General features: G+C 34.3%; 1 protein-coding gene across 1 annotated transcript; it reads right to left on the reverse strand.

Annotated features, from left to right (window-relative positions):
• Window positions 1-995: 995 nt before the first annotated feature.
• Window positions 996-10987, reverse strand: UNG (uracil dna glycosylase). The gene is made up of 7 exons (XM_086451268.1): window positions 10609-10987; window positions 10306-10526; window positions 5186-5344; window positions 4390-4420; window positions 3699-3834; window positions 3432-3515; window positions 996-1345 (listed from the first exon to the last, which is right to left on the reverse strand). Exons 1-7 carry the CDS (start codon window positions 10856-10858, stop codon window positions 1279-1281), a joined length of 948 nt encoding a protein of 315 aa, XP_086307394.1. The 5' UTR covers window positions 10859-10987; the 3' UTR covers window positions 996-1278.
• Between the last annotated feature and the right edge of the window lie 40099 nt (window positions 10988-51086).

The raw sequence follows: 51086 nt of genomic DNA on the forward strand, positions 1-51086 counted from the left end.
TATTCGTTCATGTTAGGAGGGGTTATTGGCAGAAATTGTTTGTTTCCCTACTGGGTAACCATTGTTACTCACCCTTTCCTTCTCCATTTTTTTTTAGTTTTAGATTCAGAGCTTGACGAGGCAAGTATAGAGTACGAATGAGGATCATCTAGTTGGTCAGATAGACAATCAGAATTCGTCACCTGGTAAGTACTAGGGCTAGACCCCCTAGTGGTGTCAATTCCCCCAAATAGTTTTATAGATTCTGTCTTGAGTGTTAGGATTTCTGTTAGAGTGAGAAATTTTGTATAATCCTGTATTCTAGTTATTCTTCTGCACTCTGATCTTTCGTATGTTATTAGACGTATATAAGCTTCCGCTAGTATTATATTTTATATATGTATGCAGGATTGTATGTCGGTTATCAGGTGCAGGTTGAACGCCTTGGAATGCTAACATAAACAGAGGAGATCATGCCGAAATTTCGAGGTGTTACATAATACCTCAAGATCTGACATGGGGATTTGTGTTAGCGTTCGGCGGGGCGTCACAATCTATGCATAATAACATGTTTTCACACATAATTATACATTTTATGATAAAAATCAATATAATCATCAATGTATCTTTTGAGCAAAATAACACTACTGAAATCTTTTTAAAATCATAACACCGAGATACATCATAAAATCTCAAATTAAATAACATTTATGAATTAAATCACAAACCATAAAGCCATTGAAATTAACCATAGGTCTACAAAAAAAAAAAGGTTATCAATACTATTATTTGAAAAATGTGTTTAAACGTATAATAAAAAATAAAGAAGCAGTTAAAATGTGTTTATATGTTAAAAAAAATAATAATCTTTTTGGAAAGGTCTCTCTCACACACACACACACACACACACACACACACACACACACAAACAAGCAGACGCACAACCTTCCTCTGGAAAGTAAAACTCAAAAACAAAGTGTACAATAAACTAGCAGACCCATCAAAATATAGGAACATGGGCAACGAGATTCAGATACACCAACCCACAAATACACATAATCTGGATCATGTTAATGCAAGAGTAACTACAGGGAACGGCCATAAATATACCAACTACTTGCAAAATGGCTCTACATTTTCATTTTGACAAAACACCATGCATCACTATAAAAAACATTTACATAGTAACTAAAGGAGCTCCCAAAATCAGCTTGAACTTCCCCTTCCTTTGCCCAGAGGAAGAGAAAATTTTGAGCCCCACACACAAAAAAGAAACACAAGGCAGGTGCCAGAACAGATCTAGAGTTGCCAATCTATGGGAAGAATCCCCATTCCCTCCAAAATCTGATTTGTCTGAGAAAAGTGCCTGTTGCAATGCAATGAGTGAGTTAAAAGAACTATCATGTCATAGAGATCCTAAACAAGACACTGTAGTTAATTTATCTTGAATTAAACAATTTCTTGAGACACATGAGCTGGACCCAAGAGATAATCGCTTAACTTTCCACATCATCATCATCTACATGTCTTTTGGTGTATTTGTTAGTTTTGTATCCAATGGTATCAGAGCCAGCACCTAATATATAGTTGAAACCTACGAGGGGAGACCTAATGAAGTGGAAGTAGCCATGAAGTGGGCCACCAGAATTGTCAGTAGAATGGGCAGTACCATAGTGTTATGGGTATGACAGATTGGGCATACAGCAGATGCTGTCTACAGAGTGTGGTGGTGTGCTACAACCCCAACAGATAAGGGCTGAATCGTGTGCTACGACCCCATTTGAATGCAACAATACACCCTGGTTCATGCATTTGTTATTAAGATGCTCCCATTCAATTGTAAATTGGGACGCCATATTTTTCTAAAGAAATCTTTAATTTATTCAAATATTTTGTATGAATTTATTTTTTATATAATTTTAATGTAATTAGTTTATCAAAAAAGCATATTCACTAGCATGAATATTCTTCATATGAAGGTACCAGTTTGCTAAGTTGGTTGCTTAAAGTCCGTATGAGTGTCAATACTATGGCATGGGTTCAAAACCCACCTTCACCTTCACCTTCAAATTACTAATCACCAACCCACTAGCTTACCAAAAAAACATGGAACAAAGTGTAAGGATGGGCTAATGTATTAGATTTGTGTGGTCAGTGTGACTAGGACTTTGTACCTAGTTGGACACCAACAAATATGTTTGTGCATTTGTTAGTTAAGTTTCGATCAAAACTCATTCTTTTTCGGGAAAATTACTAAAAAGGGATTCTTTTTTAACTAATTACCAAAAAATACTATTTTTTGAGAAATTACAAGTCAATTTAACATGCTGGACTGTCCAGCGTTTTGCTTTCCTACTACTACTTCTACTACCTGTGCAAGAGAAGTTTTTGCATTAAAAAAAAGAACAACTTCCCTTACCTACTTTGTAAGATTTCAAATCTTACTAAGGGTACTTGAACTCACATGGATTACCATATTGGCAATCCAACACCCCAGCCCTCTAGATTTCATGAAAAAACTTAGATAAAAAAGGTTATTTTTTTAACCTTGATCCAAGGTTTTGAAAATGAACGGCTACAAAACTTCCAAACTTTAAATTTAAAATTTAACGTTAAAAGATGATCTTTTTTATTTTTATTTTTTAAAGGTTGATAGAATTTTGTTCTTGTATCATGCTTTTGGATGTCACAAGGTAACTCAACAACCCTTAGTAAGAGTTGACATCCTACTAAGTTTGTAAGGTTGGCCTTACTCTCTATTGTAATCAATAAAATAAAATAAAAACAGGCTGGACTGTTCAACGTGTTAAATCGTTTTCGATAATTTCTCATGAATTAGTATTTTTTTAATAATTAATTAAAAAATTAAATCCTATTTAGTAATTTTCCCTTCTTTTTTCCCAACTTGAAAATAGATGATTACTTAGGTCAGTATGTAAGGACCAATCTTAAATCTGACCAGCCTGTGTGGACCACACATTCAGATTGGCTGTGCCCCACCATTTGATGAAATTCTACCATGGACCGGCTACTTAATTCTGAATTGTATACCATATGTTCTCTACAGTCCAAAAGAGTGTAATAGATATGATGGTTAGGATGAGCAAATCAGATAGACTTTGTCCTATAAGATCTCCAGGGCAGAACCCAACTAATGGTGGGCACTAACCCACATTCATGTGCATCACATATTCAGCATAGGTAGGTCAAGATGGAAGTTGAACATTCAAAACTCCAAATAATCCTCTGTAGAATAATTTTAGAGAGATTCTTTTGCCACAAAAACTTTTGCTAACGCCAACCCAATTCATATGTAAATCACCAAAGAATTAGCACACATCTTGGGGTGGTGTTAGCAAAAGTTGGTGTGGCAATAGAAGCTCTCTAATTTTAGTGCCAAGATTCCATTTCTAATAAGAGTAACTATAATGTTGATAATAGATAAAACTCACCTGCATCCAAAGAAGCCTCTGTTAGCAGATAGACCAGAAGGATGAGCGGCTCTCAGAACATGGTGCCTTGATTCGTCAATCAATCTGCACAATATGCTTCCTTGTAAGCAAGTAAACCACATTCAGATAAATTTTGGGGCGGATTCACTTAATTACTGCCAACAACTCAAAACTTTTCACAGAGTTTATGATTGTAAAATCAACCCACTCTTCACACAACTCAAACTTTTCCCTGAATTCTTTCCAAATTTACCATATGAAACATACCTAGACTTCTCTTGAGCAGAATTTCCCCAAAGAAGAAAAACAACTCCACTTTTAGTTAGTGAAATTGCTCGAATAACAGCATCTGTAAAAGGCTCCCACCCTTTCTTTGCATGAGAGTTAGCCTGATGGTTTCTCACTGGAAAGAAAATTTTGAGAGGGAGTGGAAAAACACCACAATTAGCAAAAATAATAACTGTCTAGAATCTGAATTATACCAAATAGACATTAGCGCATCTATAACGTTTAAAAATAAAACAATAATATTTTAGGGTCAAGGAGGATGCTGGTGTGGTGTGAGGGATCTCAGATTTCAAATCTATAAAATATTTCCCAACAACAAAAACATCCTAATTTAGAAACTCATGGTTCAGTCATATGGCAACCCTTCTTGGGATATAGGCTTCAAGAGAAATTCCAATGACTGAGAGGTAGTGATGCAAGACTGTAAACTAACCTAATATGATGTAATTGAGATCCAAATAACAATTACCAAGAGCAATTCTAATTATAAGATAACGGCTAAATCCACCATAAATTACTCAAAAAGTTTAATGAGAAATTAAAAGCTAGTTCAAAGCCAAATCATAATTCTAATTTTCAATGAAGCACTATATCAATTAAAGCTTTAACATGCCTGTAAAATAGCTGACATCAAAATTCACACGTTAATTTGTGAAAGGAGATCTCTTACCAGTAAGTACAGTGTTGAGCAATAGAACACCCTACAATACAAAAATATTTTACGTAAGGAACCTTTTTATACTACAAAAACAAGAATGCCATATGTTTTAGCTACGTACTTCTGAAAAGTCATTATTACTCAAGTTATCTTTCAACCTAATATTGCATGGACTTCAAATAGTAAACTATTAGGGAATAACACCGTAGATGATAATGCATGGGACACTAATCCCACATTGGTTACTATCATATCACAACATAAACTTTGTCCTATATTTTTTGATAGTCAAATCTGCAAAGTTATTCTTTTCATATGTTCTCTCTCTTTTTAAAAGGTGTGTGTATGGCAATATTACCAAAACTTAGTAATTTTTCAAAAAAAAACTACCAAAAGCAATTTAAAAAGCTGGACTGTCCAGTCATTTCAGGAAAATGCTAGACAGTCCAACGATTTATACAGGGTTATTTTAGGTATATGGAAAAAGTGGGAAGCTAAAACTCTTGACCATCCAGCGATTTCAAAATTTATGTTTAGTCTTGGAATGTCTCATGTCTTAGAGCCAAAGCGAGACATTTGAGGTTTGTCTCATATCTTCTCAGTCAAGACATCTTGAATTTTCAACTAGCCAACAGTGCCTTGCGGTCTACTATAGTATACCAAATGTCATGTCAGGGCCTTTTTTCAACATGGGTGAAAGTGAAAAAATGATGTTGTATAGGAAAGTATGTACAACAAGCAATAGTTTACAGGATAACATAAAGGTATAAGTAGAGATATTAACATGTATATTAGAGGTACTTGTTACCTGTAAAGCCCATCTTTCCAAATTCCCATGAGTTGGAATAGAACAGCCCATATCTTGTTTAAGTTCCTTAAATATATTAACTAGACTTGAAGGAACCTTAATTCCCTCCGGTACTGAGAAAGCAAGGCCCATTGCTTGACCAGGTCCATGATAAGGATCCTGAGAAAAAGTAAATAACATTCAAACCATGCTTCACAATTATTTCTTCAACATGCAATATCAAGCACTAACTATGAACTAGAACTTTGTTACAGCCAAATTATGGTCTTATTTTGTTCTATCAATACTCAATGTGCATAAAAATTAACAACAAATTTATAACCCAAATGAAAAAAGGTTTTCTGGCTTGATATGTCTAGTTTCCTTTCCTGGAACAACAACCATATTTTTTCCACATCAAGGGCTGATGTAGCCAATTTAAACCATCAACCAGGATCGGTGATGTGAATGTTCATTGTGCAAATCAATTTTTCATGGGGTTAATGGGCCAAAGGAGAGTGCAATGTGGCACTATTTGATCTAACCAACACAAGGGAAGGTAGTGCAGACCCGCATAGTCACCAAGTCAGTATAAGGATTTAGAACAGCATAGTAAAACTTATAATGATACATCAGCTATCATACAACCGTCACAATACCCCAGTTCAACTAGTAAATTTTCAAAAATAGTTCAGTAACTCATACTAAAACAAATCGGCTAACATTCCACTCTAAGAATACCTTGATTTGAGCATTATATCAAACATTCACATGTCCTATACCGATAAGTCAACTATCGCACCTAACAGATATACCCTGACTAGACTAATATGTCTCATATTAACATATCTTAACTGATATATCAGCCATCATATCCGCAATCCCGACAGGACCAGTATGTCTAATATTCACATATATCCCATACTAATACAATGCTATCACACCATCCAGGTTCTTCCTGGCTCATAAGGATAGATCCAAACAGTTCACTATTCACATGGGTCATATATCTAAATCATATAAAAAAGAATAACTGAGCTAGTACTCCCGCTAGTCATCTCCAGCCTCACTAGAAATATCAAGTCCCATACTAGTACTCCACGTAGTGGTCTTCGGACCCACTAGTAGGTCAATTCTAGCATTACCCATAATAATTAATTTGGTACTACAGGTAATCATTCCTGACCCCATTAGTAGGTCACACATATACTTACAATAATTATTGACCTGGTAATCTTGGTAGTCGTCAACTGCCCGACCAGAATAGTCAGTGCTACTACACCAGGTAGTGATCTCCAACGCTACTATTACATTCCACAATTCTACTAAGTTGGTGCTCCGAGTAATGGTCTCTAGCCTCACCAAAATATTCCATATTTACCACTACCGGGGGCCGAGCTAAGTAGGCACCAGCGGGGGCTATAGTCCCCACTGAACTTTTGGAAATTTATTTTTTATGCTTTAGTCCTCATATTTTTACCGTTATTAGATATAGAACCCTGTACTTAATTTCAATCTGACGACATTCATCAGACCATTGAACTTTATAAAGTATAAAAACACATGATGTTTTAATCCCCTTTTTATCGATATTAAACATATATCCTTGGATTTTATAAAATGTGGGGCTTGTCTAAATTAGCCTAAAAACACACAATGATTTAGTCCCCCTTTTAATCGATAATGGATATATAACCTACGCTGTGCTTCTCAAAGTGAACGCATACTATGACTTATGTAATACTAGTACTATGGAAAAGGCTCAGGCTAGCCAGACTTAATTAATATGATTTCAAATTACTAAAGGTTTTTGGATCCCATCTAACACCACAGCCATCTTGATTTCATGGAAAAAGTCAGATTCAAAAAATAATAATAATAATAATTTATAAAATTCTTTTTCTTTTTTTTTTTGGGTTTGATGATTTAATCCAAAGTGTTGAGAATGGATGGCTATCGAACTCCCACATTTAAAATTAAAATTCAACGGTGAAAAATAAGTTTTTTTTTTTTTTAACTTTCTGTTTTCAAAGTTCTTAAAATTTTCGTCCTCTACAACCCTGTCATCGGATCATGTTTTTGGATGTCACAAGGTGATATGGTCAGGAAACTTTCCTTTCTAACTTAGTAAGGAAAGTGTTTTTCAACTTGTAGAAAAAGGAAAGTTCTTTTCAGTGGAATATGGCTTAAAGGTCCCTCATCGATGATTTAGCCTCCCCCAACCCCAACCCACCCCATCCACCCTATCAGTTGTGATCGATGTCAGAGATACCTTTGTGTTTGCATCCCTTATAGAGACTCTACCAAACTGACAAAAAAATGGTGATTTAACTCCCGATGTTTTGATTTATATTTAGAGATGACACCTACATTTTTCAAACTGACAACATGCATCCATTAGCCTTGATCTTCCCAGATTAATAACAAATGAGTTAAGGGTACTCACCTTCAACCGCTATTCATTTTTAAAAAATATAGTAACAAAGTTCAGACTTGATCATTATTCGAAAGAGATTCAAGTTGGTTAATTCAACTAAATTCAAAAAAGTTTCATATAAAAAAAAATCGAATTTTGTTTTGGAGAGTATAACAATGATGTTCTAAGTTTCTTGCCAAAATCCATCATCTTAAGTTCACTAACAATCATTTCTTGTTCTTGACATTTTAATGTTGAAGACAATAAAATTTTGAGATATTAAGCCTAAGCCAATTTTTGTTTTACAAGTCCAAAATATATGGTTTTAGTAGAAATCTTCCATGACTCTCATGGAGATTATTGGCCAACCATCGTTTATTGTGAAAGGCCCAACATTGCATAGAAGGAAATCAAGATTATTAGTTGACCATCGTTAACACTCAGCACCCACTGACCAAAAATTCTGGCTCCGCCCCTGACCACTAGGATTCACTTAAAATTCCAACAAAACATAGTCTTTAATGAGGCATAAGACCTAATAGGTCACTTACAAAACAAATCTAAGTGACTGATTGCAAAGTCATAGATTTGAGCACATTCAACAAAGGTTGATACTGCCCCAGTTAGAAGGACTATGCAAGTTGAAGGTTCTAACAAGGGGAGAGGAAGACACAAAAAAGGTGGATTTAGAAAATGAAAAAGGATATAAACGCAGTTTCAATAACAAAAGACATGGATTAGGACAAAACTGAATAAACGAACAAGATTCATTTAACGGACCTCAAATCTTTGGGACAAGGCTTTGATTTGACACAGTACCTCTAATGATTTAGGTCTACAATTCGTTTGATCTTTTGGGTTGCAACCAAGCCAAGAGATTGATCATCAATTTGAAGTGTATGAATTGATGGGGCACGTGGTTTATTTGGAAGGTAGATTGTAGGAACTTCAAAGGTCCATGGGAGCAACCCAAATGTGTCATGCTCCCAAACTTATTGGTATATGTGTGGATCAAGTGGGAGATTGTTGGGATATCTTACAAATAGTGTCTTTATTTTACTTTTTGGTCCTACACACATACTTATCTTATTTGGGTTGAAAAGTTACGTAGATATAATGAGGGCATAATTGGAATTTCCTATTTGATGATCTGATAGAGATTCTAATTATGGGGAAAAATGAGAAAATGGGGAAAATGGAAAAATATTAAAAAGTATGAAAATAGGTAAGATATAAATAAATATAATACATTTGACATTTGTTATAAGTTTTCACAATATTTTTGAGAAAAATAACACTATCAAATAATTATTAAAAATTCATTTTGGAGGAATGTTTGGGTCAATGAAAAAACCAAAACATTCTAAAACTGCTTAGATAGCACAAAGAGGTAAGTTAACAAAAGTTGAAATGACTGTCGTCATATTAGAGAGCGTTATAACAGTTCTTCAAGTGACGTGTATGAGAAAGGAGCTTCTGACCATTTTGCAGAAACTATATCAAAACTCGAAGATACTTGAATAATGGAAAGCTTGAAGATACTTGGGAAGGGTCTTACCTGGTTGATCAGATTGGAGGACCTAGAGTTAGTCACTTGAAGGATCGAGAAGGGAAAGCATTACACTAAACATGGAATATCATACACCTTGAAAAACTTTCAATGAAAACGCATACTTATCAACTATCTCGAAAAACAAAATTCAAAAATAGCAATAACGCTAGAAGGGGATGGACTTGTATTGAGTGCATAAGACCAGACATACTTGTCAATAGATAGCATCAACACAACCCTAACATGGAGTGGTTGACCTACCCAAACACGCGCATTTACATATTGACAAGTAGCAATGTCACCTAGACGTGGGGTGATTGATCTGCCCAAACATGCATCCTCAAACATTGACGAATGACCAAGTCATTTAAGCATAAGGAGGTTGAATTTAGTGTAATGTTGACACGTGTTAGACGGATACATGTCAGCATCCCCAAGGATGATATTAGCTAAGCATTTTGCGATACATCAAGGTAATTTGAACTCTATAAATAGGAGCCCATTTTAAGTCAAAGTGACATAGTGGAAGTGTGCCAATCAATAGATTCAATTGATAAACAAGCAATAGCTTAAAAATAATAAAGCAAAGAGCTAGAAAGTAACTAAGAGAGAAAAGAGAAATTAATTGATATGTTTGAATTTAATTGAATTTCGCTTTTGAAGCTCCTTCTATAGATAACTCCATCATAAAAACTTAGAAACCATCTAAAATGCTAAAAAGTAACTTTCCTAATCTATCTATAACGTAATAGCAACTTTCTAAAGCTATTATAATTCAATTTGTACACTTCTAGGCACTTTTAATTATAACTAAAAATAAAAACGAATTCAAACAAAATATAGACACTTAAAAACAAATTAGAACTAAATCCTACTAAAATTAGAAAATTGAAATAAATCCTACTAGAATTAGGAAACTACTTAAGACTCTTTAATTAAAATTTTATGTCTTACATCACAAAGGTACACAATCTTATCTATTTTACCCCTTTACTCCGTCGAAATTGATGTTGACTTGTTTGGTGGAGTGTAATCGTAGATCTCCAGCAATGAAGCAAGAAGCAATCATCCACAAGTAGATTGAAGGTCTTGGGAATTGAGGCAGAACAAGTATTTTGCATACATAAATTTATAATGCACCAAAGAAGAAATTAAATCTAAATTGTTGGATACCTGACCAATGATCACCGCTTTCACTCTGTCGAATGGAGTAGAATTAAGAGCATTGAAGATCAGATACGGAGGGGGGTAGATCGGTACATTTCCACACATTTCTCTCTCGACAAACGTACACAGATTCTTAGCATATGGTTTTTGAAGCTCTCCAGGAAGAGCTTCCAACCACGTCTCTTCCACCAAAAGCTCTTCCAGTTTCAAAAAACCCATCCCTTCATCTGAGAAAGAAAAATTACTACATCAAGCATCATATACAAACCCTAGAAATTCCAAAGAAAAGTTCAAAGAGATATTAAAAACCTTTCGCCTTCGAGACTCTCTCAGTGCAGATTTTGACATTCCGTTTCGCTCTTGCGAGAGATTTGTTAAATTCGATCCTGGTTTTCTGCTCTGTAGTGAGACTTGAAGGACTATTGGTCTTGGAATCATCGAGAGGGCTTGATTTGCAGAGAGAAGAAATGGGGATTGGTTTGGAAACTAATGTTTCGGAGACCTTTAATCGCTTCGCGGGTTGTTGAAATAGTTCCATTAGGGTTTTGGAGGAAGCCATTTTTGGATCAACTTGCACAATGTCGTATCTATATAGCGTGAATTAAAGCGCTAATCCAACGGTTTTTGGCGGGAAACTGACAGTATGATTCTGTGCGTCTCTAGCGATCGTGTTAGATGGTGTTCACAGCTGTATGATCCATTTGGATATCGTGTTAGATGATCCAATGGTAAATTGGATTCTTCTCACTATTAATTGAATTTAGAATTTTATTTGAATTTAGAAAAATAGTAAAATGCACGTGGATTATTATATAATCATGATTTCAAATCTAATCCACGGGAATCATCTCACACATTATCTTATTTGACAATCAAGATAACTTGAACAATATTTTGAAAATCTTGAAGACCATGCCGAATCAATCAGGATTTGTATTATTTTTTATTTTTGTTTGTCAAAATAACTATTTTTTATAATTTAAATATTTTTTATCTAAATAAAAATATGATGTTGTGATTAAGGCAATCATGTCAGATTGAATAGAGAAATTTAGGAGGATTTGACGAAAATCGAGAATTGTACCTTCACATATTTCTTGAAGCTTTCGACCATTATTCACTTTCTTTCTTTACTGCTTCAACTCTTGAGCTGTTTGATTAATTCCTTGATAGGGTTTAAGTAACTTTGCCACTAGAGCAAATTTGACTTTAAACAAACCAACATTCACATCCTCATCCGAATAAACATTGTTGATTCCCCAAATCTCATAGTTGATTTAATTTTTGGTGATCAGGTCAATCTTTTTCATCATCCTCAAAAACTCGCTCCTTGGCTACCACTTGAGCAAGCTTGGCACTCCCTCTCGTGAAGGATGCTCATAATTTATCATTTTTTATCTAGTCACATGTCTCTTTCCCATCCTCTTAAGAGGGATTCTCATAACTTCATTACTCTTTCTAGGAGTCGGGTTTAGTTAGGTTTATTTATACATAATTGAACGAAGGAATGGGATTTATTTAAAAAAATTCGGTAAAGTTGTGATGATAATAAATGGTAGGAGAGTACCATATATTATACCAATTGATAAAAGTTTGTGGGCACCCATTACTTGATTGGAATCGTATTAGGGAATCACCCACCGTTTAGAGATATTTTAATAAGATAAAATTAAATTAGTTTTATATTTTATTATTTTTTATTTGAGTTACTTTTCTCTCTTTACTTTTTTTATTAATGAGAAAGTACAATGCTTACTTTTAGAGAGAGAGAGAGAGAGAGGATGACAGTGATATCTCAATTAGATTCTTTAATCCTAAGAGAGTGGTTTTCTTTTTAAAAGCAAGAGTTGGGCTATTAGGTTATTAGGTTAGGCTCTAGAGGTACCCAATTTTTTTCCTTAGAGGAAAATTGAAATCATCTCGATCCTTTTTCACTGAATAATAAAGGACTCCGATTGATAAATTGAAGATTTTTTTTTTTAATAGAAGTTACCACCTAATTTAAGTCTAGGAATAAAAAAAATAACTTAAAATGGATCTAGATCAATCTACAGATAAGAGAAATAGGTAAAAGATCAAATTACGGGTTTTAGAAGGTGTTAGGCATGCATCGAACCCGTCCAATCAAGATGATCGATCTCTACTACGATAACAAACTATCCTATGGTCAACATACAAAGACTAAAGTCAAACTAGGATCCAATCATCATCAATCTATATTGGATTTACTAAATGAATCTCATAGCTAAAATTCTCCAATTTTATTCCTCAAATTCGCACAACAAGGGAAATTTTGTGATAAAACCCTAATTATCCCATGATTTTAAGTCAATTAAAATCCACATGCAAATATTTTCTAAATTAATAACAATGGGAATTTGTCAAAAAATTTTAAATTAGAAATGTGAAATCTCTAAATTGATAACTTATGAGGTTTCTAAATTAGGAATATGAAATTTCCTAAATTATAAATCTATAAATATATGATGAATTCCCAAATTTGAAATTTATAAAAATAAGTCTTTCAAAATAATAAATTACAAAATTGAATAGAGAATTCCAAAACACATGCAATTCATATATTTCCAAATAAGTCCTCGGGACATGTACCCATAAATAAATTGGCAAATTAATTTGAGTCTGTGTGAAAAAAATAATAAATCAATTCATTAGCCATTTTATGAAATTGAAATAATATTTTGTGTGCCACGTGCATCTAAATCGCCGAGTCAACTCACATGCATTTATAAAGAGAAATTTGGATTTTGAGATCTCGATATGCACCAAAATCAATGGGTTAACTCACATGTTTTAAATAAAAATAAAATCGATTTTTAAGTTTCCACTTGCACCAAAATTAGTGAGTTAACTCATATTTTTTAGTAAAAAGAGAAATTCAATTTTTAAGTCTCCACTTACGCCAAAATCAGTGAGTCGACTCAGGTGTATTTTCATGAAAATAAATTCACTTTAACCTTCTCATGTACCAAAAAAAATTAATGAATAAAGTCATCGACTAAGTTTTATGAAAAGAAAATCAATCTAATCCATCCACGTGCACAAAACCATTGAGTCAACTCACATGCAAATTTTAAACCCTATGTTATGAAAATTAGAGAGTTGACCCACATGCCGATTTTATGTTTGTCAAGACTTTGAATTCATGATACGCTTATTCATTATTGCATATGATTATTAACCCATAAATAAATAAGTAAATCTTATCGGAAATATGTTGATCAATATGAGAAGTAAAGCAGTCCAAACATGAGTCCAACAAAGGTGAACATATATTAATTGGTCACCATGATTCCTTCAGAAGGAGCTTAAGTTAACTTGTGAGTATCATCGATAGAAGAGAAAAAACTCAACGATCGCTGTGTCAAGAAGGTTGTCACACCCCGAAATTCAAACACCAATCCCGAGGATTTCTCAGTTAGAATTTCGAGGTGTGAGGTAAATATACCCACAACCTGATAATCAAATAAGAATAATAATACTAAGATATGAAGAAAATATACACAATGGAAAGCTATACTAAATAACCTCAAATCAGAGTAGCAGAAGCTAAATAGTCACAATCACAATCTATGGCAAACCTCAGCATCATATCCATATCACAAATACAACTCCAAAAAGAAAATCATCTCCCACAAAATTTGGCATCAAAAAGAATAAATAGCATCTAAACTCCTAAAGTGATCTTCAAATTGATAGAGGTTGTGGATCATAGACATAACCTTCCAATGGAACCTCCTCGAATGGCTCTCCGTAAGCAAGCTCATCAAAAACTGGACAATCTGAAAAGAGTAAAGGATAAGATAAGTAACAAGGGGATGTTACTTAACAGGGTGAACGTCGTTCTAACGACAAGTCATACATGCACGAGTAATCATCTAAACAGTGAAATCATGCAAACTTTTCATAATGTAATATACGAGAAATTGTCTAAACATAATTAGTAAACAATTGCAATAATTTCAATTTATCATCAAAATATCATATACAACTCTCAAAAGGAAATCGTCTATCAATATTACAATTAAAAAAAGATACATAATATGAACACAGCAGTGTAGTCGCTAAGAGAGTAGAGGATCACGTCGATATAACCGCCTCGGCTATGGTAACTCGATGTTCTAAACTGCAAATCTGACATGGAATCCCATCGTTATAATCTAATTTTGTCATCGGTCTAGCATACCACGGTTGGATGACCATTTATCCGGCTCAAACTGACCGTTGACCAAGAATCCAATACTGAATTCAACTAATGGTAAGGTTGACCATTTGACGACTACAGACTAACAGTAATCACTAACTAGCTTATGAGACCCCTCGCGTTGAAGCCTATCAAGAGGCAATGCATGTAAACCCCGCCTACCTCTACACTATACGGAGACCGCCTTTATACAATATGTTTCTCAAAAAAGACGTAGGAGAAATTTTCAAATCTCAGAAGCTGTAATATGCTTTAAGGTATCCCATACTACCAAACAGTATATGATATCTAGTGCTAATCCTAAATTAACCCGTCGCTTCCGGATATATAGCAACGCATCACTCTTTTTAGATTTTCTACAACTATTTTTTGGTAAACAAAATAGTTTGTTTGTATACTATATATACTAGTTTCTTTTTACAAAAATACAAGCAAGCTCGGTAGTATCCTCCATTAGTATCCCTCTGTCCTTCCATCAATCTATCCACCCATCTATCTATCCATCTATCATGTCTTATGTGGCATGGTCATTGCATAAGATTAGAGGCATTATCCCATCATTCAGTCGAGAACCTATGTTCTCTCTATCCATTCATCAATCAATCGGTTAATTTATCCCCTAACTTCCTACATATCTATCCAAGTATATTTGTTTTTAAAGTTATTCGAAACCCATAGGGCATCAACCAATTCCATTAGAGGGTTTTGATTGAGTCAAAAGGCTTGGAAAACGCTATAAAACCATAAGGTGTAAAAGTTGGAAAGCTGTCAAAACTTGGCTAAGTGTTAGAAAAAGTAATTTTTCAAAGTTTTTGAAATTGAAAATGGATTTTTGGAAATGAAAGCCTTGAACACGAGATTTGACTCCATATAACTTTTATAGCTTAATTCAAAGTAACGCGAAAGATGTTGACTTTTGAAAACTTGCCTAAAACATCGAAATTTACGTTTTGTTCTTGAAACCAAAATTCGGATCTTGATCATTTGAGTTTTGGATCGCGAAACTATTTTCATTATTCCGAAATGGGGGGTAAAACCTTAATTTCATTAAAGAACTTAAAGTAAATGGAAAGTAAATTTTTTTAATGAAATAAAGGGAGTGAAATCATGTATAAGCTGTGAGGAGGGCAAGCCAAAGGCCAGAAACAGTTTTTGTCAAAGATTTTTGTTGATGGTAGAAGCCTGATTCTGTCAATGGGCTGACAAAGTGGCCTATGACAGGTGTTAATGGAACCGACAACTCCTGTTGACATCACTGAACAAGTTCACGAATTTTTGATATTTCGATCCATTTCTTCGAGTTTTTCTTCCGTTCTTCGAATGCTTTGACCCACCCATGAAACTAATGTTAAAACTTGATAAAAGCATGTTAAATCCCTATTCCTAACATGGAATCAAATCGATAGAAATCTAAACCATGCTTAACTCAAGTCAAAACTATGTGAACTTTGTCGATTCTTCGTTACATCCTTAGAGGAGAATAATATTAATAGTTAAATCTATGTTTTATGGAAAATATCATACAATTTGAGGGTAGAAGGGAAGGCATCCTACCTGTATAGCTTTCGACGGTTGATCGAAGGCAAGGAGTGGCGCGAAGGTTGAGTTCGTGGTCTTGGATGCGGAATGCTCGAGTGGCTGCACTATTCTTAGAGACAATACCCCCTCTCTCTCTCTCTCTTATGATGAAGAAAAATCCTTTCCCAAGTAAATGAACCCTCGAGTGGGATGATTAAAAACCTACTTGCTGATTTTTGGTGAGAAACGGAGAGAACAAAAGAGGATTTTGGTTCAAAGAACATGAGCTTGTAGAACTCGACGCCGACTTCAACTCCTTCTTTGTTATCGAAGTTCAACGGTCACTCGACTTCGAAAAATCTAAGGGAAAAAAGGTAAAAACCGTTTCTCCAAGAACTAGGGTTTAAGGGTTATTAGAGAAAAAGAAGAGTGAAGAGTAAGAAATCAAAATTTTCCTTATTTAGGACCTTGAGGGCAAAGTTGATATTTTCACATTGCTTCTATTTTCGATGATAACTTGACTTCCCGAACTCGGAATTTGACAAATAAATACTCCATTCTCTATAATTTTTCATCACGGACCTAATGGTGTATTCAGATTTAATAAATTCTCACTCTATCAAGAATTCACTATGTTTGGGTCCCACTTAACATGAAATTCGAGGATATTCATAACTTTTCTGTCCAAACTTGAAATCGAGTGTATTTACAGGCTAAAATAGGTCGTTCGACCATTTCAAGGTCAATGGCAAAGTTATATTTCGTTAACAATGAACCGAACATAATATGAGTATTTTATCATAAGTTCTTTATCAAATTTTTTTTTTGTGATTTCAATACTTGGTTTCCTCGAGATATGAAGTAGAAACTTAGGCTATTACAAAGGTATTGTCTAAAGACGAGGAAGAGTAAAAATGACTGATGTTGGGACGATAAAGAAAAAAATAAATAGTGGCTGTGTTGTGGGGCCGTTCAAAAGAGATAGAAGAAGTAATGGTTAGGGGGGCTCTTGGGACATTGGCAAAAGGAGAAGGGATGGTTGGGACGTCCAAAAAATAAGAACAAAATAGAAAGAAGAAAACGCAGACCTTGCTATTGGTGTTTGTAAAACGTGGGAGAGAGGAGGACATAAAGAATGTAGTAGCTGTAAAACGTGAGAGAGAGAGGAGGGCAGAGAAAGTAAGAGACGGGTAGTTGTTGTAAAATGTGGGAGAAAGGAACGTGAGAGAGAGCAATGTGAGGGAGAGGGCCAGAGAGCCAGAAATGTGGAGTTTTGCAGGCAAAATGTAAGGGCTAAAAAAATATAGAGCAATGGCCGGAGCTATTGTTGCTTGAGAGTCTAGCTAAGAGAGGGAGACGTTCCAACCAGTCGTGGGAGAAGAAGGACAAGAGAAAGAGAGATCAGAGAAAGGGAGGAGATCGGGAGGGAGGTCGTGAGAGATAGGAAAGGAAAAGAGAGGAAGCCACATTCAGCCAGCCATTAGAGAGAGAGAACATAGGAGAAAAAGAATTCAGCCCCCTTTCAACTTGTAGAAAAGTCTACTCTTATAAAAAAATTCTTTATATATTTTTTTTCATTTTTTTAAACATGTTTTATTCCTTTCCTCTTTCTTTCACTTTTCACTCTTCTTTCTTAAGTAAGATAATGAGAGTGGTAATCCCACACTACTCACCTTAATGGTCTTTTTACAATTGATTGGATTTTTAGTTTTAATTTTATAGGCTAACTTTAATTTTTATTTGTATTTGATTGGTCAATTTTTTTATTTTTTCGATTGGATTTTAATTCGATTAATTGATTAAATTTTAAATCGATCGGTCGGTCGAAATTTGATTGGTCAATTGGAGTTTCATTTCGCTTTGATTGGTTGATTGGATTTTAATTTTGAATTTATTAGTTAATTGATTTTTAATTTTTAATTTGATTTTGTATTTTAATTGGTTGAGTCATTTTTAATTTGAACTTAAATTTGATTTTGATTAAATTTGATTGCTTGATTAAATTTAAATTTTATTTTTATTTGAATTTGAATTGTTTGATTTTTAATTTGAGTTTGATTTTTAATTTGATTTTGATTTTTTTCATGTTTTCCTAAGAATCAAGGTCTCTATGTCAAAGTTGGACATTGAAGGGTATTTCGATCATTTTTGTGATTTTTCCTAAATTTTTCTGTTTTTATTTATTTGGATCCCGTTAAACTCGAAATCACATTTTGAGTGTAATGAAGGTACTTTCAAAACTTTTCGGAGATTCAAAATTCATGAGGGGTATTTTCATCATTTTGTTGATTTTTACAAATTTTATCATGAGGTTTCTTTCAGTTCCAACCTAATTATTTCTAAATTTCAAAGTCATATTTTCCTAGTTAACAAGGTCTCTAAGTTATAAAACTATGTAACAAACCTAAGCGTACGTGCTTGATAAATTAGGTGTAAGGTGTAGCGATCCTAAGCGTGCGTAAATTTCTATATCGAGTCATAGCGAGTGAGGAAATGGAATGCCTAGAAATGGAAATATTAAAGATAATACTCACAAGCCTTTGAGTTCTTTGCGCTCATCATTAAGAATTCACAACAACCAAGTGACAAATTGTCAAATTAGGCAGATGCAAAAATTGGGTGTCTACAAAAACTCATCGAATTAACTTAATAGCACACACGCACGTTGAATCGAGTCGAGTGGTGAGGTGTCTTTTATAAAAATCCTATATTTTATTACAAATTATATTTTGTATTAAATAATTAATAGTAATTATTTTTAATAATTGTTTGGTTTAAACACTTTGTAGATACGTGGGCTTCGAAACCTTTGGGGAGGTTTGAGCTCATCTATACGAGTTTAAGAATTGTCACTATTCAATTAAAGTATAAATGGACACCATAAAAGGTTTTTTGAAATTTTGTTTTTGTTCTTTTTTTTGCTTATAGTAACTCACATATCCGAAAGATAAGGCGAAATTGTCTACATAGATTTCTAAGATAAGGAAGTTCGGTTGAAAAACGAGGAAGGTGTTAGGAACCTTATCCCACCTATCCTAAGATAGTTACCAATATATGACCATATGTGAAGATTAGAAACTCCTTTTTTGATAATGGGAGAAATCATAGAAAAAAGGTAAGAGACAAAAGAACTATAGTTTAATTTTAGAAAACTAATAAACTAAACTAATGAGCAAGCTACAACAGAAATGTTGCTTGTTGGAATTTTTTATGAGCCTAAGATTTTAATGGGGATCCATATAGATTTTACCTTCTTGGATCCTACGACTCTTTTTTATAGTTATGAGCTCACTTAGGAGCATATTTTTGTTGGTTTAACCTTTAGGAAGTGTTTATGAGTTGGTCACCACCATAAAAATACTAGGAACTTTATGTATGAAATTTTGTCCATTTTGGATTGTCTTTATTGGCTCTAAAGGTTGAGTATAGGTCCATAGGAACCTACACTCTTACTTGTAATCATTTTAGAAGTGAGTGTGTGTATGTGATGAACTTATCAAGAGAAAAAGGGTTTACTCTCTAGCTCTATTGCCATCAAAGAGAATAAGATAAAATATAAGTATTTTAGAATTGAAATTACTAGAAATTGAAAGCATATATGCTATAGAAATTAAATTGCATAAAAGTAGATGAAAGTAAAGCAACTTAATCTAATACTCTCAAGGAACATATTAAGGACTTGTTAGGAGAGATTACCCCTGAGAGAGATTACTCTCTCTCTTTAGGCCTCTAAATTAGAAATTTAAAGAATTACATTGAGATACAAGCAAGCAAGTTAAGTAACAAAAGTGCTTGAAAGTAAAAAAGAATGGGGGAGTGAGAAGACAAAGATTTAAAAGGGGGAAGTTGGAAGTTTTTAGCCATATCTTTGTCTTCTTCTTTCTTCATTCTTCTTAGTTAGAGTTTTTTGGACATTTGGGAAGGGATTTGGATAGAGTTTTGATAGCTTGGAGGAAAGACTTGGATAGAATTTTAAATTACTTAAACTCCCCCTTTTTTTTCTTTACCTTGGATGGAATCTTATTTATAGGAATTTGAGAGACCCTTGGGAATAAACTTGTCCTAAATCATTGGTTTCCCAATATTTTTTATAAAACTTCCATGAAAAAGATCATTTCCACCTTCTAACCTTAGCCTTGATGGTCTTTATTCTCTTGTTGGGTCTTGTCAATCTTGATTATCAATGAGTATGATGGTAAACATCTAAAAGTTCAAGAGAATTCTCGATGAGTAGAATGGTCCTTAGATCTTGACCTTGAGTCAATTATGAAGGAAACAACCTAAATGACATGTAATTAGATGATAACTTTTTGGCCTCTTTAGTCACTTCCCTTGAAGAATCTCTAACAAATTATAGATAAGTTGGTCAGTAGGCACAAATTCTAGAAACTTCTCTAGGTGGGACAAAGTGGTCATAGACTTTGGAATTTGATCATTTTACATTGAATGTTATGGAAACTCTTTGAATGGTGAAGAGTATGATAAAGGTAGAAGAGGAATTTGTCCTTATTAAATCTCAACAAACCAAGGTTAATGGGGCTAATTGACCTTTAGTTGGGACCAAGCAAGACTAAGGTCTTTATTAGAAGATTTGGTGAATTACTTAAAAATAACATGAAAAAATTATTTAGGTAATTGAAATAAGGGTGTAAAAAGTAAAATGGTAGAATTTTCTTATGAAAAAAATCACTAAATGGAGGGTTGGTAGGTAATTAACCTTAACAAATTTTGAGTGCACATAGGTTAAAGAATTAACTACCCAACAAAATTGGCTATGGGTGGCCTACAGCCAGTGCAAACTTCATGCCTAATCGTGGCTTACCCCCTATACCAGGCAAAATTTATGCCTGGCCATGGGTTACCTCCATACCAGGCAAAATTTATGCCTAGCCGTAGGTTACCCTTGGCCATACTGAAAATCAATTGAGATTTGGTCCTCAGATCTTAGTTGCTTGCAAATTGGGTTTTTGGATCTTTTAGAAAACTATTGTTGGGTCAAACCCTTCCTTTGAAATTTTTTTATGCTCTCAGACTCAGTTTAGGCAAAAAAAGGGTGTTATAAACACCTCATTTTTTGCATTTGTCTAATTAATCAACTCGTCAACTCGATTGCGACGATTCTCAATGACGGATGAATATTCCAATATTTTTTTGTTTGTTATTAGATATGCTTCAGAAATTTAGATGAGGTATTTTAAGCAAGCAAAACCTTAGAAACTATGCTACGTTAGGAAAATATGACCCAAAAATACAAAAATCGTCATTTTGAGATAAAAAGAAGTTTTACGAGAAAAATCAGTAAAAATGACCAAATTATCAAAATACCCCTAACATCAAAACATTCCTAGATTCCATGTTACGCTTAGGAAAACCTTTTCAAACACATAAAACAACAAATTAAAATCAAATAAACTGTTTCACTAATTTTCAGCAAATTTGACAAAATTATGAAAATACCCCTTATAGGGTCCACAACTATTTTACTTTAAAACCCCATAACTGACACAAACTGATACTCCCATTGAATTTTTTACTAAAAATTGACTTCAAAACATCCCAAAACATCAAAAAATGACTTCGAAACGTAAAAACCTCTTTGAAGGCAAAACGATAATTTTTCAACCTTAAAATTCAAATTTTCAAAATTAATAATTAAAATATTAATAAATGTAAAGTGAAATCTTAATAAATTAAATTTAAAATTTTAAACAAATAAAATCAATCAATTAAGCTGACTAGCCAAATTTTAAGTGGTAGCGCACTTGTTCAAATAGAACCCACTTGACATTTATTAAAAGACCCTTCCATTTGGGGGCCCAAAGAATTAAAAATATAATTAGGGGGGTTTCTCTAAAAAACTAAAAAAATATTTTTCATTGTACGTGAGAATTAAAACCCTAATTCCAAATCTTAATTAAATCCTAATTCACCTTATCTAAAAGAAACCTAATCAAACTAAAAAACTCTATAAATAGGAGCCTCCACAACTTAATCTCGCAGGTGAAGAGAAACCTTAGAAAAAAGAGATCAGAAACACCTCATAGCCTTCCCATAATGCTAAATCTGAAGCCCCAACTCCCTACTTAACATCTAAACCCTATTTTTTGCTCAAAAAACACCTAGAAACCCTCCAAAAAGACCTAGAAACCTTCTAAAAAAATATCAAAAAAATTAAAAAATACTCAGATCTAGGAGGATGATACCTCAACTTGGAGATAGGAAGTAGATCTAGTGACGGAGAAAAAATAGGAAAACTCACACAATGACGCTCTCTACTAGCTCTGAGGGAACCCGTTGTCACAATTACTCAAATAAAAAGTAGTTTTTATTTATTTATTATATTTTTTTAGGTCATAGTTTTAGCAATGTAATTTAGGAAAGTAGAAACCGTCATTTATCAAATGGGATTGGTGCCTAACACCTTCCAATCTCATAACGTGATCTCCGAACCCATTCTTTTTGTAGATCAATGTTTTCATCTATTTAGAGTCAATATTCGATTCCTAAACCATAATAACTATAACACCCCATGTTTTTAACTCGTATCTCGAAAAAATTAGATAGTGTTAATTCGAGGAATATTCTGAAAAGATAACTTAGAGTTAAGTGTTCGGATTATGCTATGTTCGTTTTTATCGAAAACCGACTTCGCCATTAGTTTCAAAATAATCAAAATATATACTTTAGCCTGTAAGCAAATTTGAATTCTAGTTCTGGTGAAAAAATCAACAAATCCTCGAATTTCGCATTAAGTGGGATCCAAAATAGTAAAGTTTCGTTAGAATGAGAATCAAGAAAATTTGATGATACCATTAGGTCCACAACGAAAAATTATTTGAAACGGTATACTCGTTTGTCATTTTTCAAGTCCGGATAGTCAAGTTACGGTCGAAACTAGAAATGAGGGGAAAATTACAAATATGCCCTCAGCTTGGTTATAAAAGAAAATCTGATTTTCTTTTATCTCATTTCATTTCTCCTCTTCTCTAAAGAACCCAAACATCAGCCCTTTTCTCAACCTAGGGTTTCCTCTCTTCACCTCAAGATTCATTGAGAACGAAGGATCGTTGAACCCCGACGAAGAAGACAAAGTTGTCGGCTACGACAAGAGCTACAACCTCACCCTCTTTGTTAGCCCATTCACGTCTGGTTCCTCACCTTTCATAAGAAATCAACGAGTAACTTAGGGTATCGTCATAGTCAGAGCTTCACCTTGTTAGTGGAGGCTTGTCTTCTAGGATAGAAGTGGTGGAGAGTGTCGTTGTCAAAGGAGTTTCAATCATCCTCTTTGCATCAAACTCAGCTTAACATCAACTTTTTCACCACCAACCTTGATCATTGTGCAATTTTATCATGTTCGATGTCCACAAACAAGTAGGGGACTTTCAATTCCTATTGGTAACTTTAGATTTCGAAATGTGCATTTAGGTTTTAAAACAAAACTTGTTGTTTGCATTTAAATCGTAGAAAGTTGTTGTTTGATTTCAAATTTATGGTAGAAATAGATGTTTTGATGATGTTTTATCAAGTTTTAACTACAAACTCGTGGGTGGGTCGAATGGTTCAAAGAATGGAAGAAGAAATCGAAAAGGGGATCGAAAACTCGAAGGTTCGAGTGAGGTTCAGGCTGTAGGCGGGAAGGGTCGGTGCCACCGGCACCTGCCGAAGGCATTCTGTCGGTCCCACCGACAGAATGAGGTTTCGGCCACCGACGAAACCCAGAACCGAGATAAATTTTTATTCTGTCGATGGATGCCGTCGGTTCCACCGACACCTGCCGATAAGTATTCTTTCGGTCCCACCGACAGAACTATGGTTCTGCCATCGACAGAAACAGTTCTCTTAAGAACTGTGTTTTGACTTTTGCATTGACCTCCCCATTGTTTATACTTGATTTCCTACCATTCATTTCATTAAAAACATTTAAATAAATATCCATTTACTTTAAGTTCTTTAATGAAATTAAGGTTTTACCCCCCATTTTGGAACAATGGAAATGGTTTCGAGATCCAAATATCAAAGGATCAAGATCCAAATCTCAAGAACAAAACGTAGTTTTCGATGTTTTCGGCAAGTTTTCAAAATGTAATAACTTTCGTATTACTTTGAATTAGATTACAAAAACTATATAGTATCGAATCTCGTGATCGAGACTTTTATTTCGAAAAACCCGATTTTAATTTCGAGAACTTTGAAAATTTGAGTTTCCGACATTTAGCCAAATTTTTACCAGCTTTCATTGTTTTTAATAGCTTTAGTCCCGTGCATCGCCGGGACCTTATTTTTTTAATAAACTTTGATGGTTTTCAATGGAAAGATCAGAAGAATGACTTTGAAAGATTGGAAATGGATGGTTGATTTGAAAAGATGAAAAGTGAGAATGTCGAAAGAATAGGAAAGGGAAATGAACGGTAAAATGTCAGAATCACACCCGAGGGGTGATGTTGTAGACACCCCATTTTTGCATCCGCCTGATTAATCAAGTCGTCAACCCGATCGCAAAGGTTCCCAATGATGGATGTCTATTCCAATGCTTTATTTTGTCACCAGATATGTTTCAGAAATCCGGATGAGGTATCTCGAACTAACAAAACTTAGAAACCACGCTACGCTAGGAAAATACTACCCCAGAAACATAGAAATCATCATCCTGTAAGCCAAAAAAGAAGCTTCACGATAAAAATCACTAAAAATGACCAAATTACCAAAATACCCCTAACATCAAAACAACCTTAGAGCCTACATTACGCTTAGGAAAACCCATTCAAATACATAAAACGACAAATCGAAACCAAATAAATCATTTCGCCAATTTTCACAAAATTTGAGAAAATTACGAAAATACCCCTCATAAAATTCACGATCATTTCATGCAAAATAATTTCATAAAGGATAAAAACCAACATTCCCATTGAATTCCTTACGAAAAACTGATTCCAAAACATCCTGGAACATTGAAAAATGACTTAAAACGTAAAAAATCCTCTCCGATGGCAAAACGGTAATTTCACAATTTTCATAATTAAAAAATTCGAAATTAATAAATAAAACATTAAATAATTAAAGTGAGACATTAATGAAATTAATTTAAAAAGTTGAACCTAAAAAAATCGATTAATTGGACTCTCAGGCAAAATTGTTGAGGGTTCGTGGGATATTTCTTTAAGGACCCCTCCATTTGGGGGTTCAAAGAATTAAAGATATAATAGAAAGGGGTTCTCCAAAAATTAAAAGTAAATCAAGCAAGACTGAAGTCAAGGTATTAAAGTCAATCAAGGGAGACTGAAGTTAAAATTAAAGTCAATCAAGCAAGACTGAAGTCAAGGTACTAATCGAGTCAATCTCAAAAGACTAAGGTCAAAACCCTAAATCAAAACCCTAATCTAAACTAATCAAGTCAATCTCATAAGACTAAGGTCAAAACCCTAAATCCAAACCCTAATCTAAAACTAATCAAGTCAATCTCATAAGACTAAAGTCAAAACCCTAAAACCCTAAAGACTAAGTCAAAATCCTAATTGAAACCCTAATTGAAACCCTAAAAGAAACCCTAATCAAACCCTAAATGCTTCTAAAAACTTTATAAATAGGAGCCTCCACACCCTATTTTCGTATCAAAGAAAAAACCCTAGAAAAAGTAGGTGAAGAAACCTCCACAACCCCTCCAAAACCCTAATTTTGGAGCCCCAACTCCTTCCCTAACACCCCTACTCCGATTTTAGCCTAAAAAACACCCAAAAACCTTTCAAAAACACCCAAAAATCCATCACAAATTCGAAGCATCCAGATCCAAGAAAGAGACACCTTGCCTCGGAGATCAAAATCAGATCCGGAGACAAAGCGAAGCAAGGAGTACGGTACAAGGAACTGTTTTTCAGATCTGAGGGAATAGTGCTTTTGCAGATCGAAGGTAAGGTTTTTTTATTATTATTATAATTTTTTTTTAATCTAGATTTTATCATTAGCAATGTAGATCTATTTGGGATAAGTAGAAACCGGCATTGGCCGGGCGGGGTTGGTGCCTAACACCTTCCAACCCCGTAACATGATCCCCGGATTCAGATTTCTATAGTAGATTAGTTCTTTTTATCCATTGTAGGGTCAATTTGGTTCCTAGACCGTAATAACTAGGTGGCGACTCCCAAACCTCAAGGGTCAAAAGCGGATCCGCGCACCTCGCGGATCGAGGGCGCTTTCAGTGGCGACTCCACTGGGGACTTTTGAGGATTAAACTTGAAAAACCCCAAGTATGAGAAATATTGCTAGAGGACCTAGTTTTTTTTTATGTTTTTTTTTTTTTTTAGCTATTTCGTCTGTTTATTTTTATTTATTATCATTCTTTTGGCTCCTTTATTGATCACTGAGTTGGATTTTGAATATATTTTGTGGCATTTCCTTTTTTTTTATGATTCAATCAAGGGTCATTTGAAATGATCCTAAATAATGTGAGATTTCAAAAAGTTAGTCCTATCAAGGATGGAGTAATGATTGTTGAAGCATGGAGATCGGTTGTTTTCAACAAAAAAAAAAAAAACAAAACTGTTTTGTTATTTTATTTTTAGGCATGTGTTGATCTGTCCTTTGACAGTGTTAAAAAAAAAACTTTGATTTAGTTTTATTAAATAGGTGTCAATACACTATTGTTTAAAAAAGGGAAAATAAAATAATAAAGTTTTTTTTTTGGTGAGTTGTTTCTGTTTGTTGACAGCAAAAGAAAACAAATATAAAAAAATTTGGGGGTGCTGTAGCGAACAACATAAACTCACTGTTTCAAATCGGTTTTGGGTGGTGTGTCTTTAGGAAAACACTATTTTCCATTTTCAAATCTTAGTGTTTTAATCTGTTTTTCTTTCTCTCTTTCATTAGTCTAAACAAAGACTTGAGAAATCAGCTCCCCAAGGGTTCCTCACCCGTATTTCAGTTTGTAAATCTCGGTCAGTGACGAGATCAATCGGTTGAGTTTGTTCTCATCCTATTACTCCTCAATCGAACGGGTAATGATGAACCAATGGGCTGGCAGATGGCGTGATCTCCTTTGTGGGATGAGAGACTCGATGAAGATCGGAATCAACTCGATGACGATCTCTTCTCTATGTTTCCTTTCACTCAAATATCGTTTCGCCTCTCGATTCTAGTGACTTTGATATTTTGTTTCCTCTCGTTCAATTGTTTTGTTGTTTAGGTGCTTTCGATCTTGACTTCGAGTGTATATTTTCGTGGAAACGTCTTTGAATTTCGGTTGCATCTCTCTTTTCCTCCTCTCTCTAATATTACGGTTTTTTTTACCATTAAAGTCCACGCAAGATCAAGAATTCAGTTTAACTTTTTCAAGATCTTAGTTTTAGTCGATTTATGAGGTTTTAATTCAATGTTGTAGTGTTGGACGTTCTATGGATGCTGTCATTATTGGGTCAGATGGTAAGGTATCGTGTTCTTGGTTGGGGCCCCTTATTTGTTTTGAGTTGAGGATGCTGCAGATTAATAGTTGTGAGCTGGTCGTGCTGGCAGCAACATAATTAAAAAAAAACCAAAAAAAGTGGGCGGTTGTTGGTGTTGCTGGCAGCAACATAAAGAGAGAAATAATGGGTTACGAGGTGTTGTGTACGAGTGTTATGTGTTGCTGGCAGCAACACATATGAACGAAAGATTGGCTATGCGCTGTTAGCAACAGCAACAGTAAAAAACTTGAGCTGGGATTCACTTTATGAGTCATACTATTATGACTCACATAGTAAGATTTGAATCCTATTAGGTGTCATTGGGTTCACTTGGAACATCAAATTAGAAGCATGACATCGCAGCCTTCTAGATTTTGTGGAAAAACTCAAATTTTAAAAACACAATTGACTTTAATCTTCGATGTTGAAAGTGTATGGCTATGGTTTCCTAATTTGAAAATTGAAACCCAATGGTGAAAAGTGATCATTTTTCAAAATTCTTAGAATTTTTCCTTTACGATTATTTATTTCATCATAGAATTTTAATTCTAAAATTAAGATTTTGATGGAATTTCATAGCCACCTATTTTTTTAAAAACCTTGGATAAAAGTTTATTAGTTTTAAAATTGATTTTCTTTTTTTTGAATTCGAGTTTTTTCCCATAGAATCAAAAGGTTGTAGATGTGACGAACCACGTTGGCCTAATGACCCTTAGTAAAATTCGAAACTTTATAAGTTGATCAAGTTAACCTATGTTCTCAAAGGGTTTGTCATGTGGATCCTTCATAAATAAATAAATAAATAAAGGAAAAAGGGTATGGAAATTTCTCAAATGTTTCAGGATGATCATAATTTTTCATAATCGAGAATTATCATCCCATTCGTAATTTAATATGCCTTGGAATCCTAATTTGTCTAAGGTCACAAAAAATAACCTTTGATTGGATCATAAAAAAGCAAATCCATTTGAAAAAAATAAAAATAAAAATTTTGTGTGCTTGTTTTAAATTGGTTTGGATCAGTTATTCCGTGTTATATCCATTGATTGATTTACCATTGATATATGCTTGAGATGTGTATATTTTAATTTTAATAGATATGTTTCAATTTTTTCTTGATCAATGTATACCTTGGCTTGATTGGTTTGATTGAGCCCATGGGTCCATTTGTTTGGAAAAGGCCCCGGGCACACCCCACCCTGTTTTGCACACACCACATGCACGTTTACCACTTTACTCACTTACACGTCCCATTTAGCCAACGTGGCACTAGTGCGTGGCCCGGTCTCTTCGGAGATGCGACGTCATTCATGAAACCCACAACTCCAGTCACGTACTTTAGGGTATATCAAACTGGGGGTATCAATACCGTCTGATCAGGTGATTCTGAGAGATATATTGATGCACCCAGGCTGGAGCGACCTGAGCCTTTGACCTATTGTAAGCCACACAGTCACATGTCCCGATTGCCAACGTAGTACTAGTACGTGGTCGGTCCCCTCGTGGGATGCCAAACCATTTATTAAAACTACAACTCTTGACTCGTACCCGTAGGTATAAAAGATAGTCTAAGTATATCAATTGCACTTCTTGGTCAAAACCGGTGCCTAAACAAGATCTTGCCCCGCTGTACCCTACTGTACGAGGGGGATAGACTACGTCTATTCTAGACGAGAGGTATTTAAGTGGGCCCTTGCTCAGCATTGTGCGTCACCTCTCAACTGGAGATCAAACTGGCTGTTTTTGGCTTCAGAGAAGTGAATTGAGGTTTTAGATTATCACCTATACGGTATATCAAACCAAGTCACCACGTATCGAAAGGTATATAGGTGTGCTTGGGCAAGGGTGGCTAGATAAAAATGCATTACACGTAGTAAGCTTAGAGTCTAGAAACCTTCCCAGTAGGTCACGGCTCGAACTTATCGTGGGTGTTCCCGGGTTGCTTTATTTAATCTAACCAAAAAATAAGTGGGTGGACCGGTCCACACTACTTCAATCAAACCCGCAATATCGGTCCAACCCAATAAACTTAATTGATGAGACATACTGGTCAATATCAAGTTAAACCAATTAGTCCCACGGGTAAATGGATCTTATGGATCAACATATGGACCGGTTGAACTAATTGGCTTAAAAATATTCGATGAAGTGATGCAAGTGAAATATTCAAATCCATTGGGTCGAACCGACCCAAACTCAAATGGGAACATGGTCCCAATCACCTTGCATTAGCTAGTTTAATTGAATGGACTGAATATTTCATACTTAACAAGATCAGTAAATAATATTCAGGTAATATTTCTTGATCAAAATATTTCATTGATTAGAGATTTTGAATCTAGGGGTTAACTTAACCCATGCTATCAAGAGAAACCTCTATTAAAAGTTTAGGGTCTGTAACTAGTAATCCACCTTTGATGGGGTTTTTTAGGATTATCATTGCGCCCAAACTCAAGTGTCCACCTCCTAGTTGGAGTCGTAGGTCCAGTCGGTTAGAACGAGCTACAGTACCAAGTCAGCAAACAGAGATGGCTTCAGAATCTGAACTTACAGAGATCCGTAAGATCTTGACAACCTTTGCCAACGATATCAACAGTATAAAAGGCAAAGTGGAAATGTTAGAACAGACCTCGGAATCAACGGGCAATCCCCTAAATTATTCAAATGGAAAGAAGGTAGAAGAGAGACGCCCACGTGAAGTCTTTGAACTCGATGGAGATGAAGAATATGTTGATGAGAACCCAATGTTAGCTAACAGAATGTCTCAGTTAGAATCAGCTATGAAGAGTATAAAGGGTATAGATGAAATTGCAGCAGGTATTGAAACTTTGAACCGCATTCCCAGAATTCATTTGCCAGAGAAGTTTGTAATGCCGGAAATGGATAAGTTTAGTGGTATAGGGTGTGCAAAAACACATCTTAAGGTGTATATTACTAACATGCGCACTATGGGACTTAGCGACGAACATATGACATTGTTGTTTCAGAGAACTTTATCAGGATCAGCACTACGCTGGCTAATGTCTCAAGATCCAGTTACTGTGGACACCTGGGAGAGCATGTCAAAGGCTTTCTGGCATCAGTACAAGTACAGTACCGAGATTGAGACCTCAAGAAGGGACTTGGAGTCAATCAAACAGAAGAATGGGGAAACATTTACTGACTTCATCGGTCGTTGGAGGGCCAAGGCTGCACAAATGTGGGATAGACCTTCAGAGAAAGAACAAGTGGCTATTATCTTAAAAAACCTCTCGCAAGGGTATGCCCGACATCTAATCTCCCAATACCTTCCTACATTCGAGTCTCTATTGCAAGCTGGTAGCCAATTGGAAGATGCTTTTGCTTCCGGAATCCTTTCAAATCCTTCGGACAACAAGTTCAAAAAGCCTTTCACCAATTCCAAGTCTAGCGCTGATCACGCCTATGTAGCCCATACGTCTACTACACCCGTCCAATCTACTATCTTGCCTAGTAACCAAGTTAATCAACCTCGACCGTGTAGGAAATTCACCAATCTTGGTATGCCTTTGAGCATTGTCTTTCAAAAACTATTAAGTAAAGGGCTCATTGCACCTCTCCAACCTCGACCTTTACCAAATCCACTCCCCACTTCTCACAATCCCAACTTATTTTGTGAGTTTCACCAAAATCCCGGTCATCTTACTGATCGTTGTGTCGCTCTTCGTGATACAGTTCAAGACCTCATCGACGCCAAAAAAGTTACTGTCCCTACCCCTGAGCAGCCGAATGTTACTACCAACCCTCTACCCAGTTACCAACCTCCTCAGACTTTGAACATGATATCCAATACTCAACTCTCGTTTGACCCAATCCTTCTCATCCAATCAGTCAATCATAAACCTCCTAGCCCTCCTCTTATGTTTAAAGTTGAAGATCCGAAAGCACAAATCATCCCCCTACCATCCTCAGATCAATGGAACGGTTGAAGCAGTTAGTAAGAGTCTCAAGACTATCATCAGGAAAATGTGTCAATCACATCGAGATTGGTCAGAAAAATTATCATTCACGCTATGGACATATCGAACTTCAATTCGATCCTCTAGTGGAGCTACTCCCTACTCCTTAGTGTATGGCATGGAAGCAGTCTTGCTAGTTGAAATGGAATTTTGTCTCTCAGGGTCTTGTTGAAAAATCATTTGTTAGAAACAGATTGGGTTCGTCAACAGTATGAAGAAATAAACTTGATCGAAGAAAATGAGTTAAAGCCCTATATCACGAGCAAGCTTATCAAAGAAGAGTTGCCCGTGCATTTGATAAAAAGATCAAGGTTCGTCATTTACAAGTCAGGGATTAGTACTAAAAAAGAATCGGGCACTTATCTTTGACCTTAGAGGGAAGTTCAAACCAAATTGGGGAGGTCCGTACATCATCAAGGAGATATTACCAGGAAAAGCTGTCAGGCTTCAAGATGATGATGAAATTAAGTTACCAGAACCAACCAACCTTGACCAATCAAACGGTGTTACATTTAAGGAGGCCATTTTTGGCCGAATCAATTTTCCTATTACCTAGTTCTTTATTCTCCTTTCTCAACCCCTTTGCAGCCTGTTCAAAAAGAGAAAAATTGTGCCTTTTATTTCTTAGCCTGATTACCTAACCCAAGGGAGGAAAAATCCGAACTACGTTTTGGTCTGATCCCAAAAATTTGGGGTACGTAGGCAACCTGAGAAGTTACTTCAGGCCCGACCACACCAAAATAAAAAATAGATTCCCCGATGAAGAAAAAATCTAAAAAGAAAAAATTCAAAAGAATGGGGAAGAAAATTCAAGATAAAGTTTAAATGAAATGCCACACAAGGGCATTTGGGTTTTTGAGCCTCAAAATCCCTTTCATTTTATGCCTAGTCCCAAGCCTACCTATAAAAGTCCTCCTATGTACCGTACGAGAAGTCAAGGAAGATAGCAAAGCATGATCAGACAGCAACTCTCGAAGTTCAGAGGAGAAGAAAAAGATAAAAAATGATGAAGCCTGCTAAGTTGAAAATCCGAAAAGGGCGACTTAGGCAAAAATTAAGGCAAGCTCGCAAGGTTGAAAATCTGAAAGGACAACTTTGACAACAATCAGAGCAAAGAAAAAAAAGAGAAGAGCTCGCTAGATCGAAAACCTGAAAAGGCGATCTAGGCAAAAGCTAGAGCAAGCTCGCTAGATTGAAAACCTGAAAAGGCGATCTCGTTTATGATTGATCTGAAGAGTTTCATATCCCTAAGTGAACCGACGGGGAGAAAGAATAAATTCTATGATGAATTTCATAAAGAAATATTTTGTTCAAATTTTTTTTGAGCCTGACTCAAAATCTTCAATATAAAAAGTCAAAATTAAAAGTTAAATCTTTATTGCGTTTGCGGTAATCAAGGATTTCAAATTTTCATAACAAGGACACTTCTTTTTTCTAAAGAGTACAGTTTCCCCCCTTACACTAGGGGCATTTATTTTCAAATTATATTCAATTATCCCCAGTGCAATGTTCATTGTCAAACTAGGGGCATTTTTGTTCTGATGCCTGGTCAATTTCAACCCCAAATGATAAGGTTAACTTTGAATTAAAGGTTACCCTCTTGATAGCAATTTTGAAAACTCCTTAGATTCAAAGAGAGTTAAAATGTTTACCAGACCTTCATAAAATTCAACTTTTTATTAAAAAAAAAAAAAAAAAAAAATTCAAATGCGAGGTTAATCCCTTGTTTGTTTCCTCAAAAATTAGTTCATTACTCTTTCACTACGAGTAGGTAGAGTAGAACTTTCCAAAAAAAAATTAGTTCATTACTCTTTCACCCTGGGCAGGTAGAGTAGGACTTCTAAAAAGCTTAGTTCATTACTCTTTCACTCCGAGTAGGTAGAGTAGAACTTCCAAAAAAAATAAATAGTTCATTACTCTTTCACTCCGGGTAGGTAGATTAGAACTTCCCAAAAAAAAAAAAAAAAAAAAAATTTGTACTCTTTCACTCCGAGTAGGTAGAGTAGAACTTTCCAAAAAAAAATAATAGTTCATTACTCTTTCACCCTGGGCAGGTAGAGTAGGACTCCTAAAAATTTAGTTCATTACTCTTTCACTCCGAGTAGGTAGAGTAGAACTTTCCAAAAAAAATAGTTCATTACTCTTTCACCCTGGGCAGGTAGAGTAGGACTCCTAAAAAATTAGTTCATTATTCTTTCACTCCGAGTAGGTAGAGTAGAACTTCCCAAAAAAATTAGTTTATTACTCTTTCACCCTGGGCAGGTAGAGTAGGACTTCTAAAAATTTTAGTTCATTATTCTTTCACTCCGAGTAGGTAGAGTAGAACTTCCAAAAAAAAAAAAAAATTGTTCATTACTCTTTCACTCCGAGTAGGTAGAGTAGAACTTCCAAAAAAAAAATATATATTTAGTTCATTACTCTTTCACTCCGAGTAGGTAGAGTAGAACTTTCCAAAAAAAAATATAGTTCATTACTCTTTCACCCTGGGCAGGTAGAGTAGGACTCCTAAAAAATTAGTTCATTACTCTTTCACTCCGAATAGGTAGAGTAGAACTTCCCAAAAAAATTAGTTCATTACTCTTTCACACCCTGGGCAGGTAGAGTAGGACTTCTAAAAAGCTTAGTTCATTACTCTTTCACTCCGAGTAGGTAGAGTAGAACTTCCCAAAAAAATTAGTTCATTACTCTTTCACCCTGGACAGGTAGAGTAGGACTCTAAAAAAAATATATATATATATAAATTCATTACTCTTTCACCTAGAGAAGGTAGAGTAGGACATTTAACTTTCTCCCAACTTTTGCTCAGATTTGTCTCAAATATCATTCAAATTTTCTCGAGTTTTGTTTTACTCAGATTTTACTCAAATTCACATAGTGCACACACTTGCACATTTGTTATATCAGTCAAGGAGAATTTTTTTTAAAATTCAAGGATCTGACACTGCCAGTGAGAGCTCGCGCTCAAGGACCTGACATTTTTCTAGTTCGAGGAGAGTTTTACGCTCAATGATCCGAATACCCCGACGAATTGTTAAATCAGGCTGCAAAATGAACTGTCACTAGCTTTGGCATTCGGATATCGCACTATCTACCAAGATAGATTTGCTATCTAGTTTGCTTCAACCCTCTGCCAAAGAGGGGCATCTGTAAACACCCCATTTTTGCATCCACCTGATTAATCAAGTCGTCAACCCGATCGCAAAGGTTCCCAATGATGGATGTCTATTCCAATGCTTTATTTTGTCACCATATATGTTTCAGAAATCCGGATGAGGTATCTCGAACTAACAAAACTTAGAAACCACGCTACGCTAGGAAAATACTACCCCAGAAACATAGAAATCATCATCCTGCAAGCCAAAAAAATAGCTTCACGATAAAAATCACTAAAAATGATCAAATTACCAAAATACCCCTAACATCAAAACAACCTTAGAGCCTACATTATGCTTAGGAAAACCCATTCAAATACATAAAACGACAAATCGAAACCAAATAAATCATTTCGCCAATTTTCACAAAATTTGATAAAATTATGAAAATACCCCTCATAAAATTCACGATCATTTCACGTAAAATAATTTCATAAAGGATAAAAACCAACATTCCCATTGAATTCCTTACGAAAAACTGATTCCAAAACATCCTGGAACATTGAAAAATGACTTAAAACGTAAAAAATCCTCTCCGAGGGCAAAACGGTAATTTCACAATTTTCATAATTAAAAAATTCGAATTAATAAATAAAACATTAAATAATTAAAGTGAAACATTAATGAAATTAATTTAAAAAGTTGAACCTAAAAAAATCGATTAATTTGACTCTCAGGCAAAATTGTTGAGGGTTCGTGGGATATTTCTTTAAGGACCCCTCCATTTGGGGGTTCAAAGAATTAAAGATATAATAGAAGGGGGTTCTCCAAAAATTAAAAGTAAATCAAGCAAGACTGAAGTCAAGGTATTAAAGTCAATCAAGTGAGACTGAAGTCAAAATTAAAGTCAATCAAGCAAGACTGAAGTCAAGGTACTAATCGAGTCAATCTCAAAAGACTAAGGTCAAAACCCTAATCTAAACTAATCAAGTCAATCTCATAAGACTAAGGTCAAAACCCTAAATCCAAACCTTAATCTAAAACTAATCAAGTCAATCTCATAAGACTAAAGTCAAAACCCTAAAACCCTAAAGACTAAGTCAAAATCCTAATTGAAACCCTAATTGAAACCCTAATCAAACCCTAAATGCTTCTAAAAACTTTATAAATAGGAGCCTCCACACCCTATTTTCGTATCAAAGAAAAAACCCTAGAAAAAGTAGGTGAAGAAGCCTCCACAACCCCTCCAAAACCCTAATTTTGGAGCCCCAACTCCTTCCCTAACACCCCTACTCCGATTTTAGCCTAAAAAACACCCAAAAACCTTTCAAAAACTCCCCAAAAATCCACCACAAATTCGAAGCATCCAGATCCAAGAAAGAGACACCTTGCCTCAGAGATAAGAAATCAGATCCGAAGACAAAGCGAAGCAAGGAGTACGGTACAAGGAACTATTTTTCAGATCTGAGGGAATAGTGCTTTTGCAGATCGAAGGTAAGGTTTTTTTATTATTATTATAATTTTTTTTTAATCTAGGTTTTATCATTAGCAATGTAGATCTATTTGGGATAAGTAGAAACCGGCATTGGCCGGGCGAGGTTGGTGCCTAACACCTTCCAACCCCGTAACATGATCCCCGGATTCAGATTTCTATAGTAGATTAGTTCTTTTTATCCATTGTAGGGTCAATTTGGTTCCTAGACCGTAATAACTAGGTGGCGACTCCCAAACCTCAAGGGTCAAAAGCGGATCCGCGCACCCCACGGATCAAGGGCGCTTTCAGATGTCTGCATTTTACATTGTATGTTGTATGTTGTATGTAGGTTAGTGAAAGGATATCCAGGTTATTAATGAAAGGGTTGCATGTTTATTTACCATTATGTTAGTGCGTGCACTGAATATTGTTATTTATTTTTAGGCCGGGTGGCCACAATTGCATGGTAGGAACTGGATATCCATTCTCAACCCTGTTTTGTTAATTTCTCTTTTGTTTTAAATGAAAAATCATATATATATATATATATGAAGCTATTTAGTGAGCTATTAAAAGATCTATGAATGCCTGAAGGGATAGTGCATCACATCATCCGGAGGGATGCACTATCCTGGGATGTACGGTAGGGACCACCAAGCTCATACGTGGTATGAGACGCGTATGAGAGTGGAGTCACAACTGGAATCCGGGTCCATTCCTTTCTTATCTTTACTAGTAAACGCATATTGTAAAGGTGGTCGTATACGAGTTGAGTGTCATTTGGGAATCACATGCACGCCTGATAGGCATAGACGAAGATGATTGGTCAGTGATCACTAACAATCTAGTAGTAGTCGAACGTTCTGACACATCGAAAAGAGACCCATTGCTTACGGTCATGTCAAACGGCCAGCCTGAGCCGGATAAATGGTCACCAGTGTGGTAAGTGCAACGACCAACCACAAAATCAGGAACTAAAAGCCATATTTATGTTGTAACATCATGTCCCGACTGGGAGCGATCCAGTCGTGAATCCCAACGCTCAAATTCTATTACTCCACCATTTGTATTATGTATCTGGTGTTATGTTTTGAACTATCAACTGAAAAGTATGTTTATTATTTCAATGTTGCCAACTGTATTTGCATAAATGGAAAAATGTATAACGAGTATGGATGATTGATGCTATATGTTATTTTTAAACTGTTTAGTTGCTCATCCCTGACTATATGTACCAGTTATTCGTAGTTTCAATTGTAAAACTTGCATGTTTTGAAATAATACAGTATGATTATTCGATCACGTTAGGTGAAGTTATTAGTAGGAATTGTTTGTGAACCTACTGAGTAACCATTGTTACTCACCCTTTCCTTCTATTTTTTTTAGTTGCAGAGCCTTCAGTTGGCACAGCGGGTGCTGAGTTATTAGCCGAGGAACACCTGGTCGGTCAGATCGACGACCAGAGTCCGTTGTCCGGTGAGCATCATGACTACTTCTACTAGGAGTCTGTTCATCCTAAGAGGTGTATATAGTGTTTTGGGACCGAGTGCTAGGTCTATATTAGAGTAAGGAAAATTTTGTAATCCCGTATAACTTTATACCTTTTTGCGCAACTCTAACCTTATTCATTTTCTTGTTCATAAAATCTATTGTCTTCCGTTCCTTATTCATTGTGGATTTGTTACTTTATACAGGATTGTTTGGAGTTGTTTATCAAGTTTGAGGTCCGTGAAATGCTAAAATAAATAGAGGAGACCATGCCGAAATTTCGAGGCGCCACGTAGTGCCTCGAGGCGACCTTGGGATTTGTATTAGCGTTTGGCGGGACATCACAAACTAGGTGGCGACTCCTAAACTCAAAAAAAAGTGGATCTGCAACCCACGGATCGAGGGCGTTTTCAGGTGTCTACACACCTATTTTAAAAAAAATCTACTTGTCGTTTATATTTCGTTATTTAAGGTATTAAAATCAATTAGACGTTTGAGTTATTTCTAATTTCTATTGATATGTCTAAGACAATTGAGAAAAGTATTTGTTGCGCCCCCTAATTCCAACACGAATCCCCATGTTCCTATGTTATAATCCAAGGTTGTCAAAATGCATTCCCAATGTAGATATGTGGGCATCAAAATTTTTAGGAAAGTTTAAGCTCATCTACACAGGCATAGGAGTCGATACCATTTAATTAAAGTGTGAATGGACGCTATAAAAAGATTTTTTTAAAATTTTATTTTTTGGCTTGTAATGACTCACATATCTAAAGATAAGGGGAAATGGTCTACCTAGAAATCTAAGATAAGGAAGTTTAGTTAAAGGACAAGGAAGGTGATAGGCACTATATCCCTCTCATTCTAAAATGGTTACCAATATATGACCATAAGTAAAGATTAGAAAACTCTTTCTGGATTTTGAAAATAAAGAAAGTTATAGAGAAACTTAAAAGGAAAAATAACTATAGTCTAATTTGGAAAATGAACAAATTAAGACAATGATAAACTAAAAATAAAAGAAAGTGTTTGTGAGCCTAAGATTTTAGTGGGAATCCATGTGGATTGCACTTTCTTGGATCCTAAGACTCTTTTTAGAAGTTATGTGCTTAGTTTTGAACATATTTTTATTGGTTTAGCCCATAGGAGATTTTTATGAGTTGGACACTACAATAGAAATACTAGGAACCTTATGCATAAAATGTATCATCTTCGAGATTATTTTTGTTAGCTTAAAGAGGTGTAGATTTAGGTAAATCTCCACCTTTAACCCTTAGCTATTTTAGATAAATATAATATGATGTGTGTGTACATAGTGTATGCATGTAATTGACTTAGAAAAAAAAGATTACCTCAAAGGAAAGATTACTCTCTAATTCTTAAGCCATTAAGAAAGAAAATAAGAAAATCTTTATTCTAGGAATTTAAACTTGCAAGAAAAGTAAAGAGCAACTAATCTAAAAATTTAAAGCTTGAAAAAAAATAAGAGAAAATAATTACTCTAATGTCTCATAAAGCATATTGATAGCTTATTGGAGGGGATTACCTCTAGGAAGTTTTACTCTCTACCTCTTAGCCTCACTGAGGAAAATGAAGATCTACATTATAACGCCATGACATTTATTACGTATATCAAGAAATTTAATTAATTATATTGATTTATTTTCTTATTAAAATAATAATAAATAAATAAATAAACTATGATATTTTCGATCTAAAATAATAATTTTTAGAAGAAGAATATGTTAAATGAAAAGCACAATTCAGATAACCTTATCATGATTATGACATGAAAATTAAAACATTTAATCAAAGTACATAAAACTCAAAATTTTATAAGAAGTTTTTTTGGCCAAACAAACATTACTGTTGAATTCAAAAGCATCGATAATATAGTTTAGACTGTCAGCATGCTTGTATCCGAGTTTAATATAATAAATTATAAAAATATTAATTTTATCAAGAAAATTTAGAATGTAAAGGGTATTTTGATCAATAGAAAAAAATCGGTAAGGAATTTCGAAAATTCAAAATACACAATTCAAATTAGTTTAATGTAACGGACATAACAGAAAAAAGAAAAATATATAGAAAGAAATAATTATATTTCATTATTTTTATATTATTAAAATATTAAAATAAATTATTTTACTAAAATTAGGTTTAATTATAATTATTTATATAAAAAAGTTAGATTTGAAATTATTGAAATGTTAAAGGGGAAGAATGTAATTAAATTAATATAAATATTATTATATTATATTATATCATAAGTTAAAATGTGTTAAAATATGTTATACATAGCTGTATTTATTTATATATAATAATATAAAAAGTGAAAAACAAACTGATGTTCATTATACCCGTGAGATTGAAATCGAAACAAAGATGAGTGAGTTCAAAAATGGGTTTGCACATGTTGCGTTCAATCGAGATTTAAATGAGTTTAGGGTGTGAATTAAGATTCATTACTAAAGAAGAAAATATCCATGACTCCGAGATTTACTTAGTCACTAAATTATTTAATCGAATTACCGAGGGAACTAGCTAGAAAAGTCATTTTAATATCGTAGGAACACGTAAAATTTAGTTGCGAATGTAGGAAACTTATAATTTCAAATTCGTAATATAATTTTTAATAAAATTTATTTTATTTCAATTTTGATAGTTAGTTTCAAATTTATTAAGATTTACATTCAAAATTCAGGCATCGAATTGTAGAATAATTCGTTTTATATCTTTTCTCTAATATTTAAATATCGTGAAATAAAAATAACTGAATTTGGGTAAATGTATCAAAAAATCAATTTATTTAACAAATTGATTTTCAAAGTAATTTTTGTAGAGTATTCATTTTAAAAATTGATAAGATGCCCTATTTTGCAAATATATTTTCATTTCATGATTATCTATTAAAAAAAAATTGAAATGTTTAAGTTTAAATTTGAAATCAAGAATGAAAGTATCGTTGTTTATAATCGAGAATAAAATTCTCGATTGGTTAGAATCGATAATAGGATTCTCGATTGTATGTGCTTATGTTGAGGAATTTTTAGGTTTAGAGTATTTTTGGCATTATGTAATAGAGTTTGGGATGCAATTAGAATGGTGTACCTGCATCTTTACTACTTTCGATATACTAATGCATGTTTATAATTCTAAAATACCTAAAAATATCGTCACACTTACAAATTTATTTCAAATGAATTTAAAAAAATATAATTATTATTTTTGTTATCCATTAAAGGGATAATGAATGCCCATAAAATTAATCAAAAACTCTTTTCAGAAGCAACCAATTAGTTTAGAATAATAAGGGTTTGATATTCTCTCTAGCAGTATAGGATACCTCTTGAGAATATATTTGTACCTACTATTCGAAAAATTCCTATTTTATCTTTATTGAAAAAAAAAAATTGTACTATAAAGATGACTTATAGATGAATAGATTGATTGAGGACATATACACACCACAGAGGTAAGATGAAGTTGGCTTATCAAATAATCATTTATAATCTATAATAGTCAAATGATTGATCTATGTTAGGGATCAACGACTAACCTGAGTTGGAAAACACAGTCAACCAATTATGGTAAATTGTCAAATCGACCATATAATCAAGAACTAACGGTGAGTTCCACATTAATTAAGCACTGGAGCATCGATATACAGATTGGTACTTTTGTATCGATTGTTTACCTCGTCATTCTTATCACATACACCACCAAAATTGATATTTTTATGACATGTTTATGTTTCTTTTTATTTTTCATTGTGAGATAGAGATATTTTATTAAAAATTAACTTGTTTTGAGTGCTATTTTTTTTGTTTATTAATTTAAAAACTTTTATTATTTGTTATAGATTGATTTGTTTATCTATTCATATTAAAACAATTAATTTAAAATGTGAGTTTACTATTAAGTAACTTCCATGTTACTAATTCTATCAACAAAACATAACAGATATCCCAACTATCGAGATGTCTATTCCTGGTAAAAACATTATATAGAGGGATCGCAAGATCAGGATGACGAATATTATTTATGTTATGTAGATACCCCAATTTGAACGAGCCCCACTCGAAAAGGCCCAAAAAATAGATTTTTCAATAAAATTCGCCAACGGGCCTAAAAAGCCCAAATCGTTGAAACATGACATTTTGATTAAATCAAATGTCCAATGGACCCACAATAAGGCTTGGCATATCCCCAACATTTCCCATCTTTCACCGCACCACTCTCAAAATCGAAAAAAATTACAAACCTGCTTAAAGCCCACTAATCCTCAAATCCCAAAAAAATCATTTTCCACTTCACATGAACTCAACCCTAGCTAAGACCCTAACTTAACTTAACCCTAAACCCATGGGACTCAAATCCTAAAATCCACTCACCTTTAAACCCATTAAACCCCACCCTGAAACAAATAAAATCCAACAACATAATCTCGACATACCAAAGCCCATATCCACTCCTCTAATCTACAAACCATTATTCACATTAATCAATCAACCTTTGATCATCAAATGGATACTTGTCCTCATTACAACTCACCTCCAAAAAGTCATTCTACCCAACCTAACCCATCACTTCTCTTTAACAAAATCACTCCTCATATTCCATGTCATAAACATAACCCATCACCTTTCTCTAATATAACTACCAACCTACATCACAACCCATACATTCCCCTCATTATTCACTTTACACTCATTCTCACAAGCCATCCCTACACCCCTTCCTCCCAATCAAATCATCTAATCACTCCATCTCTATACATTTTTGATACTTGTCACCATTTTCTTCATCTTCTCAAAATCTAATCACCTAACTCCTTACACAATCCATTTTTTTAACCAAATACCATACCCCCTTCATCCCACCTAACACTCAATTCCATTCTTTCAACCAAACACCACATCATTTCACCTCACCAAACACTTAACCCAAATGGGTTGGGGAGGATCCAAACCATTTAGATAAAAAAAAACTATCAATTTCCCTCCCTACCACAAATGTCCTCATCTCCACTCTAAATTTCACACCTCTTACCCTCAAATCCCATGTCATTCTCTATTTTTTCTACTTCTTCACCCCATCCTACTCTCAAAAGTAACCTTCCATCCCTATAAATACCTCCTTCAACTCCTAAAAATGGGTACCAAATTCAAGTCTAAAAAAAAAATCAATTTTCTCAACTCCTCCCAACTCCCTTCATTTCATCTACTCTAAAAAGTTTTCCACTCTCACAATTCTACTAAGGACCTAAGAAGAAGAAGAATGAAGGAAATAAAGAAGACATCAAGGGTTCAAGGTGGGTTAGAGGAAACATATTCCCCGTTTCTCTCTCTTCCCTTTTCGTAAGGCTTGTTGGGGTTTACTCATTAATTCTTATTCCGAGTCCTCCGTCACTATGGGCACATTCAGGGAAACAATTGCCCTAAGGACTTTAGTGACTTGAATGGAGATTTTGACTATTTAGATACCCATTTGCGAAATCGACTTAATAAGTTTTGGTAGAATTTGGAGATTTTTTATGTTCCTATCTTTGTGACTCATGATTTTGTTTGATACCAATTTTGGCTTAGAGATTTGATGAGTGGTAATCCTCTTCTTACTCATGGTCTCTACCTTGGTTTACGTGTTTCTCGCATCTATAACTACCATGATCAGATTAAGGAGTTTCAAGTAAATCATCGTTGTATTGAGCGTATCTAGATAAGTCCGAGCAGATGCTAAATCTAATATTGATCATTTGAGTATTGCTTTAAGTGATAGTGTGATTTTGAGACATCGCGATGTTGAGAGGTACCAGACTAAGATTGATGATCTCAGGATGAGGTTGAGCTTCAGTACTTGTGTTGACGATATAGCATCATATCTAGTGAGTAGAGATCCTTCCAACGCAGACAGAGTATTCATTGATTTGGTGGCTAAGCCCATGACTTAGAACTTCGCCTAGATACTTCTTATGTTTCACGTAGTTAGATGTAATTTTCATGTATTTTCTACATCTTTATTTCCTGCACACTTGAACAAAAGAATGTAAAATTATGTAACAAATGGACAAATATTTTTTTGGTATTATTTGCCTCAAATATATCTACCTTTTATTTTTGAAAATTATTGTTTTATACAAATTCTAAATTTTTTCTCATAGGCCTAAAATATAATTCTACCTTTTGATTATTTAAAAAAAAAATTAGACTTTTAAATTGATAAAATAAAGCTGAAGTAAAGTAAGTAGATTATCTTTTATTTGCAAAGTTATTCGAATCAGGCATGGTTAGGACATGAATAAATCAAGCATGTATATCTTGTAGTAATCAAGGTAAAGGTTCAAGTAGATGATATGGACCCGTTCTCAGCTTCTCCTAGATCTTTTAAACTCATCCCCAAAGTCGGAAAGGTTTGTCTTCGAAAATTTGAGGGGGTGAGGTGAAAGATTTATATGGAAATGTGTGGCTGGGTTGGTTGGTAGTATCTAGCAACTTTTATTTATTTTTTTTTTATTTTTACCAATTTTACCCTCGATGCCTAATAAGGTTTCCACCAAGTCCAATTTTCTGCAATTTTTGCACATTGATGCCCTTTTTGGAATTTTAATCGCGTTGATAGTTTTTTATCTTGCCACAGTTGATATTTTTACTTAAAATTTCCTTTTAGGTTTTCACTATGCCCTTCAATCTGAGCTACATTTATTAGCATTATAAAATACGTTAGATACAAATATTTGAGCCCATACAAATTCCCAATGATTCCAGCAGTCTGATGATTCAAGTTGAGCTAGCAAATCAGAGACTTTACTTCGCAACTACTTTTTTGATGATTCATTCTTATTTTTTATCAATAGTTGCGTCTACTTTAAATATCCGATCTGATTTCTCTTCTTGTCTCTCCTAGCGACTCTTGTGAGTTGGGTCTGAGATGTAGACACAAAATCAATGTACTGTTATTATTCCTATCTACTTCTTTTGTTGTTGCCAAAGTGTTATATGAATTCCATCACCAACTAGTTGACTTTAGGACAATATTTTGGCATATATCTGACATAAATGACATTTTTTGACTTGTGACAAATAGTCTCTCTCCATTGTGGACTAGTAATAGTCTATCCTTAATATCTTTCTCATTAGCATATGTCAATTTATGTGAGCGCCGTAGACCCTTCTGTGTATAACTTTTTTGAGACGGTGAGCTTCAATTTTGCTACACACCGAAGGATAACCTTGTGGTGTGATAGCATGTAGAGTGTCCCATTGCTTAAGAAGAATTGCCCTTCTAATCACTGAATTATTTTTTTTTTCAATTGTTGTAACTTCTAGTGGGTAGGTTCTATTTTCTAAATAAGCTTTAATATCAACAAACCATGGAGTTTTTATTTCTGCATCCTTTATCTCAATTGGTAAATAGTAAGCTAGCTCATCTTAAACCTTTATTTCCAATGGATCGACGGTGGTTTCTTTAGTGACTCTGATCATGGAGGCCAAAGTTGCAAGTGCATCTACAAACTGGTTTTTGGCCCTTGGCATGTTGAAAGTGATTTGAAAGAAATTAATACTTAATTTTTCAATATACTCGTGGTATAATACCAATTTTTGTTCTCGTTTCTGCCATTTACTGGTAGTTTAGTAGTCAACTAGGTCGAAATCCCCAAATACATCAATCTTGTCATTTTTTTATCTCTATTACTGCCTTGAGACCCACTATGCATGCCTTATTATTTTGTTTGATTGTTTGTACACTAGAAACGTAGTCTGATTGTTATGGGCACATGTGATTCATCAAGTTTCATTAAAATAACCCCATCCCATTACCCTTCTTCTGATTGATTGCACCATCAAAGTACAATTTCCAACTTATTTCATCTTCGTCTTCATTTTCCTCTGTTTCAATAAAAAGAATGGCTTCATCTAGAAAGTTGTCCTTCAACAGTTCATAATTTGGAAGAAGGTGCTCTGTTAGATGGTCTATGATAGCCTGCCCCTTGATTATCTTCTACGTGGCATACTCGATGTCAAACTCTGATAGTAATAGTTTCTACTTAGCGATGCGACTAGTGAATGTAGGTTTCTCAAATGAGTACTTCAATGGATCCATCCTAACAATAACCTGTACTTTACAGCTTCGCAAATAATGGCACAATCTTTGAGACACCCAGACTAGGGCACAACATATCTTCTCAAGCAGAGAATACCTTACCTCGTAATCTGTAAACTTTTTGTTGAGGTAGTATATCACCATTTCCTTATGACCAGTCTCGTCATACTGCCCCAGTACATATCCCATGGATGTTCCAAGTATTGACATGTATATTAAGAGAGATCTCGCTAGGGTAGGGGGACTAAGATTGGAGGATTCAACAAATATTTTTTGATTTTGTTGAACGTTTTTTGACGATTGTTATTCCATTTTAAAATTTTATTTTTCTTTAAGAATTTGAAGATAAGTTCACAAATTGACATGAGTTGTGCGATAAACCTGTTGATGTATTAAATATTTTCCAAGAAACCTCGTATTTCTACTTTTATCTTTGGTGATGGCATTTCAATTATTGTTTTTTGCTTTAGTTGCATCTACTTTGATACCTCTTCAACTTATAATGAAACCTAGTAACTTCCTTGAAGTTGTCCCAAATACACACTTTGAAATTAAACCTTAAATTGAACTTCCTCAGGTGATTGAATATTTTTCATAGGTTGATAAGATGGTTTTCTTTCAAATCAAACTTAGGGATCATACCATCCACACAGACCTTAATCTCTTTATGAATCATATCGTGAAATAAAATATTAATGGCTTATTGATAGGTTGCTCTGATATTGTTTAGACCAAATGGCATAACTCCAAGGTGTGATAAATACAATTTTCTCTTGAACCTCTTCTGCCATCTTGATTTGATTATAACTAGAGAAACCATTCATAAGCAAGAATATGTTATATTTTATTGTGTTATTGATGAGCGTGTAGATATGTGAGAGTGGAAAATCATCTCTCAGACTAGCTTTGTTCAAGTCTCGGTAATCTACACACATCCTTGCTTTGCCATCTTGCTTCGATACTGGTACTATATTTGCAAGTCATTCTCGATAAATTGATACTATTAAAAATCCTGCTTGAATATGCTTTATCACCTCATCTTTAACTTTGAGAGTCCATTCTGTTTTCAATCTCGAGTTTCTACTTGATCGGCCTTGCATTGGGAAGAATAGGTATACAGTGTACTACAAGATCAGTATCAAATCCCAGCATATCCTAATAGGACCATGCAAACACATCTTGGGGTTAGAAGGGATCCAATTTTGACTATTTTTTGGTCGTCTTCAGATCCGAGATTTACTCAGTCTGTTTTCTCAATATTTGCTTGACACTCTTTCTCATGACGTTCTACAAGTTTTTTCAACTCTTTTGACACATCGACCTCTTATTCACCAAACTTTTCCTCAATCTCCATGAAATCGAAGTTGGGTTCGATTTTATTAATAAAGTTGGACCTTCTAAACAAACACCTTCCAATGACGAAAGTCCATTAGGATCCTCAAGATGAAAGTGTAGACACCTCATTTTTGCACTCGCCTGATTAATCAACTCGTCAACCCGATCGCAACGGTTCATAATGATGGATGTTTATTCCATTGCTTTATTTTGTTACTAGAAATGTTTAAGAAATCTAGATGAGGTATCTCGAACTGACAAAACTGTAGAAATCACGCTACGCTAGGAAAATATAACCCCAGAAACTTAGAAATCATCATTTTTCAGACAAAAAGAAGCTTTACGATAAAAATCACTAAAAATGACCAAATTATCAAAATACCCCTAACATCAAAAAGACCCTAGAGCCTACGTTATGCCTAGGAAAACTCTCTCAAACACATAAAATAACAAATCGAAATCAAATAAATCATTTTGCCAATTTTCACAAAATTTGACAAAATTACGAAAATGCCCCTCATAAAGTTCATGACCATTTTACACAAAAAATTTCATAAATGACACAAACCAATATTTCCATCAAATTCCTTACGAAAAATCGATTTTAAAACATCATGGAACATAAAAAATCGAATTAAAATGCGAAAAGTCTTCTCCGGTGGTAAAATGATAATTTCACAATTTTCATAATTAAAATTTTCGAAATTAATAAATAAAACATTAAATAATTAAAGTGAAACATTAATGAAATTAATTTAAAATTTTGAATTAAAAAAATGGATCAATCAGGCTCTCAGGCAAAATTGTTGAGGATTCGCAAGATATTTCTTTAAGGACCCCTCTATTTGGGGGTCCAAAGAATTAAAGATATAGTAGTGGGGGGTTCTCCAAAAAATTAAAGTCAATCAAGCAAGACTAAAGTCAAAATCTTAAAGTCAATCTAGTAAGACTAAAGTCAAAATTAAAGTCAATTAAGTAAGACTAAAGTCAAGATATTAAAGTCAATCAATTAAGACTAAAGTCAAAATTTTAAAATCAATCAAAGAAGACCAAAAGTCAAAACCCTAATAGAGTTCCAATTAAATAATAACTCTATTTAATAGAGTTCTAACTAAAATATAATTCTACCTAAAACAATTCTAATTAAAATACAATTCTACCTAAAACAATTTTAACTAAAACACAACTCTAACTAAAAGAATTCTAATTAAACACTAATTCTATCTAAATCAACCTTTAAAAAAATCTATTAATAGGGGTCCTCACACCCTATTTTCGTATTAAATCATAAATCCGAAGAGAAGTAGGTCAAAAAGCCTCCCTAGCCTCCCATAAACCCTAATTTTGAAGTCCCAACTCCTTACCTAACATCCATACTTCGATTTTAGCTAAAAAAAATACCTAGAAGTCCTTCAAAAATACCTAGAAACCCATAAACAAATCCGAAGAATTCAGATCTAAGAAAGAGATACCTTAACGTGGAGATCAGAAATCAAATACGATGAGATAACGAAGCGAGGAATACTGTATAAGAAGTTATTCTATCAGATTTGAGGGAAAAGAAAATCGTTGCATTCGGAAAAGGTAAGTATTTTTATTTTTTTTATTGATTAGGTCTTTCTAACAATGTAGTTCTACTTCAGAATTAGTAGAGACCGGTGTTTGTCGAGCGGGGTTGGTGCCTAACACCTTCCAACTCCATAACGTGATCCCCAGACTTAGTTTCTTATTTTTCGTAGATTAGTTTCTTTTGCCTTTTAGAGTCAATGTTCGGTTCCTAAACCGTAATATCTAGGTGGCGACTCCCAAACCTCAAGGGTCAAAAACGGATCCACACACCCCGCGGATCGAGGGCGCTTTCAGAAAGTAAGAAACTAAAATCATTTTTTTAGGCCATAACAGCATTAAGGGTAACTGGAACGATGTCCTAGTTGTAAAGAACATTCGTTTCTTTTGTAGGGTAGACTACTAAGGGGGAGAGAGCCTCTTCCGACTCAATTGTGATGACCTTTAGAGAATCGTAATGGTCATCTAATAGCGAGACCTCTCCCAAAGGTAAGGTTACAGTAGAATCCCAATCAACACTAGGTGTGATAAAAAACCGCCATTGCTGGCATCATCCATTTTCATAGGTTTTTTTCCCAAAGTCCTCCCTAAATAAGTTACTGATGCCATCCTCGAGGAATAACTCATGTTCAAGAAGTACTTCTAGCTCTTTCTGGCCTTGTTGTGATAATAGTTCCATTTGCTGGTCATCAGTTAGGTCGTCATTACTTATCATTGTAGAAACTGACAGATTTGTGTCTCAAAACACTGATTTGTCTACACTTTTCTTAAGCATTTATCTCAATTTCTGTCCTTATTTCACTAGATTAGATAAATAAGTATGTTAAGCCTCAACTTATTACATTTCATGTTATACCATGTTAATTAGGCTTAATTGCACAAAATAATTATCAATATCAAAAAATTGATCGTGTGTATTCATTGTATAGATTAATGATCAACTCATCTAAATGGATACCACATCACTTAAGCAAGAGTGCAATGCAATCAGGAAGCCAAATCAAGCAACCAGTTGTAAACACCCCATTTTTGCATCCGCCTGATTAATCAACTCATCAACCCGATCGCAATGATTCCCAATGATGGATGTTTATTCCAATGCTTTATTTTGTTACCAAATATGTTTCAAAAATCCGGATAAGGTATCTCGAACTGACAAAACTGTAGAAACCACACTACGCTAGGAAAATACAACCTAGAAACATAGAAATCATCATCTTGCAGACCAAAAAGAAGCTTCACGATAAAAATTACTAAAAATTGATCAAATTACCAAAATACCCCTAAAATCAAAACAACCCTAGAGCCTACGTTACGATTAAAAAACCCTTTCGAACACATAAAACAACAAATCGAAACCAAATAAATCATTTCACCAATTTTAATAGAATTCAACAAAATTACGAAAATGCCCCTCATAAAGTTCATGACCATTTCACACAAAAAATTTCATAAATGATACAAACTAATATTTCCATTGAATTCCTTACGAAAAATCGATTCTAAAACATCCTAGAACATTAAAAACCGACTTAAAACGTGAAAAGTCCTCTCCGGGGGAAAAACGGTAATTTCACAATTTTCATAATTAAAAATTTCGAAATTAATAAATAAAATATTAAATAATTAAATTGAAATATTAATAAAATTAATTTAAAAATTGGAACTAAAAAAATCGATCAATCGGGCTCTCATGAAAAATTGTTGAGGGTTCAAGAGATATTTCTTTAAGGACCGCTCCATTTTGGGGTCCAAAGAATTAAAGATATAATAGAGGGTGGTTCTCCAAAAATTAAAGCCAATCAAGCAAGATTGAAGTCAAGGTATTAAAGTCAATCAAGTGAGACTAAAGTCAAAATTAAAGTCAATTAAGCAAGACTGAAGTCAAGATATTAAAAGTCAATCAATTAAGACTAAAGTCAAAATATTAAAAGTCAATCAAATAAGACCAAAATTCAAAATCATAATAGAGTTCTAATTAAATAATAACTCAATCTAATAGAATTCTAATTAAAACACAACTCCACCTAAAACAATTCTAATTAAAACACAACTCTACCTAAAACAAGTCTAACTAGAACACAACTCTAATTAAAAGAACTCTAATTAAACACTAACTTTATCTAAATCAACCCCTAAAAAAATCTATAAATAGAGGTCCTCACACCTTATTTTCGTATCAAATCATAAACCCTAAGAGAAGTAGGTCTAAAAGCCCCCTAGCCTCCCATAAACCCTAGTTTTGGAGCCCCAACTCCTTACCTAACATCCCTCCTTCGATTTTAGCCTAAAAAATACCTAAAAGCCCTCCAAAAATACTCCAAAATCTATAACAAAATCGAAGAGTCCAGATAAAAAAAAAGGAGATACCTTGCCTCGGAGATCAGAAATCAAATCCAGAGACAGAACAAAGTAAGGAGTATGGTACAAGGAGCAATTTTTGTCGGATCTGAGGGAACAAGGTCTTTGCTATCGGAAAGGTATAATTTCTTACTTTTTTTTTATTATCTAGGTTTTTTTAGCAATGTAACTTATTTGGAAAATTAGTAGAGACCGACTTTGGCGGGACGGGGT

Source organism: Akebia trifoliata, chromosome 8 (assembly GCF_017979445.1).
Source record: "Akebia trifoliata isolate Shusen 1 chromosome 8, ASM1797944v1, whole genome shotgun sequence".
Lineage (NCBI taxonomy): Eukaryota > Viridiplantae > Streptophyta > Magnoliopsida > Ranunculales > Lardizabalaceae > Akebia > Akebia trifoliata.

Excerpts from the sequence above, each read along its gene's own strand:
- UNG (XM_086451268.1), bottom strand. The coding sequence starts at position 10,858 with ATGGCTTCCTCCAAAACCCTAATGGAACTATTTCAACAACCCGCGAAG. Across the intron at positions 3,835-4,389 it reads GCTCAACACTGTACTTACTG|TGAGAAACCATCAGGCTAAC; the intron begins GTAAGAGATCTC and ends TTTTCTTTCCAG. Across the intron at positions 3,516-3,698 it reads TCTGCTCAAGAGAAGTCTAG|ATTGATTGACGAATCAAGGC; the intron begins GTATGTTTCATA and ends CATATTGTGCAG.